This window comes from Ylistrum balloti, unplaced genomic scaffold (assembly GCF_031769215.1).
Source record: "Ylistrum balloti isolate Yb309-2 unplaced genomic scaffold, AGI_CSIRO_Ybal_v1 Utg369892, whole genome shotgun sequence".
Taxonomy (NCBI): Eukaryota; Metazoa; Mollusca; class Bivalvia; order Pectinida; family Pectinidae; genus Ylistrum; species Ylistrum balloti.
This window is the reverse complement of record NW_026782024.1, coordinates 1,124,194-1,185,141: the sequence shown is the minus strand read 5'-3', so window position 1 is coordinate 1,185,141 and position 60,948 is coordinate 1,124,194. Positions and strand designations below refer to the sequence as shown.

General features: G+C 35.7%; 5 protein-coding genes across 6 annotated transcripts in view; 3 read left to right on the top strand and 2 right to left on the bottom strand.

The window, feature by feature from the left end:
- Window positions 1-353: 353 nt before the first annotated feature.
- LOC132546474 (metaxin-2-like) lies at window positions 354-7,024 on the top strand. 2 transcript variants are annotated; one of them, XM_060210192.1, is made up of 9 exons: window positions 354-420; window positions 1,968-2,015; window positions 3,180-3,299; window positions 3,766-3,842; window positions 4,151-4,243; window positions 5,291-5,329; window positions 5,643-5,768; window positions 6,018-6,094; window positions 6,336-7,024. In XM_060210192.1, exons 1-9 carry the CDS (start codon window positions 378-380, stop codon window positions 6,493-6,495), a joined length of 783 nt encoding a protein of 260 aa, XP_060066175.1. In that variant the 5' UTR covers window positions 354-377; the 3' UTR covers window positions 6,496-7,024. The 2 variants fall into 2 exon arrangements, with proteins under 2 accessions (XP_060066175.1, XP_060066176.1); XM_060210193.1 differs by having other exon boundaries at window positions 359-417.
- Window positions 7,025-7,993: 969 nt separating this feature from the next.
- Window positions 7,994-13,471, bottom strand: LOC132546473 (NADH dehydrogenase [ubiquinone] flavoprotein 2, mitochondrial-like). Its single transcript, XM_060210191.1, has 9 exons — window positions 13,404-13,471; window positions 11,947-12,009; window positions 11,708-11,770; window positions 11,164-11,251; window positions 10,704-10,803; window positions 9,990-10,093; window positions 9,655-9,764; window positions 8,415-8,491; window positions 7,994-8,246 (listed from the first exon to the last, which is right to left on the bottom strand). The coding sequence occupies exons 1-9, from the start codon at window positions 13,437-13,439 to the stop codon at window positions 8,144-8,146; spliced, it is 744 nt and encodes a 247-aa protein (XP_060066174.1). The 5' UTR covers window positions 13,440-13,471; the 3' UTR covers window positions 7,994-8,143.
- A 423-nt stretch (window positions 13,472-13,894) lies between these two features.
- On the top strand, window positions 13,895-27,139 carry LOC132546512 (uncharacterized). Its single transcript, XM_060210230.1, has 10 exons — window positions 13,895-14,130; window positions 14,789-14,913; window positions 15,126-15,291; window positions 15,650-15,748; window positions 16,113-16,484; window positions 17,149-17,197; window positions 19,398-19,511; window positions 22,561-22,572; window positions 23,331-23,342; window positions 26,727-27,139. The coding sequence occupies exons 1-10, from the start codon at window positions 13,926-13,928 to the stop codon at window positions 27,010-27,012; spliced, it is 1,440 nt and encodes a 479-aa protein (XP_060066213.1). The 5' UTR covers window positions 13,895-13,925; the 3' UTR covers window positions 27,013-27,139.
- Window positions 27,140-33,652: 6,513 nt separating this feature from the next.
- LOC132546496 (uncharacterized) lies at window positions 33,653-34,642 on the top strand. Its single transcript, XM_060210214.1, has one exon. The coding sequence runs from the start codon at window positions 33,653-33,655 to the stop codon at window positions 34,640-34,642; it is 990 nt and encodes a 329-aa protein (XP_060066197.1).
- Window positions 34,643-54,431: 19,789 nt separating this feature from the next.
- LOC132546521 (protein unc-93 homolog A-like) overlaps window positions 54,432-60,948 on the bottom strand; it is a 15,756-nt gene continuing 9,239 nt past the window's right edge. The window contains exons 3-4 of the mRNA XM_060210238.1: window positions 56,950-57,081; window positions 54,432-54,658 (exon numbers count right to left, since the gene is read on the bottom strand). Of these exons, the coding sequence (XP_060066221.1) occupies window positions 54,432-54,658; window positions 56,950-57,081 (359 nt within the window). The remainder of the gene's footprint in view (window positions 54,659-56,949; window positions 57,082-60,948) is intronic.

Sequence of the window (60,948 nt, the reverse complement as noted above, 5' to 3'; positions counted from 1 at the left end):
ACTATTTCTTTTTTTCCGACAATCATCACGTACATCATCATTACCTCGTTTCTGTCATATTCACATGTACAGTCGCGCATGTTTAATCAAACTATTATCACAATATTGCCTCTTTATTCCAATAACCATCAGAGCTTTTTGTTGGTTCTCATACTCCCTTGTATAATTTAAACCAGCGAACGACCTTTATTGTTGGATGACAATATAGAAAAGACGATTAGCTGTTGTTGTGATATATAGTGTTTTATGATTTTGTCAAAGTGAAAGTAGACAACCATTAAGCAAATGCATGGTAAAATACTAGTATGTTCCGATGAGTCTGTTCCGAAAGAAAAACTTCCGGTGAAGGACAACACAACCTTGTCGGATACAGCAAGATGTCGTCTTTGGTATCGGAAGCTGTACAGACGGAACTTGGTGGTACAAATTAATAATTTAAAACGATTTTTGTTTATCTGTAGCTGATGTGCTACCATTTCGAAAGTAGCGTCAATTAGTTAACAGACCAGGCTACACTAAGACACCTTACTGAACCACTACACTGTACTGCTTCTAGAGATAACCGCCTTTGCGAGAATGCACTGGAAATCTAACGCGTCATCTTATTAAAGAGGATAAAAAAATTCTCTGAACTCAGACACATTGATGCAAAGAAAAGTCTCGAAGTGCTATCTTGAAAACATTAGGTGACATTTTTCATGATTTGAAAAGAAGGGATAACAGCTTAAAAAACCGCAATGTTTTTTTTGGCTATTGAAAATAAAAGAAAATAATCCATTAAGTAAGGATTCATGTATTTCAAGTCTGTGGTGCGTGATAATTCTTTCACAATTTCGTTGAAATCTACTCAAGACTTCCAGAGTTATAGTTGAGAGAAGTACAATTTAGCTTAACTATGAACAAATATTAAAATTGTTGACCACTATATAGCAATTGCAGAATGGACGAATATGCACCCTTACAACTAACCATACATTCTTGTTTAAGGATGTACTCCTCTGATTATTTACTGTAATTAAATGTAAGCCATAATTCAATGTAAAATGAATTCCAACATAAAAACTTGGACTTATAAAGCGATGATTTATGGACTACATTTGTAATGACGTAGTTGATGGTGTGATTTGGTCGATAACAATTTCAACATTTTCTGGTTGCTAAGCTACTTCTTTTGAGTATAAACTCTGGAAGTCTTGGTAAATTTTAACTCAATTTTACATAAATTATCATTACAATCATAGATTTCAATTTTTTTTGGATGACCCAAAAATACATATTTCAGCTGGTTTCTTGATGTTGAAAAAATTGGTTGATAGGGGGAAAATTGCAAAAAAAAAAAAAATAAATAAATAAATAAAGTGCAGAGTCCCCTTCTTTTTTGATCATGAAAAATATCTTATTCATTTTTTTGGAACTTGCTTGCTGTGCAATTTAAAGCACTTGAAATTAATTGAAAACTAAGGATTTTCACATGGTATCATACCCTTACTTTAAAAAATATTGTTGTCAAAATAAAAGAGAATTTCTGTGATTTAGGAAAAAATAATAATAATAATATGGAATGAATTATTTCCTGTTGCACATATTCTGATTCCTGTACCTGAGAAGTAGTGCAGCAACATATTGATTTTTCTAAAATCAAACCTTTTGAAAACTCATCATCATAAAAAATGTATAATACTGGATTTTTTTAACTCTGCAGAGAAGTACATAAATTGAAATATAATGTGATATATGTGTATACATGTCATTAAAAATTTAACATTAAAGAGGATGATTATTCTGATAAACTATAGGTTACACAAATTGAAACCAATACTTATGTTAGTTAAAAAATCCAAAAAATACTCAAAGTAAAACAATGTGATGTCATGTTGGTTCTATTTATAAACAAAAGCAAATTATTGACTTGTTTATCGATGCCTAAAATAGATATAATCGGATTAATATTGATTTTTTTTCTTCAGCCATTGAACGGTGGCCAGATGATGTGCAGTTTTTTCAGCAATACCAAGGTATGTTTGAAGTTCTTATTGGTTGTTGTGATATTGCTCAAAAAACCTCCACTGTCTAATGGCCTGATAATGTCATGATTAGAGTTTAGTGTTATTGCATATTATTATTTCCCAAGGGTTGAAGAAGTGGCAACCCTTTGTCTGATGGACTGGTGACATTATGATCAGGATGTAGTGATATAGGTGGTAATTGTTTCCCTTGGTCTGATGGACTGGTGACATTATGATCAGGATGTAGTGATATAGCTAAATAATTATCTCCCTTGGTCTGATGGACTGGCGACATTATAACCAGGATGTAGTGATATTTACTATTATTGTCTCCCTTGGTCTGATGGACTGGTGACATTATGATGATGTAGTGATATAGCTAGGTAATTATCTCCCTTGGTCTGATGACATTATGATCAGGGTATAGTGATATAGCTAGGTAATTATCTCCCTTGGTTTGATGAACTAGTGACATTGTGATCAGGATGTAATGATATTACCTATAATTGACTCCCTTGGTCTGATTGATCATGGACCTTACATGGCTCTCACACCCCATTTTGGGACTGAGGCACGGGGCCCTTAGAATTAAGAAAAATAATGGTGTTTTCCTTAAAATTGGGAAAACTTGGGGTCTAAATTTGGAAAAAAAGATACTATTTTGCATTGGGAACGGGGCCGAATATCGGCCCCTAATCTGGCAGATTGAGAGCCCTGCCTTATGACAAAGGTATAGTGATATTGCCTGGTAATTATGTCCCTCGGAGTAATGGACCAGTGACCATATGACCAAGATGTAGTGGCATTATCTCCCTTGAGCTACAGGATCATTGACCTTATGACCTTTTGTAATGATATTGCCTGGTAAATATCTCCCCAGGTCAGAAGGATTGATGACCAAATGATGATATCAGCAGTCCAAACACACACAAATTGTATGCTGAATTAATCTAATAAATAACAGAATGAATATGATAACCCCCTCCAACCTGAAAATAAATATATGGATATCAAATTAGGATATTTAGAACAGAAAATATAACTATGAGATTTGAGCACTTTTAACTCAACCATGACTCTGCATTCAAATGGGTTTTCAATTTTCAGATAAGAAGAATATCACTTTTAATGTGGATTAGTCAAAAACGTTTTCTAATTAAAATGTTTTATCAGTTGAACAGATCACACTCCCTGACCATGCTGCCTGCCTTAGTGTGAAAACTTTTCTCCACATGTGTGGATTAAATTATAGAGAAGAGCTGAGAACTAATGCAGAAGAAATGTCTCCGTCAGGTAAATATCCACTGTGTTTAATATAATATATGTTATGAATGATTCAAACAATGTCTGATTCTTATTAAAACAACATCATGATCTTTATCTATAACCCTGATGAGTTTCTCTGTCTACTTTTTGTTGTAACAGGAACTTGCAAAAGTGTATTTATACAAAGCTGAAAGTCCCATTAAAAAAAACAAGAAACAGAAAACAAAACAAAAATTTCTAAATTTTAATTACAGTAAAAGAACTTTGATAGAATTTTTATCAGCTTATATCAATCACTTGTTTGCCTCGATAACCAATTACACTTCAGTATCACTACAGTAAAAGGATTCAGGTTTACATTTGTTTAGGATCAAGGTCTGTTGATAGCCATGGTATGCATGTGATTGTCATTTGCAAAAATAAAAATCAGTGTAATGTTCAACTGTTGAGTGGTATTATAGAACTTTCAAATATATATGAAACTTTATTTTAGGTAAAGTGCCATTTATAAAAGTTGGGCCATTTTTGACATCAGAGTTTGAGCCTATAGTAGCATTTGTTAATCAAAGGGTAAGTAAAATACTGTATTTATCCAACCTGTTTTGGAAAAGGCATGAATTCAGAGAAAGAATATCTTACTTTATAAAGTTTAGTGACATTAAAGACGTAGTGTACATTTTAAATTTAGTGATAATAGTAAGTCTCAGACTGATTTATGCATAAGTTCTGCCATGTAAATATGAAAAAATAGTATATTGACCCAGATACTGTTATAAACCATAAAGACTATTTCTTTATCATAAGAACCTTTTATGTATGACAACAACTGCTTATGTAGTATACAAGCAGTATAATAACACTTATTCTCACTGTTTCAGGGATTCAGTATAAGTGATCATTTAGATGATGCTCAGCGGTCAGATATGAAGGCATACATGGCTATGGTTGATAATATTCTTGTTAATGCAGAGGTAAGGATTTTTATCTTAACAAAACACTGACCTGAGGGTTAGCCTTAAATATTCTTAACATTATACACTGACCTGATGGGAAAACTTAATTATTCTTAACATAAAACACTGACCTGAGGGTCAGTCTTAAGTATTCTTAACACTGTTACTATTTTCAGAACATCATTGTCAGCGCTCTAGAGGTTTCATTCCTTGAGGGTTTCTCATCAAATTTCACACACGTTTAAGGGCTAACATATTTTGGAACAAGCTTAAGTTTCAAGATTGTTGGGTCAAGATCAAGGTCACCATTACTATTTATAATGTCATTATCAGCACTCTAGTTTTCATTCCTTGCTTACAAATGAACATAACACATCATTACACATTGGTAATGAAACTTGTCAGCTTGTTGTACTTATTTATCACATGGTATACTTTTCCTTTTTTAACCAAATTAACAGCAACAGCACTATCTTTATAAATCAATACAGTTTGATAACTAAAAGTGGCAAGTAGGGGCCATGTATTGCTTTAGTAATACCCAGTATGCTTGTTATGATTGTTTTCAGTTAATTTCTTTATATCATCCACCTACAATGTAATATTTGTGATTTCTGTCAGGCAATATTACTCTTGGTTTCTGGTAGGTCATAATTAGAAAAGGAAAGTTAAAAAAGAGAAAAAAAATGCTTGTAAGTTTCAGATGAACATACTCATGCCACCTTTTAAATTAACATATACATAAAACATTTTTATTCAGCAATCTCTCATAAACCATTTCCCATAGTCAATCATTTTCTCTTACATTCCGATTTGGATAAAACCTGGATGGTAACAGTATATAACTTTGAGAAAACAAGATTTCACCACTGAAATTTATAAGTTGGCCTCTGATCGACAAGAATGGGTATCACTACATGGTTACGTTTTAAATCTCACAGGCATTTATACCAGGTCAGAGCTAGGAGACATTTATTAGGGATAATATTAAATATTAAGTATTCTGTGTCAGTGTTGGTGTATATATTTTGTTGTAGATATAATGAATGTATATTCTATTTTCAGTTGTACCTGAGTTGGATAATTCCTGATGTTGTAAAAGAGGTAATTATATCTATACATTTGTTCTGTTATATTTATGACCTGCATTTAGATTTTTATCAATACTCTGATGTTTCATTTGCTGAAAAAAATACATTTAGTAAAGATTTTCCATTTATATTTCCTTATGAAAAAGCATTCATAGCAAGTATATAAATTCTAGATTACAAGTGCCTGCTGCCCGTATGATTTCTTACATCATTGTATGCTTTCTTTCCCAATCTTACAGACCGACACATAACAATACCGAATTATGGCATGTCTTATGACTGCTGATTGTGTTATGAAGTGATATGCTCTCATTACAAACCTTCAGGTAACTATACCACGTTATAGTGTGGTACAGCCTCAGCCGTTATCCTGGATACTTCCCCGATTAAAACAGCGAGATGTTAAGATGAGACTAGGCAGTGTAGGCTGGTCTAAGAAGACATTTGATGAGGTATTGTTGTAAGCAGGGCATTAAAAATCTCTTGACAATGAAAAACTCTGTACACTTTGTGGAAGAATTACATTGAAACAAGAACAGCATCAATTATCCCTATCAATTAACAATTAATCATGCTATATGACACAAACCATAATTTATTTTTATAATTACAAAAATGCATTGCATACAATTGAACGATAACTTGATGCTTAATAGATGGTTTGTTGAAATTTGAAGAGCTGATTTGACATTTTTTTGCAGGTTTGTTGTGAGGTCAGTACTTGCTGTCAGGCATTGTCTGATAGACTTGGGACAAATCCATATTTCTTCGGAGAGAAGTAAGTGACTTATGGTTAAGGGTGAACTTTTGTGATGAAAAGTTTATGTAGAGAGTTGGAAATTTGCCATGTAATGATAAGATATGACATATCATTATGATGTTTTGAACTTACTTAGAAAAAAAAGAAAATTTTGCCATTTCTTTTCAAAATACTTTCATAGCAACATATACAGTAAAGTTTATCAACTGAAAGAAAAAGACAAAAAAAAATTGAAGTGTAATTTTCTTTTTTTTTTCAGACCAACAGAATTGGATAGTTTAGTTTTTGGCCACCTCTTTACAATTATCACGACAGAACTTCCAGAAATGAGGATAGCTAACATTATACGACAATTTGAGACTCTTACAAAATTTTGTACAAATGTGGACAAATTATATAGGGACTTTTCTTCAGAATGATTGACACTTATTCTTGATTAAGACTGAAAAGCTGTTTTAATTCTTAAATGCATTGCAGATGGAAGAGTTTTCTGCTATTTATTCTGGATATAATGTAACTGTACACTATATGGATCCCAACCTAGGATAAAAGCTGGTATATATGTTTCTCTTACTATTTACTAGAAATATATAACATAATGGTAAACCTTAATTCTCAACATTACAGCATTTTATGAATAGATTGTCATGATGTAAGTTATTGTTTCCATTTCATAGTAGATGTGATTAAATTGCCATGGCTATATTCAATATATTATGTCAATGAACCTCACATTTGGTAAAGAATTCAAGATATGTGGTACATCATTTTGTTCATCAGTGTGAAAATATATATTTAGAAATGTATGTGCAATATCTAGCGTCAAGATATTCAGGAAAAAACTAAATTATAGGTGCAAACTGATGTGGACATCATACAAAATTGTATAACATTATGATTGTAAAATTGTCAAAGACTTTTGATACAATACAATTTTTGATGACAGTATGAGTCTCTTTAGTTATCTTGTTATTTCTTGTCTTGAGGACCACAAAGTAATATTGGTGTCTTCAGTGATATGTTATTATTTTATGTCTTGGGGACCACAAAATAATATTGGTTTCTTCTATCATTTAATTATTTCGTCAGTGGAACCTTAAAATAATATCAATCTCTTCAGTCATGTGTCATTATCTCTTGTCACAGGGACCACAAAATAATATTGGTCTCTTCCGTCATGTGTTATTATTTCTTGTCTTGGGATCCACAAAGTATTATTGGTCTCTTCAATCATGTGTTATTTCTTGTCTGAAGGACCACAACATAATATCAGTCTCTTCTGTCATGTACTATTATTTCTCGTCTCCTGGACCATAAAATAATATTGGTCTCTTCATTCACATAAAGATGTCATGACAGTTGTCCTGGGACTAATCATTGACAATATCACAGGTTACATAACAAAGCACAAAGTCAGTCCATTCTTTTTTTACGAGAAATAATTCTACTTTGCCAACACTAGTACCCCAGGGTGAAAAAGCATACACCTGCCTCATGGCAAAGAAAGTCATGATTTACTAGGCCATAATGAATGTTCATATACTCATAAATTGTATTATTAGTAAAAATGCCTCCCCACCACCCACCCACCGACAAAAAAACAAGTGTAAATTATTGAATTGAACTGCTATTCAGGAAACACAATTTCATATCATAATTTTAAGTCCACAAAGAAATCAGTTGAAAATAAGGATCTCCCAAAAGATTAATATAAAAGAAATTTGGAAGCACAAACTATTCCGAATGCAGCTAATTAACTGCTGCTCTGGGAAAGAAAACTTCATGTCATAGTGATTAAGCTCCTAGTAAGTTTGAAAGTGGTCTGTTGAAAACTGTGGAAGGAGATCTCCAAATAAATTCTACAATACATTTTATTAAAATTTTGATGATTAATAATGAAAATATGTAACAAATATGTAAATTCATACTAGTTTTATTCAAGGAAATTTTCCTTAAACTTAAATATATACAAAATGTAACACGTCAATAAAACATTCTACATTTGTGGGAGACTTTGTCTCCCAGTAAAGTCCTGACTTTGTTTCTTATGTTTATATGTGCCACAAATTACAGATCTGATCTCACACCAAATCCTGGCCCTGTTGGAGGCTCTGTGAGGGAAGTGAGGCCACTTTTAGGCTCTGAGGCGAAACGTCCATTCTGGCCACTCCTGTAAACAAAATGCCAGGAAATTTGTACATCATTTGAACCAATGTTTTACAACACAATTGCAGAACCTATTCCAATTTCATGGTTTTTTTTAATAAGAAATATACTTCCAACTAAATACTTTCAGAATAAATCACAGGTTTAAAGATCAAAGCAAGTGAACACTTACTGAGGTCCAGGCTTCGGTGATTTACCAGCTTTAATTTCATTTAATATTCTCTTAATGTCTTCTACTGTTAAATCCTCCTGTGAAAAAAAATCAAGTATTGAATTTGAAACTGCACACAGGTAATCTTCAATTTACCTAAATACATTATCCATATCTTATTAAAGGTATCATAAAAACTTTAGACCAGAACATATCTATCTCTATACCCAACGGTCAGACCAGAGGCCTAATATATCTATCTCTTTACCCAACGGTCAGACCAGAGGCCTAATATATCTATCTCTTTACCCAACGGTCAGACCAGAGGCCTAATATATCTATCTCTTTACCCAGGTTCAGACCAGAGGCCTAATATATCTATCTTTTTACCCAACAGTCAGACCAGAGGCCTAATATATCTATCTCTTTACCCAACGGTCAGACCAGAGGCCTAATATATCTATCTCTTTACCCAACGGTCAGACCAGAGGCCTAATATATCTATCTTTTTACCCAACGGTCAGACCAGAGGCCTAATATATCTATCTCTTTACCCCACGGTCAGACCAGAGGCCTAATATATCTATCTCTTTACCCAACGGTCAGACCAGAGGCCTAATATATCTATCTCTTTACCCAACGGTCAGACCAGAGGCCTAATATATCTATCTCTTTACCAAACGGTCAGACCAGAGGCCTAATATATCTATCTCTTTACCCAACGGTCAGACCAGAGGCCTAATATATCTATCTTTTTACCCCAAGGTCAGACCAGAAGCCTAATATATCTATCTCTTTACCCAACGGTCAGACCAGAGGCCTAATATATCTATCTCTTTACCCTGGGTCAGACCAGAAGCCTGATATATGTACCTCTTTACCCAGGTTCAGACCAGAGGCCTGATATATCTATCACTTTACCCTGGGTCAGACCAGAAGCCTGATATATCTATCTCTTTACCCCACGGTCAGACCAGAAGCCTAATGTATCTATCTCTTTATCCTGGGTCAGACCAGAAGCCTGATATATCTATCTCTTTACCCCACGGTCAGACCAGAAGCCTAATATATCTATCTCTTTATCCTGGGTCAGACCAGAAGCCTGATATATCTATCTCTTTACCCCACCAGAAGCCTAATATATCTATCCCTTTACCCCACAGTCACGCCATAAACTTAGTGTTTCTATTTACCCTAAAGGGTTTTGCAACTTAAAAATAAAGAATCTCTAGTCAAAGCCCTTTCTCCAGATTCCACTTACATAATAGTTGTCATTGATTTGGACCATGGGGGCATTCACACAAGCTCCCAGACATTCTACTTCTATAAGGGTAAACTGTCCATCAGCTGTTGTTTCTCCAACATTAATTCCTGTAATACAATATAAAACAAAACTGGAAAATTAATATAATTAGTGCCAATTGAATTCATATAAAAAATATGAATAGAAACTGTATTTCATTGTGAACTTGTTGATATAAAGTGCTAAAATCAAATGATATATTCAAATTCCATTCACCAAAACAAGTTATATTACAAACATAGGATCTAAACAGTGCTGTATCTGTGAATATTGTGTGTAGAAACATGGCTTACCTAAGTTATCTTTGATGGCTTGAAGAATGACATCAGATCCCACCCCACCAAGCATACATGGTGTTGTCGTACATATCTGTACAAAGTTTTTACCTACAGGCTCTCTGTCAACAAACCATACAAACTTCAATGAGGCACCATATAAGCACTTTCCATTTCCATAACTTCCAGAAATTCAATTTCAACTTAAAAATATTAACCTGATGTTAGCAAGAGTATTCTTATATATTTTCAAGAGAATGTTCGAAAATAAAGTTGATGATGTAATACAAAGTACATAATGACATCAACTATTATACAAAGTACACAATTACATGACATCAACAGTAGCTGACATCATTTGACTGTGTACTTTGATTTACATCGTTTACTTCAGCATTGTTGTTACTGTTCCTAAGCTAGGCACCATGTTTTGTACGTTATACCAAATGGTTATACACATATTTTAAATTTGTTCTGATGACAACACTCCTAAGTGTTGAAACTAGTCAACATCCTTGATTAAAGCAGATCAACCCAGCCAGACACTGTCACCTTTACCTATGGATGACTCTATTTTATGGCTGGACTCTTGTATTCCCTGTGGAGTCTGTCAGCTGGACATCACAAAACATTACTGCATAGTTTATGTTGACATTGGATCTCCCATTCCTTGTACATTGTGCAAAATGTTTTTCATCAGATCTTTACCAAATAGCATAAAACATTGCTTACCTATTAAACATTGTGTAAAACGTTGCTACTTCATAAACTCTCATCTTCGGCATTTGCAGCATATCAGCAACTTTATGCATAGCAGATATTGGTAGCCAACCTTGGATGAAAAAGAATAGCTAAAGTTACCTCCCTTCACCCTAACATGACCATAAAATATACTCTGTTTTCTTGGTAGTAAGGTTTCTTACTCAACAAAACAAACAGGAAAAGGCAGCTCCAGGTGTTTCCATTGACACAATTACTACTTAATCCCTCACCCCACCCCCCTCCTCCAAATAACATTAAGAACTGATAGATTGAATAGCACTTAGCCTTTCTCTTGTCTTTTTCCCTTCAGTAAAAAGAAAAGGAATTTGTTATGCATTATGTCAAGATTCTTTGTCCTAGTGCCATCCACTATAGATTGTTCTCTAAATCATTTATCCATGGCAGCATTTTGAAGTGTTAAAGTGTGTACCATGTTGTCGTTGGGCTATGTCAAGGATCGGAATGACTGCTGCTGCTTGATGTCCTTCAGGATAGTTGTTTATAATCAACTCTGCTCTCTGAAACAATCATGGAGAGTATCTACCGGTAAAACACTATGTTAATCAATATCTATTACTTAAGTATTTACATACAGGATTATTGCTTCTGACACAGGCAGGGTATTAAGTGACTGTCACACCATAAACCTTTTACCAGAATGCATCCTGTAGAACATTTCTAAATAAATATCATGTATTTTCACATAAACTATATATCATCAGACATTCTATAGAGTTTATAATTTGTCTAAATGATACATACACTCCCTAACATAACTTTTCATATATAATAATATATACCTAAGCAAAAATATTAGGTTTTTAGATGTTTATCTAATACATCTTATAAACATTCAAAAATATATATATGAAATTATGTGATTGAAGCTCAGAGAATAAATATCTAACTACAAATTTTTATAGTTACTGATAGTATCTACAATGTTTGAACGTCTTAAAAACAAAGAGTACTACCTTTTTATTTTCTGCTGAGAATTCAAACGGTGTGTCAGGGTTATTTTCTGGAGAGTCGCGGTGCTGAAAATACATCATGAAAGTTTAGCACAGAATCAAAGCAAAGTTTCAACATGACGTATCATACATACAATATAAATAATTCATATCTCAGTCTGTACATGTTACTGTTCATCCTTCAAGTGATGATATCCACAAACAAAATCCCTATTCTTTGTACTAAATATTGAATATCTCACCACAGGAAGTGGACCGGAACCACATGCAGGTACTGATCTGTGCAGGGTCCTCAATTGGCCCACCTGGAATAAAGATAATTTATTAAGTCCATACGTAAAGATTGATATAAAAAAAGTTCTTGACATTACTGTATAAGGTCATTTTAAAATCTGTTATAAAGATCAATGATAGCAAAAGGATGTTTAGTGAATTTTGGAATATTTATACCACATAACAAACTACATTCTACCTTATCCTCTTACAAGAAAGAAGGAATAAGAGACTGCCTACTACTGATTGTGACCATATTTAAGTGCAATAATACTGTCAATACGCAAGGTCTTGCTGTTGGTAATGCGAGTTGGCAGGCTGTTCCAAATTCTGTTTGTTTTGAGGAAGAATGAGTTTTGAGTAATAGGTTATAGTCCTGTGAAGTATCTGAAATTTTTGATGTTGAGTATGTTGTAAGAACTAGAGATCATCATCACAAGCAACTGAACAAGTTATTATTTTGTAAAATAGACAGATAGAAGCAAGTTTCATACATGTTCAAGAGAAGGCCTGTTAAGAGTTATGAGCATGTCTGTGACACTGCTGGTGTGTCTTTAGTGACCAAATGTAAATCTGGCTGCTTTTTTTCTAAGGACCATTTCAATGTTGTAAATTTGCCTGCCATGGATCCCAAATGGGGCTACAACATTTCAGGTGCATATACATATGTTTTGTAGGCAAACTCTTTTGTCTTTACATCAGATGTCTTAATGTTCTGATAAATCTTAGAGATGTATTGGCTTTGTTGCTGATGTTATTGGTATGCAAGGAAAATTTTAAGTTTTCAGTTAAGTTGGGCCTAAATATTTTGCTGAGGGGTCTGTCCATGAAGGTTGTTGCCAAAGATAAGGATTTTTATGTTATGTGGAGGACTTTACATTTATCTTGATTTAAAGACATTAACCACGCATTTCTCCCGAATACCCATTTCTTTTTTATATCATTCTGGGAGACCAGTGCTCGTGATCTGTATCATAGGAGACAGGGAATCTTCCAAAAGCAGAGGAATAAAATAATCATGAATTGTTTCTAAATAAAGAGAAAACAACCCGGTCAATCAATTCCATTTTGGTACATTTTGTTCATTACCATTGCAATATATCGCAACATTGCCAACAATGAAAAAGGTGACCTTTCATTTTCCCACTTCACTGATATATATATATTGCAACAACGTAGAAATATTGCAGTGTATTGAAAAAAGTGACGATAACCATCCAATAAACTGACCAGCAACGTTGTTATGAAACATTTGTGATCCGACGTAGGAAAACTTCAGAAGTCAAATGACCTCCATGTATTTCAAAAACTGATGTTCGATTCCAATTCGTCATTGCATTATAAATAACCACATAGAAGCATTATATTACATGTTTTTCAAAGAATAAAACAAAATGTTGCACATCATAAACAGCTTAATACATACAGCTAATGTGTGGAGTTTTCTGAGTGACCGCAGCATCTTTTTGGTAATACCGGAAGTAGTTCCTGTGTATAGCAGTAACGGTCAGAATGATTTATTTTTATTTATAAAACAAGAGACAGGGTTTGTGGAGTATTTTATGATACGAGTTTGATGTCACTTCGTGTAAGGAATAGAAATAAAAGGAAAATATGATTGATAAATACATATATTTATTTTGCATTATTCTGTGCGGTACTACGAAACTATGGTCACAAATGTAAACAATATGGAGGAAGACGTTAAGAAGTGAACCGGCAAAACCGCAATGATTTTCTTCATGCTACAAATCGAAACGGCGATATCGTTATGTAGAAAGTTAATTTAAATCATCTGTGAATGCCTCGGATATCGTCTGACGTGGTATCTAGTGACCATCAAGGAAATTACATCTGATGAAAAAAGAGAAAGTGAATTGTGAAACTGACAGTTTATGACAGTTGACAAATTTAACATTACGGTGCTTGACAGGTGACTATTCAGATTATGAAAATGGCTTTACGGGCAAAGAGTCGCGCCCAGACAGGCCGGGAGAGACATGCATTCACTATAAATGTGAGACTGTATACTGGAGAAATATTTCCCCTGAAAAATATGAGCGGTGACATGAAAATATCAGACTTGAAGCAATATATGGAATTCGCAACAGGAATACCAATCCACATGCAAAGGATAAGCTATCTAGATGATGGTAAGTTAAATAATCTAAATAATATTGGTGTTTGATAGCCTCTTAGATATTTAATCGAACAGATGTACATGTACAAAGAGCTGTATTCCCACAGTGTTATTGTCATAGAGGATGCATGAACCGTGACATTGATTTTATCTTAACATGTGTTGTGATCATATCAGTCGGAAATCAGTCTTATATTTCAGTACTACCTACTCAGTGGATAATTATATTGTGCCTCTGCTATTTGAATTGATCAACCTGTAGTGGTTATGATTTATGTTAAATGCGTCTTTTACAGTTTGTATTTAACCTTAATTAATGTCTTTCATATGATCACATTTTTTTACCTACTTTACTCTTTGACCCCTGCTCTCTGCTATTTTTGGTATCATTAAGTGACTTTTTATTTAGCTTAAGTACTTTGTTTAATCTAATTGATATGATGTTATTGTTTCACCAAGTTGACACACAGTACAAACAAGAAAATTAATTTTGAGGTCCTGTTTTTGTAACAAAGGTCATTATTTATTTCAATGCCTCCACTAGAATTCGAACCAGGGACCACTGGTTAACTAGCACTCAACCAATCAAACTCAATAGAAGATCTCTCTAGCCAAATGATACATTATGGCTAGTATTGAACAGGGTTACATTTTAAAATGGAATTTTTCAGGTGACCTTCTTGACAGATCTGACATACGATCCAATGACATTGTTCCAAACGCAACCTTGAATCTAAATGTCTGGCCGATGTGGAAGGAATTAATAGATGCAGCATCATCAAATGACGCAGAATGGGTAGGTCTTACACTGAGTAGATTTAATACTTTCGATATTCAAGAGACATTTAAGTTGCACCACCAATACCAAAAATACATTTTTTAAAAGTGCCATAAAATTAACTTGTTCGGTTGACAATCTATTCACAACAAAGAAAATTGTGTCTATATATCTACGTCTATATCAATGTGTGATACCCACTTATGATATATTTCATGCTTTTTGCACAGGTATTCAGTTTAGGTGTCACAAATCCAACAACATATAAAACTCCACAGAGTGACTACATGACAAAACGAGCCAGAAAAATCTGGTTAGAGGAGCGAGCCTTTCTTGCACTGTTCATAGCAGCTCACAGGGGTCATGACAAACTAGTTCAACAATTAATTGATTGTGGTGAGTATTGTGATGAAAAGGATGGCAACATTTACAGTGATAAGGCTCTTATAGTTACCAAATTAATACTACATGTAATTTGATATAGTTAAGGTTTTCAACAAAGATGTTTGAAATAAGAAAAAAATTTCTACTACATAACCATGAAGTGAAGGAGATATTCATTAACATACATCAGAAGCTTCCAGCTATGAATCATTTCTACTATGATAGTCAGATGGAATATAAATGTTTCGATATTGGCCATGCCATGTTTCTTGTCCATTTGATATAACAATGGTCCATTGTTAGGTGTTGTTTACTGGTTGAATGAGAAGTTGTAAGTGATAGTGACATTAACCTGGATTTTACCTTGCAGGTGCTGATGTAAATGCCTGTACACCTTTAGGCAGAACTGCCCTCCATGTGGCTGCTGCTCAGGGCCGTGGACATATAGTTGATGTGCTTCTTGAAAAGGGTATCTGAACTTATTTCTGTAATATGTTATTTCCATTTTACATTGTTGTGCTGTCAGTAATGTGATATATATGATGTTACCTGTTGCAGTTTGTCACAATAGATAAGAATTTGCTAAATTTCAAAGAGGAAAACAAACCAAAATGATCCACATAGGTTTTGTACATGTGAAAATAGACAAAACAACAACCCCTCCCCCCGCCCCCCCTCAACCAACTCTTCTCAACTTCTGAGAAAAAAAATACTTATGTATGAATATAGAAGAAAATTTGAAGGATTTTTTTTCCCGAGATAGTTTAATTCACTTTATATTGACAGTACATGTTATCTATTTTTATTGGTGATGTCTTTTTGTATCGATTCAGGAGCCGATATAGATGCTGAAGATGAAGATGGTGCGACTGCTTTATCTATAGCAGCAAAATTTGGTCATAAAAGTTGTGAACGACATTTGTTCTTATTTCGATGGCAAGAACGTGCAAAACGAATTCAGAAAAGTGATGATCCTGACAGAATGGCTCATCAGTATTTTGACTCAGCTTTCCCTGTGTGGCTAAAGGGAGGACAGTGTCAACTCTACTACACCAATATTTTACCACCGGGTGAATTTGAAGGCAGTGGTTTATGTTCACCTCTAAAACGACCAGTCAGTTCCAATCCATTTAGACCTGGTTGCTATAGAAATGGTACAGATGATGACTTTGAAATAGACATTGATGGAGACTATGTTCAAAAGGGTAGGTATTATCTTTAGCTCCATAGAACCTATACATTTCAAACTCTATCGCACTTTTATCAGTGCCAAATAGCCAATACTCTGTATAAAGATTTAGAGAAATCACAAGGTCTGTATGGCTTCCCTTGCTGAATAGATGATAAAGACTTAATCATAGAATGTTCAGAAGGTAAAGATACATGGTTTTATAAAGTGGATTAAGTTGCAATTCCCTCCATACCCTAGTACTTGGTAATATTCCTTTTCATTATATTCTTTTCAAATCCTAATAAATATCTTAACAAGAAATTGTGTGATTGTCAGAATGTGTTTATAGATTCCATTTGACTCATTAATGCATTCTGGGTGATATATTAGATAGAATCATGTTTGTTTATCTGTAACCAATATGATTTTGCTACTTGGCGATAATGTGCTATTATTTGATTGCTCCAAAATGACTACATTTTTCAGTAATATTTTTAATGAATAGGCATTTACATTCAGACATTATTTCCAATCATTCCTGTGTCTCATTAATCAAGATTTTAATTGTTTTTGAGTCTCTATACAATTCAATGAGCATTTTGATAGTAAAAACTAATATAATGTTAACAATTCATTAAAAGTTTTGATGTAACATGGGATGTATGATTTCAAAATGTCTTTTTCCATTGGTCATACAGGGGGGATGAGGCTGCCTGCTATACGTGAGGAAAGAGCAAAGAAGACAGGGTAAGTGTTTTATGTTCTCACTTTTATTTCAATGAGTTAAACATTATATTAACATTAACAGAGGTTAAGTGGACAAATGATACCCGAGACATTCAGAGGAGATATGTAAATGATACCTGTGACTCTGAGGTGATGGAGAGGAAAGATTGATGGGTGGTGGGGGTGGGGGGGACAGATATGTAAAGGATACCTATGACTCTGAGGTGATGGAGAGGAAGATTGATGAGGGGTGGGGGGGGGGGGTGGGGGAGAGGAATATGTAAAGGATACCTGTGACTCTGAGGTGATCGAAAGAAAAGATTGGAGAGGAGATATGTAAATGATACCTGTGACTCTGTGGTGATGGAGAGGAAAGATTGTGTGTGTGGGGGGGGGGGGGGATATGTAAATCATACCTGTGACTCTGAAGTGATGGAGAGGAAAGATTCATTGGGGGTGGGGGATATGTAAATGATACTTGGGACTCTGTGGTGATGGAGAGGAAAGATTGTGGGTGGGGGGAGGAGATATGTATGAGTCTGAGGTGATTGTATGAGTCTGAGGTGATTGAAGGAAAAGATTGGGGTGGAGGATGGGGGGGGGGAGGGTGGGGGGTGGGAGGGGAGGAGATATGTAAATGATACCTGTGACTCTGTGGTGATGGAGAGGAAAGATTGTGGGTGGGGGGGGGAGGAGATATGTATGAGTCTGAGGTGATTGAAGGAAAAGATTGGGGTGGAGGATGGGGGGTTGGGGGGTGGGAGGGAAGGAGATATGTAGATGATACCTGTGATTCTGAGGTTATCGAAGAATACTGAGTGTGAGAAATATATTGGTCTGCCATCTTGGACATTGTCAGATGAAAACATACAGCAATACTCTGCACTGTCAGATGAAAGGATTCAAGAAAGCTGAAAAATTCCCCAAACAATCTTTTAAAACTGAACAATCAATACAAAGTGAGATATATGTTGGGCAGTCGTAGGACTATTGGTGATGTATTCAGACATAGGTACATCTGGTGCTTACTACCAGTCGTGTTTAATGGCACGCAGTAATGCATATTATGTAACTTCAAATATAGCACTCTGTAGATGTTTTGGCAGCATCAGTATTACTGAGACATCAAGGATTGGGGAAGAGAAATGTAAATTATTCCCAAGATTGAGACAGCTGTCAGTTTTTATCTTGGTGTGATTTAAATATTGTCAGTTTCGTGTGTGATAGTGGTTATACATTTGGTATTTATGATTTGAAATTGTGTGATAAATGGATGCTAAATGGAACTTGTTTGAATCCAAAAATAAATCCACATGATTGAATACCTTGTTTGCTTATTGCAACATATAAAAAATACTCTGAAACACATTGTTTAATAAATTTGATAGTTAATTGATTTTAATTTCAATTTTCCTAGCACGTATAGTTAAAATAACCTGACCATGTGACAATGGCACTCATTATGTTATGAACACACATTGAGTCAGCCTAAGAAAATGTTGTCATTACTACTGAATTTGCCTTTCCTTTTATAACCATAGATTCATATATGATTAAATAACAAAGACTTGTTTGAAACAAGCCTTAGTAATCATGTTGAGGTGAAAGTTAGGTTGCTAAAAGCTTGCTAACATGAAAAATGATAAAAGTTGTACCAAAACACATTTTTGACAATGGTTTATATTTACAAAAAAAAAAAAAAAAAACCCAAAAAAGCGAGAAAATATGTGTATGATGTCCTAAATAAAGAAAAGGATTTTTGAATGAAATGGGAAAGAAAATCCTTCAAGCACTGCTCACAAAAATGGAAAACATCAATATTTTATATATCATATGTCCAACTTTGGTTACAAATACAAGCATATTTTTGAGAACTAAGAATGTGACATAAATAACATTACCTGAATCCCCTCAAATCTATTTAATACGATTATCAATTATTTATTTCTGAATATATTAATATACATCACAACCAACTTAAAGAAAATGTTGCATACATGTCATCATGTGTTGATGTCCTCATGAATAGGTTTGGCTAGTTGTAAGATGTCAATAAATTTACACCTTAGTACCCTCAGTTTGACTCCTTTATCTTTCTGACCTGATTAGTCTACTTCTAATTATCAAGCTGTTGTCATGTGATTAAATTAGCCAGTTAAAGCATATAAAAACAACAAAATGATTTGATTTAAAAGATTATGTTTTACTCTGTTCTTAACAGGAAGAAAAAAATCACATTTCGTGAATGGCTTGGAAAAAAGACAGCAGTAGAACAGAAGGTGATAGATGCCAGGAAAAAAGAAGAGGATAAGAAGAGATTAGAGGAAGAAGACCAGTAAGTTCTATATCCCTTAATGTCATATATCTATCATGATTAGTAACTGGGAAAGGTTTTTACAGGGCTTGTATTGGTTGGTGGTGATCAAGAAATATGGAGTTTTAGTTTGTTGGTTCTGAGGAATGGTATAAGGTTTTTCTTTGTGTGAAAAAAAATAATGAGTTTTTATTGCTGATGGAGAGAAGGGATGTTATAATACTCTACCCATTGCTGTTTGAATAATAATGTCCACATGCCTTTTCTTTTATGGATTTTTTTCTTAGCAAAAATCCCTATCTTATCGATCATTATCTGATAAAATTTTGGCTTGTGTTGTCAGCATCTGTATCAGGTGTTTAGCTCCCATTTCTCCTTTTATGAAGTTATGTCCCTTTAATGATATCAGCGTATTCTTGTGACACATCATGATCAGTACTTAATTTTTCCTATGGGTGTATTGCATATAAGAATACAAAATTCTATTGCTACCTGTAGTCCTGATTGTAGTCACGTATTTAATCTGTTCACATTACTCTACATATCAGTCATCCCTATCTTGTCTGGAGGTCTTTCACTGTTTATATATCATATCAAATGTCAGGGTCATAGACTGTGTTATAATTCTAAACTCTACACATAAATGTTCACTTTTATATTTCATACAAATATCTTGATTATTTTAAAGACTTCAGGCTGAAAATAAATAAACTACTATATATAGATACAGTGCTAATTACAAAATCATTGATTTGTAAAATGATAGACATTATATAGGTGGTAGGTGAACTTGACAACATGACATTGATACATAACAAAACATAAATATCTTGTTAATTGTAAAATCTAACTTAAATAACTTATTAGCAGTAAGATCATGTTCTAACATCAATATCTTATTAACTGTAAGATATAACAAAAATATCTTGTTGATTATGAAATCTAAGATAGATATCTTGTAAACTGTAAAATTTAACTTAGCTATCTTATTACCATTTAGATCAAGATCTAACATCAATTTCTTATAAACTTTAAGATCTAACAAAAAATTCTTGTTAGTAGTAAGATCTAACATAGATATCTTGTTAGTAGTAAGATCTAACATAGATATCTTGTTAGTAGTAAGATCTAACATAGATATCTTGTTAGTAGTAAGATCTAACATAGATATCTTGTTAGTAGTAAGATCTAACATAGATATCTTGTTAGTAGTAAGATCTAACATAGATATCTTGTTAGTAGTAAGATCTAACATAGATATCTTGTTAGTGGTAAGATCTAACATAGATATCTTGTTAGTAGTAAGATCTAACATCAATGTCTTGTTAGTAGTAAGATCTAACATAGATATCTTGTTAGTAGTAAGATCTAACATAGATATCTTGTTAGTAGTAAGATCTAACATACATGTCTTGTTAGTGGTAAGATCTAACATAGATATCTTGTTAGTAGTAAGATCTAACATAGATATCTTGTTAGTAGTAAGATCTAACATACATGTCTTGTTAGTGGTAAGATCTAACATAGATATCTTGTTAGTAGTAAGATCTAACATACATGTCTTGTTAGTAGTAAGATCTAACATAGATATCTTGTTAGTAGTAAGATCTAACATACATGTCTTGTTAGTGGTAAGATCTAACATAGATATCTTGTTAGTAGTAAGATCTAACATAGATATCTTGTTAGTGGTAAGATCTAACATAGATATCTTGTTAGTAGTAAGATCTAACATCAATGTCTTGTTAGTAGTAAGATCTAACATCAATGTCTTGTAAACTGTAAGATCTAACATATATGTCTTGTTAGTAGTAAGATCTAACATAGATATCTTGTTAGTAGCAAGATCTGACATACATATCTTGTTGAATGTAAAATCTAACTTTAAGAACACTTTATAGATGTATGTTCGAAATCTGAATACTTACTTGTTACAACGTAAGCCTGAAATGTAAGGCGGTAAGACTTGAATGATGAATTTAAATAGAAAAAAATATATCACCCTTCAACGTTTCAATGAGGGACACTAGGTGTTGGACATTTTCATTAACAGGGGTACACTGAATACATACCATATGCCAGTATAGAATAGTACTTCCATTAAATAACACTCTATTGAATAAAAGGTAGACGCTACCATTAAAGGTTTGAGGTTTGAAATAAATTCTATCCATTGCTTAGTTCAAGAAATTTGCATCTTCTATCTGAGACTGGCTCTTTTTATCAACCTTAGGGGTCTCTGTTTTCTTCTTTTAAAGTATTTGAAATGTTTTTTCCCTTATCCATCAATTTTGGCCTCAGTATTGTATGTCTGCTTTATGCATTAGGAAGGCTTGTATTCCCGTCCTCAGACTACTGCAAGCCAGGCCCCACTTGTATAAAATATCTCAACTTGAGATTTTCCTCAGCTGATATCTCCTCAAAAACGGCTTGTATAAAATTTTCTCAAGGAACAGGAGGAAGGCATCGGCTAGGATGTCCTGAAATTCCTTGAGGAATTTTCAAACAAGATATTTTCAAGGAGATATCAGCCGAGGAAAATCTCGACTTGAGGAAATCTCAAGTGGAGATGTTTTATACAAGTGGGGCCAGGTCTGTAAAACGTTTGCTTTAATGAGGTGACTGAACATTAGAACTGGTAAGCACGTTGCCGTCGTTGTGATGACGTTACTATCCTTGGGTAAACTGATTTTCAACAGACACTGTCTCCATGTCACCACATCTGTTGTGATGGTATAGATCCCAAATAAGTACACATAAATTAATGTTTTTTTTAAATGTCACAATATTGATGAATGTAACAGTCTGACAATTTTGTGACATGATTGCCTTGGTACTGTAATTACAGCTGTATATACTGTACAATAGTAACAGCTGTGACCGATTCAGCCAATGGACGTATCATACAAATGTAATACAAACGGCGAGATCTTACTAAAAGACTTTGCATAACTTTATTAGAATTCCCAAATGTACATTTTAATTCTTACACTCATGAACTAGTTATCACCATTTCTCGGTTGTGAATAGACAAAACCATTATGTAAACTTTCCCTCTTATTTTTCCTAGAAGCCGTTTTGAGTAAGTATTATATATACACACATATATATAGAAAGCTTTATCTCGAGTGACTTACAAAGCTGTTTCTAGCTGTATATATATTTGTTTTCTCCTATTGGATGACCCATAATGACGAGCTGTGTAACTGAAAGTATCTTTGAGTGATACATGAGCAGCCATGTAAACCCGAGAGTGTATTTTGAAAGCTCTAACAGCCCGAACAGATTGCCTCGGCACAACAGCTTCATACCTAACGACGAAGGGAGCTTTAACACTGCATATATCAAAACAACGTTCTTGTGATTGTCTCCTGCACGGCGCCAGCTACAGGGTTACTTTATAGGGAAACCTTCACCACATCATGAGCTCGTCCATTTATGATGATTACGTGATTCATATCAATTCTTTACCAAGAGGCTACTGTTGTTACAAAGTCATCAGATATGACGATTTTCGCTCGTCTTTTTAAGATCTGTCAGTGACATTGGGTGATGTGTCCTTCATGAAATGTGTAGACTTGACATTCGTTCTGTAATAAAAGAAGGCAAAGGAAACTGTAGTGGATACCCTTACTGTGTGAATAGAACATTAAGTATTGGTATATAAAATGACACGAGTGCACTTGGGTACTCTAGAACCATACCTAACGACATTGCTAGGTACCTTATTTTTTGTTTCTGCTAGCACAGTACTGCTCGGTGTCTTTTATAGTAGTTCTCTCTTGTACAACGTTATAGAAAGTCTTTTAAACTTATCAACCATTTGTGTTTGCCATTCAGAAAAGATTTCGAGTAAGTATATGAGTGATTGAGTGACACACACGATATACCAATCAAGGCAATTTAATTAAAACGTTGATTACAAACTCTCCTGCATTCCATTCTGTTTTGTTACATAACGAACATTACGTATTAAACGTTTTGCCGGTCAAAATTATCAGTATTATGATTCCAACAGAAATGATTCTACACAATACTTTCTGAAAAATCTGAACATATGATCTCTAAACGAATACTGTTAGTGGCAAATTAACATATATTAGGTGAAGGTATTTTAATTTTGATAAATATTTAAATAAATTACTGATGTTGATTCAACATTCAGACGAATGAAATATTGCCATTAGCACTGAACGTTTTATAGAAAAGAGATTCCGAACGATGTTAATCAGACACCCCTATGGTAAGGTGTAATATATCTGTTGTAATACTAAATGAAATCGGACATGTTGATATTTTGTTTGAACTAGCTATTGAAGATATTTCTCAAAGATCAGTGGTAACATGCTGTCTTTGGACGTTGGTCTGGGTGAACTGATCTTAGAGAGTGTCTTCTACAATTGAAACAGAAAAACACGTGATGCAGCAGAGAGAGTAATCTGATCTTAATTAAATTACAATCCAGTGTGTTAGTAGTTAATGTAGTCGCGAGCATTGCATGACGTTTTTGGTTTTATAGGCTATTTCTTTCCTTACTGAACATTTGTTATAACATATACATATGTAATACTATTTCATGTTAAGGATAAACAATTATGTCATATAAGTATACAGCAAAAACGTTTACATGATATTTTTATATAAGATATGAAACCAAGAGTCATGTTGGAAACTATTTTGCTAAAAACTAAAAACAAAAAATTCTCAGAGAATCAGTCATATACGACAAGATTTTTTCTTGAAATAAAGTTTGCAACCGCTGCTTGGACAACATTGATATTGTCACCTGTGGTATTAGTAAAAGCAAACTCCCGACACGATTTATTCTCTCTTCACTTTTTCTGTGTCCATATATTCCTAGAATCCTTTGAAGTTGTACCCAGTCCGTCCCCATCTACACCTCACTCTGTGTCCACCGACTGTTACATATAGTACAATGTTGTGCTGATTGTTAACCTCTAAGTGTATCATCCATTAGTATAAAGTATTTTAAAATACACATTCCTGCGTCTTTGTTGGTGTAAACAGATTTAAACACTCCCATGTGTATATGTGTAAACAGTGTAATACACTTACGTGTGTTTTTTGTGAACAATGTAATACAGTCCCGTGTGCGTTTGTGTAAATAATGTAATACACTTACGTGTGTGTTTGTGTAAACAATGTAATACATTCCCGTATTCGTTAGTGTAAAGACCATGTAATTCACTTCTATGTGTGCTTTTGTAAACAAGGTAATACATTCCCGTACGCGTTTGTGTGGACAATGTAATACACTTCCATGTTTTTTGTAAACAATGTGATACTATCACGTGTGCGTTTGTGTAAACAATGTAATACATTTAGGTGTGCGTTTGCGTAAACAATGTAATACATTTAGGTGTACGTTTGTGTAAACAATGTATTTGTGTCTTTGCCAACAATACCTTCGTGTATTTTTGGTTCGGTAATTAAAAACAATAATATAAATTTCTGTGTGTATTATATAGTTAAATGATAAAATACATCTTGTATGTCGTAAAAACAATGGAATATGTATTAGTATTGTTTCGTTCGTGTAGTATGTGGTTGTGTAGTTTTTGTGTTGTCATGTGTTGTGACGGACTGACGTGTTAGACAACATTATCATGATGCATTGTTAATCCTCGAGATACCGCAATATTGAACGCGTGGATCTTAATCTACAGCAAATAAAAAAGCATCAGACATGATACTGATAAGGTTGATGTTAACGTGATTTCAGACAGGTAAATGTAAATTATCAGATTAATGTAGAATGTTGGTAAACACACACAGGACACATTCAGTTTTTACCGTGAGAGGACTGTGTAGAAGACACAAGGGAATAACACATTTCTATACAGATTTAAAATTAAAATGTATCATACAGCTGTTTTGTCCTTCTAAGACTAGTCAGTGATGTTAAGGACTTAAGTTGTCGATGTTTAGGAGGTGACAAGGGAAAAGCAAGATTAGTCGAAATCAACGTCAGAAATCAGATGGGGAGATACACACTTAATGTCAGATGTCAATAAATTCCATAATATTCCATATTGATTTACATAATTATCAACAAAGTTATTTGTAATGTTAAGTAAGGGATTCCAAGTACAAAGCTTATAATCAATTCCCCTTATCAATTCGATAGAACTCCTACATACTGATATATCCTTTCTGAACGTAATTTCATATTTCCAGGTAGGTTTCTTGAACATACTGTGTGTTCTATAGTAATATGCTACAGACAAATCTGTCAACTGCTTGGTAACGTTTTGATATATGCAAATACTAATATTTTTTTGTATTTCAAGCGTATATATCATGATAGAAAGAGCTTTCAGAGTTGTGTGTCAATGCTACAACAGAAAGAAATAAGTGTGATATCATTCTTAGTCGTGTTTTTTTTCCTTTGCAGACTGGTGTGTATACTTAATGCTTACATTTGTATATAATGTTTTACCTCTAAAACTAACCAACTAGCTAATTATAATGAGCGTGTTAAATTATATACAAAATGGTTTACATCAATGTGTTTGATTTCGTTAGGAGCGACGAAGTACTTAGATTACTGTCTGTGTTTGTTTTAAGTTGCTGTTTACAGGAACTGTTACTCATTAAAATAATAAAGTATATTATGAACTTATCACAATAGATATTGGACAAGATTTATCTGAAAACAACATTGCAATTTTGTTCCGGAATTCTTGGATCACCAGATGTTAGATATTACCCGACAAATTCTTGTAGACTTTCATGTCAAAGTTTGATGTTACTAGCCTCAAACTACAGGCCTATTCTAAAGCAATTATAAAACGTATCCTGTTTGAGGGGGTTGGGGGTGAATCTTGAAATAATTTTTTTGCTAGCTTTGACTTAACAGAACACTGCTATATAAACAACGAACTGAAATTCATTATCAATGAACGAGAGAAAAGGTGAATACGAATACGAAATTTTATGTTAAATCAAGTAATGCAAGGTTCTCAAAATGAGAGTTTGGGTAGTGACGACAGAACCACTTGACATAACATTGAAGTATTGTTTTTTTTTTAATTTATTTGCAATTCAAAAGTTGCCCAGGTGATAAAACTTTGAAATACTTGTCGAAACGACTAAAGTTATGTTAGGTCATCTGATTCTTGGTATCTTTGTGTTGGTTTGATTGTTTCAAAGAAAAAAAAGACATGAATAGTATTGTTATCTTTAAATTCCAATTCGTTTATTTAACTTTTCAAGGAAGCGGATGGAGGCTGAGAAGAGTCAGTCCTATGAAACGTGGTTAGCACAGCGAGAGAAAGAAAAAAACACATCAGATAGCTTACCGCCTCGCCCAAACAAAGACCCTGCACCACCGGTACACGTTGACAAAGGTCCCGGCTACCTTCGGTCGTATCTGCGGTCTCTTGGAAAAACAAAGACTGGTGACACGTACGAAGACTGGCTTAACCTCAAAGAGAATGAACTAGGACTGGGGAAAAGTACTGGCAGACCTAACTCAAAAATGCCGGTCTCGACATATTAGACCGAAAAATAGCAGGGGTGCTCGTTTTTACTAACCGCACAAAAATCTTGTGTAGGATTAATGAATAGAAAGCGTCGACTCAAACTCCTACCACATATTTAATTGCGTCGTAGAATTTACACCAGGGAATGACAGCTGTTCCAATGATTTTTCTAGTCACTCTATACTGTTCTGTTTTCTTAAACCTGTAAGAAGCAAATATGTGAAATGTGGTCAGATTTTAAAAATATCAATTATGTATTAAATGAAAAATATTGACACTTTCTGTCAATCTTTGACAGTGAGCCGAATTCCTGGGCTAAGTCATTTACGACACAGATGTTCTAAAATTGAATGAAATATGAAAACTAAAATGCCGCTAATTTCTCTATGAAAAGTACATTGTAAGTCTTTTCGGAATGTCCCTGCATCTCTCGGTAAAATCCTGTTGGAGTTGAAACACGAAGGTCATGACGACTTGTAACTATCAGTACATATGTCATTGTTTATTGATGTTTTCTCTTGATCTAATTAATCTCCTTTTATCAAAGAACCACTGCTGCTGGAGGACGTTTTATGATAAGTAAAAATCTGTCCTGTTGGAGGAAATATAAGATACGGACGTTTTATAATAAGTAAAAATGTCTGTCCTGCTGGAGGAAATATAAAATGCGGACGTTTTATAACAAGTAAAAATATGTCCTGCTGGAGGAAATATAAAATACGGACGTTTTATAATAAGTAAAAATGTCTGTCCTGCTGGAGGAAATATAAAATACGGACGTTATATAAGAAGTAAAAGTATGTCCTGCTGGAGGAAATATCAAATACGGACGTTTCATAATTATAAATATCTGTTGATTGACCCTGTTAGTCTTGTGTATTATCACTTCAATCAAACTAGTCACATTTTCTTAATTTCTATCTTTCATATTTATTACCATTTTGCATGGACTTTTTGCATGTATTATGTGTCAACCGACATTTTGTATAATTATATCTTTTTTAAGAGAACTGCCAGTGTCCGACGTGGTCAGTCATTATGTATATTATGTTAAGTAAATTATTATGCTATGTGATATGTCAGCTGGTGATTTACTATACCAGTGTAGTATTGGATTTTAATGGTGTTCGTACCTACCGTTATAAGCCAAAGAACGAGTTTGAGATCCACTTTTGTGTTTGGAAGACCAAATATACATAAACTAGACAAGAACTACGAAAATATATGTTTTGAAATGCGCCGTCCATGTACCGTACACCTTTTTTTGGGTTTTTTCCGCGATTCCTAAATAATGCAATTTTGTATGATAATCAATTGACACGTGTATACTGTTTGGATACCAGTTATTCGCGATTCTCTGGTAGGTAACAGCAAAACATGAGGAGGTGGATTCAACGACACTTAGTGTGTATAAACAGTTACACGTATCACCAAAAGTCAGTTTGTATTGTGTTGATGTCACGGTCAGTTGGCTATGATTTAACTCTATTGTCATTTATGCTACATGTTTATGAACATTAGTCTGTGTCTGGCGAAACATTCCGCCATTGTAAAGTTCACTTTCGTTATTGCCGAATATCGGGGAAAATGGGAAATTTGATGCACGCGAAAAAACCTGTTATACAGTATGTGATTAAAGTGCTGTAGTTCCGATAACTTGTCAGATTTAATGGTATTAAATCATTTATCTCAAATGACGAACCTTCATCAATGCTACACTCAGATCAAATGCAATATTATGTATAGAACTTAAGCTTCTGAATCAAGTGTGTGCTGTTTTAATCAAATTATTTGTCTGACATGAAGATGTGTTTTCTGTTTGTAGTTTGTTTGTATTGCTTTATTTCCTGTAGTGTTACAAATATTTACTTCATACATTGTTGAATTCTATATAAGATGTTCATAATACGGTCTTTGCATCAATGTATTCTGTACAAGACGTTGGATCTTAACGTGACCGTATTATCGATATATTTGCCTGGTAAAACAAATTATATCGATAGACTCGTGGTCTCAGTTGAGTGGTAGTTGCGATGTAAATAGCTCATTGCCAGAAGTCGTGGAATCGAAATGATTATTTGAAGTCATTTCCAAACTGCTACAAAATTGGCTAAAGGCATATTCGTAGGTTTGAAATAAGAATTAACATCACGTGGTGTGGTCCTAGATTTTTTAATCTGGGTTATTGGTATTTCAAGATGATTAACGTCAAGTTCTTTTTTACGGTGATAAATGCTGTAGGCGAATCTCGTGCAGTACATTGGAGGACCATTTCTAGGTATAAATAATTATCTCTGATTTAGTTAATTGTAAATTTTGTATATTGCAAGTTATGGTTACTTCCTATGAACATTATTTTCACCTTTTTTAACAGTTATGTGTATTTTAGTCATTTTAAAGTCTATAAAGGGACTGACTGTTTTTTGTAATAATTAGTGAAAGAGATATGACGAAAATTGTCAGAATTTAGCATTAATCTTTTATGAAATAGATAAAGATGGATCGGTAACCGTGTCTGGGTAGAGTCTCAGTGGAGATATCTACTGTACACAGACACCCAGTTTGTGTTAGTGGACAGATCTGCTGTACACAGACACCCAGTTTGTGTTAGTGGACAGATCCGCTGTACACAGACACCCAGTAAGTGTCAATGGACAGATCTGCGGTACAGACACCGTGTTAGTGGACAGATCCGCTGTACAGACACCCAGTCAGTGTCAATGGACAGATCTGCTGTACACAGACACCGTGTTAGTGGACAGATCCGCTGTACACAGACACCCAGTTAGTGTCAATGGACAGATCTGCTGTACACAGACACCGTGTTAGTGGACAGATCCGCTGTACAGACACCCAGTCAGTGTCAATGGACAGATCTGCTGTACACAGACACCGTGTTAGTGGACAGATCCGCTGTACAGACACCCAGTCAGTGTCAATGGACAGATCTGCTGTACACAGACACCGTGTTAGTGGACAGATCCGCTGTACACATACACCCAGTCAGTGTCAATGGACAGATCTGCTGTACACAGACACCGTGTTAGTGGACAGATCCGCTGTACAGACACCCAGTCAGTGTTAGTGGACAGATCCGCTGTACACAGACACCCAGTTAGTGGACAGATCCGCTGTACACAGACACCCAGTCAGTGTTAGTGGACAGATCCGCTGTACACAGACACCCAGTTAGTGGACAGATCCGCTGTACACAGACACCCAGTTAGTGGACAGATCCGCTGCACACAGACACCCAGTTAGTGTTAGAGGACAGATCCGCTGTACAGACACTAGTAGTATTAATAAATGGAAGCATACATATCTATGTTTGTCAATCTGATTACGTTGACACTTTAAGTTACATATTGTTATTAGATTGTTGAATTATCTCAATTTTAGAACTATATATTTATTTATTAAACGCTTCAAAATATTATTTTCATATTTTGTTGTTTATTCTAGCGTGACATACGATGCTTCATTTCTAAACTCTTATAAGCCTCTGTTACAAGAGTTGTAGGGACTCTAATATCAAGGAAGGGGATGAGAATTTGTAAGGTTTTAAAGGCGTTTTGGAAATAACGTTCATCATCTCTTTTACTCTGTGTATTTCACATTCGTCTTACATAATTCTTAAAAACAATACAGTTTAAAAACGTACGTGTCTTCTGGTAAAGTGACGAGATTCATCAGGTCATATAAAATACTTCAAGAAATAATTACGTTTTGATTATGTTACGGAACCTCAGGTGTTAACTAAAGATTCATCTTTGGTATGATTAGACACTTCTATACTAAACTCCGGGGATCTCGCCTATATAGCAGGACAGTTTTAGTGTATACAAGGGTAATCGATGCTCTCTCGCTAATACTTAATTATTTAGACACAAATGAAAATATATGTCTTTAAATAGAATTACATTGGGGATATACAGTGTTAGTTTCACCGGATCTTCGCGTGCATAATTCATCTGCGGCAAAGATGTTTTTGTAGTGTTGGATGTGATTTGACTGCTGCTCGCGGTGTGTGTTGTTGTCTCGACTGGGTGTGTCAAGATTCTTCTTTTTAGTGTCCGAGGGCTACATCGTGACAGGAACCGAATCAGACGACTAAAAACATCACGGACGAACTTTCCTAGTCCAGACAGTGACTGTATAGAAAATGACGAACATCTGCTTCGCTCGGTTTCTTGTTTGAGTAAGTTATCTTTGAAAAAATAGTGCTATCCAGATACTCGCGTTATAAAAACTGGTGCTGAAATTGAGCAGACACTTTATTAATGAATGCCTATAAGGGCAGACAAGATAAGATAATAGTCAGCCTACTTTAATAAGGTAATGGTGTGATATAGGTACAGTAATTACTAGATATAAGGCCGGTTCTTTTAATTAAGTGCAGGTGATGGATTATACTGCAGATCAAGCGATGGGTTGTACTGTAGATCAGGTGCTGGATTATACTGCAGATCAAGCGATGGGTTGTACTGTAGATCAGGTGATGGGTTGTACTGTAGATCAGGTGGTGGGTTGTACTGTAGATCAGGTGCTGGGTTGTACTGTAGATCAGGTGCTGGGTTGCACTGTAGATCAGGTGGTGGGTTGTACTGTAGATCAGGTGCTGGGTTGAACTGTAGATCAGGTGCTGGTCTGTACTGTAGATCAGATGGTGGGTTGTACTGTAGATCTGGTGCTGGGTTGTACTGTAGATCAGGTGCTGGGTTGTACTGTTGATCAGGTGCTGGGCTGTACTAATCAAGTACGGAGTTGTACTGTTGACTAGTAGCTGACTTGTACTGTAGATCAGAAGCTGGGTTATATTGTAGATCAGGTGCTTGGTTGTACTGTTGACTGAGATTATAAAGACTTGAAATAAACAGATAAATAAACAAACAAGGGCCGTCAGAGACAGGTTATGCTCATCGAATAGGACAAAATTTAAGTACTAAAAATAGCAAAGGGCAGTAACACCTTAATTATGTAAAAGAGAGTGATGGATCTTGTGCACTAACCTTCTTTAATTCTTGTCGAGATCTATCTACCTGTGAAGTTTCATGTTGATACCTCTTATAGTTGTAGTGAAATGCCCCGGACAGAATTTAAGTATGAAAAATACCAAAGGGCGATGTCCTTCTTGTTGTTGAGATCTATCTACATTTTTTATGTTTTATATTGTTACCTCTTAATTTTTTTGTTATGCCTCGGATAATATTATGAATATATAGCATAATGAATATATAGATAAATCCTCACTGAAATTGGTTAGTTATTTTGAAGTGGACAATGTAGGGCTTCAGAAAAATATACTTGCGCTGTGTTGGAGATTACTATGTGGGCAGTCTCGAATCTGTGTCAACGCACGAAAAACTAGCTTCATAGGAAGTGAAATTTTCGTAGTGTCCTCGCACGTTTCTGTTGTGAAGCCGTTCCGGGTTGGGGGTCAATTGAAACGTGAGTGATATGTTACTGTGACAGCGTCGTTAATTATTAGACAGGTGTCCGGAAATAAATTCCTCCTATGAAGGTGTAGTTTTGGGTTGAAATTAGTTATATTTTTGCATTTTTTGAGTTGGTAACGATGGTTATCAAAAGTCAGCAATCAGGGGATTTTTGTTTGTGTACATAGTTTATAGACATATATGTAAGGTTAAATTTTTCACAACCAATCTGTTATGCTTGTATATTTCAAACAAAGAAAAGGCAAATTAACTGTTCCCTGCTACCCCTCAGCTGTCAAAGGAGACTTTCGTCTATTAAGCGTTTCATTGTGAAAAGAAATTGAATGGGAAAATAGACGAGAATTACTCGGCACAGCTTCCTACACAGTGCTAATTGTAGATATCGCTAGCCTTCTGACAGCTTTTGGTGCAGTATAACGCAGTTGCTAATGATGAAGAATAGCTCAAATAAGAAGTTTTTTTTTTTTAATTAAGTTAATATGTTGTTATGACCTCCTGGCCCTGGTAAGTGAAATACCAGTTAGTTAAAAAAATCAATATGTATGAAACAAAATCAGGAACATTATCTATCATTTTACGGCTATAGATTTGTTGGGACATGACAGATAGATATATTCTGGATGTTGTTTACTTTTAACGCCCTTGTTTCTTCAGTAGCAACACTTTGAATTTGTCACTATCTACGGGTTATCTCTAACCAGCCTTTGAACAACCGGGACCAGCATGTCTAGCACTCAACACACTTAAAGTTTAATTACAACATATACACCCTATCGCAAACCTGCGCTCATACCCTCACGTAGACCGAAAATATTTCTGTTTCTGACACGAAATTTGATGTCAATACTCACATTTTTATGCTGTAATTGCTGTCTACATTTTGACCTATTATGCTCATGTTAGAGACAGAATGGAAGTGTTTATAAAAGTAGTAGAAACACATCCCCCGTGGATGCGGTGTGTGAATTAAAACGTTATTCCCTCATCGTGTCCACAACAAAACAAGTTTATTTGCATCGATAACCTTGTTAGAACTTATAGTTTCCTATTTTTACGACATTCCAGTTTGTGTGTGTTTTTCTTTCTTTCTTTTTTATTTCTTTATTAACTCAGAGCTTCGACTTAGAAATTCAGCTGCGTCACCATTACCAAAGACACTAATTACAGTCCGGTGTAGCATGGTATTTTGAATCATGGTGAAATGAACCGGGGCAAATACCATAATGTTGAAGTGAACCGGGTCAAATACCATAATGTTGAAGTGAACAGGGTCAAATACCATAATGTTGAAGTGAACCGGGGCAAATACCATAATGTTGAAGTGAACCAGGGCAAATACCATAATGTTGCAGTGAACCGGGTCAAATACCATAATGTTGAGGTGAACCGGGGCAAATACCATAATGTTGAAGTGAACTGGGTCAAATACCATAATGTTGAAGTGAACCGGGTCAAATACCATAATGTTGAAGTGAACAGGGTCAAATACCATAATGTTGAAGTGAACCGGGTCAAATACCATAATGTTGCAGTGAACCGGGTCAAATACCATAATGTTGAGATGAACCGGGTCAAATACCATAATGTTGAGATGAACCGGGGCAAATACCATAATGTTGAAGTGAACCGGGTCAAATACCATAATGTTGCAGTGAACCGGGTCAAATACCATAATGTTGAAGTGAACCGGGTCAAATACCATAATGTTGAAGTGAACCGGGTCAAATACCATAATGTTGAAGTGAACCGGGTCAAATACCATAATGTTGAAGTGAACTGGGTCAAATACCATAATGTTGAAGTGAACCAGGGCAAATACCATGATGTTGAAGTGAACCGAGTCAAATACCATAATGTTGAAGTGAACCGGGTCAAATACCATAATGTTGAAGTGAACCGGGTCAAATACCATAATGTTGAGGTGAACCGGGGCAAATACCATAATGTTGAAGTGAACCGGGGCAAATACCATAATGTTGAAGTGAACCGGGTCAAATACCATAATGTTGAAGTGAACCGGGGCAAATACCATAATGTTGAAGTGAACCAGGACAAATACCATAATGTTGAAGTGAACCGGGTCAAATACCATAATGTTGAAGTGAACCGGGTCAAATACCATAATGTTGAAGTGAAGCCGTTTTATATATATATTTTTTTTTCAACTGATATTATTTCGCCTAATCTTTGATTGATGATAGGGCATGAGACTTCACTTTGGTACAGTGAAGCAATTCATTTTTTTCTTACTAATCAACTTTTTTCAACATTTTTTTTTTCAAATTACTCCGGTTCATTTTTTAAACACGTAAACAACAAAACAAATATGTCTAGAGTTGGGCAGGGGAATTTACTTGACCAATCGTTTGGTCAAATAAAGCTTTCCGTTTTTTTTTTTTTTTTTACTTATTAGCTTTTTCACTTTTTTTTTCAAATTACCACGATTCGTTATTCTAAACACATAAACAAAACAAAAAATGTCTGGTGAGGGGAAGTTGTAGGCAAGGGTAGGGGAGAGAGTTTTGTTAAGTGAGACCCTGCTAAGCCCAACATGTGATATACTGACCAACATGTGATATATTGACCAACACTGACCAACATGTGATATATTGACCAACACTGACCAACATGTGATATACTGACCAACATGTGATATACTGACCAACATGTGATATACTGACCAACATGTGATATACTGACCAACATGTGATATACTGACCAACATGTGATATACTGACCAACATGTGATATACTGATCAGTAAAACAGCTATGTTTTACATGTTATGGAATTATCTGTATCTGTGTCTGAGATAAGAGAAGATAGCTAAATCAATTTTCTCTTTGTTTTGGAAAAATTACAATTGACTAACATATACCACAGGGATTGTCACGAATTCCCAACCCAAGGTCCATCATGTGTATTATGTCACTATGATGCATATATTTGGATCGTGGGTTGGGAATTCGTTGCCTTTGATAGATGTATGTGTACATATCTTGCTAACGCCCTTAGACTCGACAAAAGACCTGCATTTTTCTTACTTTTATAGAGGTACATTTGTAGAAAAGTCCGACAGTAACACAATTACAATGTGGCATATACCAATGCTTTAAAGCATATCAGATCGTGGTTAGCAGAGCGAAGTAGTTCTCTGCCATTTCGAACAACATTAGAACACAAAAACCATCCCTCACACGTCCATTAGGTGACATGCTGAAACCAATTGAACAAAAAGGGAGGCATTTGCACTGCTTGAAATGTTTGTCCTAGAAAACCGTCATGTTTAAAATCAATGAACGAAGCGTGGATACTGTTTTAAACACTTCAGCCTGCCTACATGTTATTTTCAAATCTTTATAGACAGTATGTCAAGAGAAAAACAAGCCACTAGTCTTGTGATCTTTGCCAATACCTTGTCCACTGATGACAACCCGAAGTGATAACTCTGTTAAAATTGTTCGTTTACTTGGTTTATCGTCCTATCAACAGCCAGAATCATTTTGAGACGGGGTCTCCTTGTAGTAAATGGTAGAACCACACTGAACAACATACGAAAGGCCGTCACATGCCATCAAGAGCAATTCGGATAAAGCGACATACCCAAGGACACAATCATGCCATCACAAACAGGTCCATTTCTCAGATCCCTCACCTTCAGTAAAGGTTACGCAGACCAAGGGAGTTATTGTGGTACATCGCTGCTATGTAAAGAAACGTGAAATCCAATTACAACGACACCTCGCTGTAATGTCACATTAAATTCACTACAGTAACACCTCGCGGTAATGTCGCATTAAATTCACTACAGTGACACCTCAATGTAATGTCGCATTAAATTCACTACAGTGACACCTCACTGTAATGTCGCATTAAATTCACTACAGTAACACCTCGCGGTAATAGCGCATTATATTTACTACAGTAACACCTCGTGGTAATGTCGCATTAGATTCACTACAGTAACACCTCGCGGTAATGTCGCATTATATTCACTACAGTAACACCTCACTGTAATGATAGATTATATTCACTACAGTAACACCTCGCGGTAATGTCGCATTAAATTCACTACAGTGACACCTCGCGGTAATGTCGCATTAGATTCACTACAGGAACACCTCGCAGTAATGTCGCATTAGATTCACTAGAGTAACACCTAACTGTAATGACGCATTAAATTCACTACAGTGACACCTCGCAGTAATGTCGCATTAGATTCACTACAGTAACACCTAACTGTAATGACGCATTAAATTCACTACAGTGACACCTCACTGTATTGTCGCATTAAATTCACTACAGTGACACCTCGCGGTAATGACGCATTAGATTCACTACAGTGACACCTCGCGGTAATGTCGCATTAGATTCACTATAGTGACACCTCGCGGTAATGTCGCATTATATTCACTACAGTGACACCTCGCGGTAATGTCGCATTAAATTCACTACAGTAACACCTCGCGGTAATGTCGCATTTAATTCACTACAGTGACACCTCACTGTAATGACGCGTTATATTCACTACATTGACACCTCGCGGTAATGTCGCATTAAATTCACTACAGTGACACCTCACTGTAATGACGCATTAAATTCACTACAGTGACACCTCACTGTAATGACGCATTAAATTCGCTACAGTGACACCTCACTGTAATGACGCATTAAATTCACTACATTGACACCTTGCTGTAATGACGCATTAGATTCACTAGAGTGACACATCACTGTAATGACTCATTTAATCTCTAGAGTGACACCTTGCTGTAATGACGCATTAAATTCACTACAGTGACACCTCACTTTACGTCCAATGGAATTCACTACAGTGACGCATTGCTGTAACGCCCCACTGAAATCGTAATGTCATGATGTAATGTCATACGAATTCCAAGCCAAGTTGCAATGTCATTGAAATATTTTCTTCTCAATCGAGATATTTTGTCACATGTATGATGTAGTAGGCTTCCTCAACTGTTCCCTGATCAGTGCTTAAAATCCCCGTCTTTACACAAATTTATATAGGGGCCGTATAAATGGCGTTTTATGATGATGCAGGTTCTGTGTAAGAGAATAAAAAGGGAAACACTGAATCAAAATGTCTCCACAGGAGGTTAATCGATTTATTGACTTCTACAAAACAAAGGATTGCACCTGATAACATAGGATTCATTAGCTGGTGAGTTAGATTACTTATTTTTAGTCCGAATAAGTAGAGACACACGGCAGAGGAGGAGAGTAATTCAAACCGTTAATATGAATGGTAGAAACATTTTACAAAATTACCAAAGACCGTAAGATTCCCGAAATATATACCCTCATGAAATAGTCTAAAAGATATTCGCGGAAATAATCCCGTGTAAGTTTGTTATTAACTCAAATAATATGATATAGACAACATTCTGTGTACAGTACAGTTACAGTATACTAAGTTTACTGTGATGTAGACAGCATTCTGTGTACAGTACAGTTACAGTATACTAAGTTTACTGTGATGTAGACAACATTCTGTGTACAATACAGTTACAGTATACTAAGTTTACTGTGATGTAGACATTCTGTGTACAGTACAGTTACAGTATACTAAGTTTACTGTGATATAGACAGCATTCTGTGTACAGTACAGTTACAGTATACTAAGTTAACTGTGATAGAGACAGCATTCTGTGTACAGTACAGTTACAGTATACTAAGTTTACTGTGATATAGACAGCATTCTGTGTACAGTACAGTTACAGTATACTAAGTTTACTGTGATATAGACAACATTCTGTGTACAGTACAGTTGCAGTATACTAAGTTTACTGTGATGTAGACAACATTCTGTGTACAATACAGTTACAGTATACTAAGTTTACTGTGATATAGACAACATTCTGTGTACAGTACAGTTGCAGTATACTAAGTTTACTGTGATGTAGACATTCTGTGTACAGTACAGTTACAGTATACTAAGTTTACTGTGATATAGACAGCATTCTGTGTACAGTACATTACAGTATACTAAGTTTACTGTGATATAGACAACATTCTGTGTACAGTACAGTTGCAGTATACTAAGTTTACTGTGATGTAGACAACATTCTGTGTACAATACAGTTACAGTATACTAAGTTTACTGTGATATAGACAACATTCTGTGTACAGTACAGTTGCAGTATACTAAGTTTACTGTGATGTAGACATTCTGTGTACAGTACAGTTACAGTATACTAAGTTTACTGTGATATAGACAGCATTCTGTGTACAGTACAGTTACAGTATACTAAGTTTACTGTGATATAGACAACATTCTGTGTACAATACAGTTACAGTATACTAAGTTTACTGTGATATAGACAACATTCTGTGTACAGTACAGTTGCAGTATACTAAGTTTACTGTGATGTAGACATTCTGTGTACAGTACAGTTACAGTATACTAAGTTTACTGTGATATAGACAGCATTCTGTGTACAGTACAGTTACAGTATACTAAGTTTACTGTGATATAGACAACATTCTGTGTACAGTACAGTTGCAGTATACTAAGTTTACTGTGATGTAGACATTCTGTGTACAGTACAGTTACAGTATACTAAGTTTACTGTGATATAGACAGCATTCTGTGTACAGTACAGTTACAGTATACTAAGTTTACTGTGATATAGACAACATTCTGTGTACAGTACAGTTGCAGTATACTAAGTTTACTGTGATGTAGACAACATTCTGTGTACAATACAGTTACAGTATACTAAGTTTACTGTGATATAGACAACATTCTGTGTACAGTACAGTTGCAGTATACTAAGTTTACTGTGATGTAGACATTCTGTGTACAGTACAGTTACAGTATACTAAGTTTACTGTGATGTAGACATTCTGTGTACAGTACAGTTACAGTATACTAAGTTTACTGTGATATAGACAACATTCTGTGTACAGTACAGTTGCAGTATACTAAGTTTACTGTGATGTAGACATTCTGTGTACAGTACAGTTACAGTATACTAAGTTTACTGTGATGTAGACATTCTGTGTACAGTACAGTTACAGTATACTAAGTTTACTGTGATGTAGACATTCTGTGTACAGTACAGTTACAGTATACTAAGTTTACTGTGATGTAGACATTCTGTGTACAGTACAGTTACAGTATACTAAGTTTACTGTGATATAGACAACATTCTGTGTACAGTACAGTTGCAGTATACTAAGTTTACTGTGATGTAGACATTCTGTGTACAGTACAGTTACAGTATACTAAGTTAACTGTGATAGAGACAGCATTCTGTGTACAGTACAGTTACAGTATACTAAGTTTACTGTGATATAGACAGCATTCTGTGTACAGTACAGTTACAGTATACTAAGTTTACTGTGATATAGACAGCATTCTGTGTACAGTACAGTTACAGTATACTAAGTTTACTGTGATATAGACAACATTCTGTGTACAGTACAGTTGCAGTATACTAAGTTTACTGTGATGTAGACAACATTCTGTGTACAATACAGTTACAGTATACTAAGTTTACTGTGATATAGACAACATTCTGTGTACAGTACAGTTGCAGTATACTAAGTTTACTGTGATATAGACAACATTCTGTGTACAGTACAGTTATAGTAGATTTTAAGTGTACTTTGAACACGAACAAAATAATCACCTAAATTAAAACGATAGTATTCTAATCCATTCTCTCAAAAATAAGAAGATAATATATTAATTGATATATATGTTAATATATATAATAGATAATTATGTATGTATTCATTAATAAGTATTCATTGATCAACAGGTTGAACAACCACCTTTGTTACCAGCCTTTTAGGGATTTAACTGGAAAAGAAAGATTTAATATCGAATGAAATCTTCCTTAGTACGGATAACAACTGTATCGAACACTCATTGTCAACAAGATGTATTTCCCTGAAAATGGATGTTATTGAGTTTTCCTATTTCCAGCTATGGTGCTAGAATATTCCCGGCTGGTTCCTGTACAATAAAATACGGGAATAGAAGACTGACACAGCATGATAGTTATACGAATGGAGCGTCCACCGACACCGCTTCGTATTTATATACATCATTTGATGTTACGTCTATCGCGGTCTGGTATCTGTGGTCCTGACCGCCATCAACAGTCTGTCTGCTTTTATTAAGACGTGCTCCGGAAGGAAGAAATCAAATTACACCAAGTTATGGGTCCTGTTGCAAGAGGCCTGACATAAATCAGGAGAGACTACCCTCTTTAGTTAACCATATCAGTACTGTGTAAAACACTTCCACATGAACGTGGTCTTACACCCTACTATAACAACAGAGGGGAATCCATGTTTGATAACTGTTGAGAGAGAGCACGACAAAGGAATTCTCTCTGGATTTGGATGTGGTGACAAAGCTTTTATCTTTAAGGACCTGATAACCTCGGAATTTGATAAATCTATTACAAATCTATAAGTGATGTTGGTACTTTATCTTAATCTATGTAATATAGTTTACTATCGTTTATGTTGAATTACATATATGTAATATCTATGACATTTATCTATTACTTTTGTGTTTGTATTTATCGATTATGTCCATGCCACTAAACGTTCTAACATTAATTTGTGGTAGTTGATAAATCAACAGCGCACCAATATCCCACAGTTGCAATATATTTGCGAACGATTCAATAACTATCCACACAAACATTTGCTGTTTAAGTTATTATATTCTATATATATATATAGTTTTTGTGTTTCCTGCTTAAGATAACTTACAGCAATTGTTACCACCACAAGTAAATCACAATCTACAACCCCGGGTGCCTGGTCACGGCACCATTAACAGTGTCACATTGCGCATTTTCAAATTTAATAATCTTTTTCTAGAAGGTCACTGGTATGATTATGATCATATATGGTAGAAATTATCCTGGGTCCTTTACCAGATTGACACCTCTTCAGTTATGTTCATTACAAAAAACAAAGAAAAACAAAGACAATACTGACTTGTCAACAAAATCTTAAATCAAACTCAAAGTCGAGAGCAGAATATTCACAAAATGAAGATATATAGAGGGACTCCTGATAAAGTACAAGTAGAATCATACCAGGTGTACCGGAAATGCAAGCGTCTTCTGCTTCATCGACAACATCTGCGATGTCAGTCTTGGTCAGTGTAAGTAAGTAATGTATTATTCCAAATTGTTAACGACGAAGAAATCAGTAAACACATGCTAAAGAGCAAGCTTAAAGTTTTAAATCACACGATTTGTGGCACGCATCAAAATATAGACATCATCATGTTCTTGGCATTTTTTTCAATACTGAAATTATAAATTGTATTGAAATTTGGGGATTAGTTCACATTTATGATTTCTGGATTGGCATTCCAGGTTTCAGCAATATCGACCCTAGCACCAAAACAGCTGTATAATTCTGTTAATTATCTTACTCTACTGCATCTTATCCTAATTCACATTGCGGTTTAATTGTGCGTCTTTTGTGTAATATTGCAAATCGTACGACATCTGTATCGACAAATGAGAAATTCACAACAGGGAAATTGAAATCATTACACTTTATTATCATATAGGTTAGAGGAAAGCTGGCCCTATTGATGTCGTTGTAATTAGCCTTAACTTGTCAAAGTGAGAACATTCTAATAAGTATGGAAATATTAAGTACTGAAAGGAATATCCAGGACGCCCATCCTGAAAACGTACAGGATAATGACATAATTTTATGACAACGGAAGCGGCCTTTCCATTCAATACCTGTCAGGGAAAAATGTAATTGTGGTCGATATCAACCTTTAACCATTATTGATGACATCTTCCAGTACATCCCTAGATCGTTGACATATGTCAAGTGTTATCTTCCAGTGCATCCCTAGATCGTTGACATATGTCAAGTGTTATCTTCCAGTACATCCCTAGATCGTTGACATATGCCAAGTGTAATCTTCCAGGGAATCCACAGCCCGTTAACGTCTCGTGAATGAAATTGTCCATGACATCCCTAGATCGTTGATAAATGTCGAGTGTAAACTTCCATGGCATCCCCAGATCATTGGCATATATAGAGTGTTATCTTCCATGGCATCCCAAAATCGTTAACATATGTCGAGTGTAATCTTCCAGGGCGTCTCCAGTTCGTTGGCATATATCGTTTGTAATGTTCCATGGCATTCCAAGATCGTTGACAAATGTCGAGTGTAATCTTCCAGGGCGTCTCCAGTTCGTTGGCATATATCGTTTGTAATGTTCCATGGAATTCCAAGATCGTTGACAAATGTCGAGTGTAAACTTCCATGGCATCCCCAGATCATTGGTATATATCTGGTGTTATCTTCCAGTGCATCCCCAGATCGTTGACATATGTCGAGTGTAATCTTCCAAGGAGTCTCCAGCTCGTTGACTTCTCGTGAGTGAAATCTTCCAGGGCATTTCCAGCTCGTTGACTTTTGTGAGTGAAATCTTCCAAGGGCATCTCCAGCTCGTTGACTTCTCGTGAGTGAAATCTTCCAGGGCATTTCCAGCTCGTTGACTTTTTGTGAGTGAAATCTTCCAAGGGCATCTCCAGCTCGTTGACTTCTCGTGAGTGAAATCTTCCAAGGAGTCTCCAGCTCGTTGACGTCTCGTGGGTGAAATCTTCCAGGGCATCTCCAGCTCGTTGACTTCTCGTGAGTGAAATCTTTAGGGAATTCCAAGGTCGTGGACATAATTACAATGATAAATATTTTTTCTTTAGCTCTCGTCTTTATACATTATGTGTTACGGACGTCCGTGCCAATCTGGATCAGAGTTATACAAACAAGAAGAACTCTCATTTTGATGTTCATAATATTTTCTTCATATAAGAAGGTGTCCAACTATCACAAACTCATGCTTAATACCCTATGATTCCAATGGACATGCTTTAACCTGCTCAAAAACTGACATTACAATTCCATAGATATGTGATGTCACGACAATTCTCTTGAATTGTCTTACAAACAGTACAACACTGAGCCATTCATTCAAACTCCGATACACCATTGTTTATTCCAGAGATACCGTTTATAGACATATACTGACCTGCTCCCTATATTACATACATATCACTACAAATAATTCTGCTAGGAGTCGCTTTCGTAAATGGCTGTTGTAATATCTTAGCTACCGATTACGCGAGAAGGAGACCCTCTAATGTCATCAACCAAAGGCTTTAAGTCAATTGTATATTCGTCAATAGCACTGGAGGTCTATGATAGACTAGCTAACAATCATGTTTAGAGGACCAAGGATTGAGATACATTGGATACGACATGCTGACAGCTGTGAAATATGGAACACGTAAGGAAATATACTGACTGTATTCACCAGGATGAGCTTCCGCCTGATTGGATATTAATCATACTCCTTTTTTTCGTTAACGTTTCCGGGCGAAGAACATTCGTCAAAGTGAGATCAATATCACAGACAAAATAAGATGACAGGTCTATTACTCATGTCTGGCCCCTTTAGTAGTGTACAAGTACAGAAATGTGATATTGTATCCGTGTCCTTGAAACAAATTGGAATAAAGCGGTATTATCACAAGTTACAAAACGGTTTTATCACAAGGAAAAAACTGATACATGGAACTGATCGGAATAGGGCGGTATTATCACAAGAAGATGTTTTTTTTAAATAAACTATAATCCTAGCGCTGCCACCAGTGTAATGGTCATTGAATAATCTGTGATCCCAGCGGTGCCACCAGTGTCATGGTAATTAAATAGCCTGTAATCCTAGCGCTGCCACCAGTGTAATGGCCATTGAATAACTGTAAACCTAGCAGTGCCACCAGTGTATTGGTCATTGAATAAATTGTAATCCCAGCGCTGCCACCAGTGTATTGGTCATTGAATAATCTGTGATCCCAGCAATGCCACCAGTGTAATGGTCATTGAATAAACTGTAATCCCAGCGCTGCCACCAGTGTATTGGTCATTGAATAACTGTAAACCTAGCGGTGCCACCAGTGTAATGGCCATTGAATAACTGTAAACCGAGCAGTGCAACCAGTGTAATGGTCATTAAAAAAACTGTAATCCCAGCGCTGCCACCAGTGTATTGGTCATTGAATAAATTGTAATCCCAGCGCTGCCACCAGTGTATTGGTCATTGAATAACTGTAAACCTAGCGGTGCCACCAGTGTAATGGTCATTGAATAACTGTAAACCTAGCGGTGCCACCAGTGTAATGGTCATTGAATAACTGTAAACCTAGCGGTGCCACCAGTGTAATGGTCATTGAATAACTGTAAACCTAGCGGTGCCACCAGTGTAATGGTCATTGAATAAACTGTAATCCTAATGGTGCCACCAGTGTAATGGTCATTGAATAAATTGTAATCCCAGTGGTGCCACCAGTGTAATGGTCATTGAATAAATTGTAAACCTAGCGGTGCCACCAGTGTTATGGTCATTAAAAAAACTGTAATCCTAGCGGTGCCACCAGTGTAATGGTCATTGAATAAATTGTAATCCCAGTGGTGCCACCAGTGTTATGGTCATTGAATAAATTGTAATCCCAGTGGTGCCACCAGTGTTATGGTCATTGAATAAACTGTAATCCCAGCGCTGCCACCAGTGTTATGGTCATTAAAAAAACTGTAATCCTAGCGGTGCCACCAGTGTTATGGTCATTGAATAAACTGTAATCCTAGCGGTGCCACCAGTGTTATGGTCATTGAATAAATTGTAATCCCAGTGGTGCCACCAGTGTAATGGTCATTGAATAAATTGTAAACCTAGTGGTGCCACCAGTGTTATGGTCATTAAAAAAACTGTAATCCTAGCGGTGCCACCAGTGTAATGGTCATTGAATAAATTGTAATCCCAGTGATGCCACCAGTGTTATGGTCATTGAATAAATTGTAATCCCAGTGGTGCCACCAGTGTTATGGTCATTGAATAAACTGTAATCCCAGCGCTGCCACCAGTGTAATGGCCATTGAATAAACTGTTCTCTGTAAATGAAGCTCCAGAAAGTTTGCAAAATGAAATACATAAACCTATATTCAAGGTCTCAGCGGTCAAACACATGTTCTGGTAAATCAAATTCCGAGAAGCAAAATATCTGCTTTAATCCTGGTCTTAACTGCCAGGGTTTAACTGAGTGTGAGAAGCTTATGTTTGTTGTGGACATTGGTTAAAATTGATTAGATGTGCCCACTTTGAATGCTAATTTTGGACGTGTTAATGTATTTGTGATGAACATTGAATACCTAGTGAACGACAAGGACCATACAGGACCATTGGGCCTCTTGTTAACGAATGGGGTTGTTGTTCCGTGATGACCCAAGGAGGTAGGGATTTGTAACGATCGTAATTAAAGCGTTAAGGAGCTTAGTTCAATGTGTGTAATGATAAATTTACTGTATCTGGGATCATTTGTTACGGTTGCACTTCTATAACATTACAGCATGTCCTGCACCATATATGGAATAGGACACCTTGCCGTGTTGGAACATATGAAGAAGTTTTGATGAATGTAGATTTTTTATTATTTTGTTCTGGGATACTGACAAGAAATCTATCACTTGTCTGTTACATAGAGTAAATGAAAGCTATACAGGATCACTCGCCTTTCCGCACTAATTTAACACGATAGGTTCATGTCTGTGACGGAAAACCCTACAATATCGTGGCGTCAGTTAATCTCAACACAGAAAGCTTAGACAGATTCTCAATACGTTTTCCTTCTAGACGGTAATTAATTGTCTGACCCCCAACCATTCAGCTTCAAGCGCTTTTGCACTCTCCTTATTGTAAGCGGTGTTGTCTGATAGATCTGATCATATCAAACTAATTGTTGATGGGTGGAAATTAAGTGACATTGACGATGCCATTGGAGTTTTAGTGACGTTGACAAGACAATGGGAAAATTAGTTAGGTTGACGAAACTGTTTGAGATTTAGTGACGTTGACAAGTCAATGGTAAAATTAGTTAGGTTGACGAAACTGTTTGAGATTTAGTGACGTTGACAAGTCAATGGTAAAATTAGTTAGGTTGACGAAACTGTTTGAGATTTAGTGACGTTGACAAGTCAATGGTAAAATTAGTTAGGTTGACGAAACTGTTTGAGATTTAAATTAAAATTAGTTAGGTTGACGAAACTGTTTGAGATTTAGTGACGTTGACAAGTCAATGGTAAAATTAGTTAGGTTGACGAAACTGTTTGAGATTTAGTGACGTTGACAAGACAATGGTAAAATTAGTTAGGTTGACGAAACTGTTTGAGTTTTTGTGACGTTGATAATACTATCGGAGTTTCAGTGACGTGGACAACACTTTTTAGTGAAGTTTACGATGATATGGCAAATTTAGTGACATTGACGATAAGAGATCGCGTGGTGTATCTGAATATATGAAGTTATTAGTAACGATTCCAAATATATGTCAATATTAGTGAAAGTTCTGAATAATGGTAGATTTATTGGCGTTTTTGTGTATATGGGCATTTTAGAAACTCATCTGAATAAATGGGAGTTTTAGTGACATCTTCATATGTATTACCAGACTTCTTTAATCATATACCCCATCATTGTCTTACTCACAAAAAATCACCATATCTCATAGCCACACCTGCTCCAACAATCACGATGCTTGCGCAAGAAGCCGTCAACTGAAGGACAATCTCACAGCACAGGATTTCAAAAGATGCTGGTTGATGAAAATAATAGGGAAGTTTTACAGTTGTCATAGTGATCCCAATTAGAAATATTCTATTTCTTTCGGCGATATGAAGCTGAGCCAGTTTAATGCTAATTAGTTTGCCTGTTGCTTCCGGTGTATATCTTGGTCTCATTTAAGAAGTGACACTACATTATTGGAATGTCCAAGATGTACATGTCGGCAGAAGACGCTTACTCTTCCGGAATACCTGGTCTTTTCCTCCATGTACAGTTTGAGGAGTCACCTTGCAAATCTTTCATTTGTTCATTGTTTGCCTGGTTTTACTGAATTTGAGTTTTGATCATGATTATGCTGTTATACTGATATTTTCTTGTCGTTTTTATACAATATAGAACAATAATATGTAATTAGATCCAGTCAATATCAATGTCACAAATGTTGTAGAACTATAGTAAATTACAAATATATACAAATAAATTGTTTACAATGAATTAGACCTACAGTTCAGGATAATGTTATCAAGCGAAGAAGGAAAATGGCACAGATCCTGTTTGATGGAAATCTCACTGATGTGTTTCAGTTTGTTATGACACCATGCATGCTGAATCTGTCACAGCTGATATCGAAACGTGTCAGCTAAGAGGCTATGTGACAATATTACGAAATCGTGTTTGGCAGCACTTTTTATCACACGTCCTGAAGCTGACAGGATGTTACACATTGAACGGCTTCAGTCATTATCCTCTATCCCACCAGCTCTCCACGACATTTTGCCATGGTGTATGCCCGACCTTTATCAAGCGAAAGATGTCGTTAAGTTTGAGCTAATGTTTGGAAGTCTCGAGCGTGTAGTTAACTTCAATATGTAATGGAAGCAACATATTTTGGTAGGGGAATTTTGTTAGAAAAGGTTTGGATTTCAGAAGTGTTGGTTCGGTAGATGTTGTAAGTAATTTTTTGCGAAATGATTTGGTGATGTCGGAAAAAAAATCTTGTTCGGGTAGTTAAAGCTTGAGATGTTAAGAAAACTCGGTGCTAAAACGAATTGTATGTTACTGATAGTCAAGCGTCTATGAGGCTTATAATGAATCCGGAAACAAGAAAGTGGATCCCGAAAATAATGACAAAAAATTGGCTAATATTTAAGTGACTCCTTAGTAAAATAACTCCCAAAAACATAACAACAGATAAAAAAAATATTATGACATCTCAACATCTCTTTTGTTCGGAGGAGGGAAGGTCAACATTTGGGTCATCTCAGTCACCTTCTCGGAGGAGAGGGAGGACAGGCTAATCTTCAGGTAAACTCTGTCACCTGCTCGGAGGAGAGGAAATGCGGGTCAATATTCGGGTCATCTCAGTCACCTGCTCGGAGGAGAGGTAGGGCAGGCCAATCTTCGGGTAATCTCAGTCGCCTGCTCGGAGGAGAGAGAGGGCGGGTCAGTCTTCTTGTTATTTGTGTCACCTGATCGGAAGAGAGGGAGGGCAGGCCAATCTTCGGGTAATCTCAGTCGCCTGCTCGGAGGAGAGGGAGGGCGGGTCAGTCTTCTTGATATTTGTGTCACCTGATCGGAGGAGAGGGAGGGCAGGCCAACCTTCGGGTAATCTCAGTCGCCTGCTCGGAGGAGAGGGAGGGCGGGTCAATCTTCGGGCAATCTTAGTCGCCTGCTCGGAGGAAAAAGAGGACGGGTCAATCTTCGGGTAATCTCAGTCGCCTGCTCGGGGGAGAGGGAAGGCAGGCCAATCTTCGGGTAATCTTAGTCACCTGCTCGGAAGAGAGGGAGGACAGGTCAATCTTCGGGTAATCTTAGTCACCTGCTCGGAGAAGAGGGAAGGCTCCACGAAGAAATTTATGCTAAGAGTATACTCCATTTTTGTTGTTATGGATCAATAATGTTAGAACAATTATAGATAATCTATATAATGACTCTGTCCTTGGATGATTTCTTACGTCTCCGCTTTGACCAATCAAACTTGACGTTGCAAAATGACGTCGATTTTTTTTATGTTATTAGGTGATAAAACGAAAATAGACGATGAGAATGCTTGTCTCATGGACGATAGAATTATAAAATAATAATTCAATTGTATTTTAATGTTTTAATGTACAACACACATATTTGTAGACCAGGACAACTAACTAGACATAGATTGTATAAAATCATTGTAACGGTTGTAAGTACGTAATTATAGAATGCCTTATGCAGATAAAGGTCAAATGATGCATATAAAATTACCAATTTATGTAAAGAAAAAATCGAACACGTGCTGAAAAGCTGAATAAAAGGGAATATCACGCAAGGGAAAACTGGTTAAAACATTGGAGGGGAGATCCCCAACGCCATGTCTCTATGTCAGTAACTTTTTAAAACGTGTGCAAAATTTAAAGAATATGATATTACGGTGAAATTATATCTATATCGAGCTAAGGAGATATACACAGTATCACAATTTGTTTGGTTTTTCTCACCATCTGTTTGATGATTTCAAAAGAATGTTCTATCTATTAGTACTACCCTGTAATACATGCACGTGCTACTGAGATAACCAAACGTTTTTTTTATAAACATGCAGCGCAACGTGTATAACAATATATATTATTTATCTGACAGGTACCTGGTATCATGATATAAGGACAATTACATAGCTGACCTTCGGCAGGTAACATCAAGCTGGTCAAGTTTTACCTTAGATAAATACCATATTTGGCAAAGTTCATTAATCTTTTCAATTTTGCTAGTAAAAAACTATTTGGTATAACCAGGCCTTGTTTCAATTATCTATAGATTTCATACTTTTCATCAATAATGATAGGAATATGAAAAACGGTGCTGTAAAGTGAAGTAAGTATTCAAGTAGGAATTGATGACGTACTGAAATCAGTGTACCATGTACTTACTTGTGTGCAAGTGTACATTAAGTCTGTTTCTTTTACTGCTACTTTACTTTTGTTATTCTATGATCAATTTTCGTTTAAAATTGTCCCAAGATTATGTCACACTAATTCATTAGCTATTAATCTGTTATGTTGATTTCACTTAGGCCATCTGACGGAGATACTTCATATAGACTTTGTTATTTTATCAATTGACTATGCAATCTTGTCAATAGAATTTGATGAAATGGAAAACGATTTTAAAAACGTGCAAACATTTACATGAACTGATGTAAATTGATGTACTAAATATCGATTTAGTGATAATGCTGTAAGGAGTGTACTATAATACTAAGACAACATAAACAGAATTCCGACGAAGTCTATATGACCATTTTTTCTATGACTAATTTAAAAAGCCAAAATTCTCCAAAAAAGGAAAAAAATTATTAAATAGAAATAAACAGTTTTAATGTTTCCTTTCAGTTTACCTTCATATTTATGTCACGAAATGGATACATCACACACATTTTAACTGGTGTAATGCTTCCTAGGATTGTTACAAGTAAACACTGTGGGAGTTATGTTGTCCTATAACACATAACGTTATGAAACGTTAGAGCTATTATGCCGTGATATACATATAATTTTGAATTGACTCCTAAAATCTGTCTTTAAAATAATAGTAAACAGTAGACGTGATATATTTATTGTAGAGTAGGCGAACAACTTCATAGAAGGTTCGAGATATTGTGGAATGGTAACAACGTAACACTCCATCAAAGGTATGATGGAGGTTCTAATCGATGATTTGAAAGTATAAACAAGGTAACCATATTTACACAGTATAATTATGTGTTACCATCAAACTGACGCGTTACGACACAGTGCGCTGTGAAGAAATACACACAATTATACAATGACTTCATTCCAATTTATAAATGATATGCAAATCACTACACAGCGTTTAGTGCCCTGCACCATCTTCTATTGATCACAAATGGAGAAAGGAAATCTCCATATTCATATTGCCTACAAAAACGCACACTTTGAAGTTTATCTTACAAAAATCTAAAATCGATTTCAGGCAAATCTATTATTTTGACAGGAGTCTTGGTTCTGTATTTCACATAACACATTCCCCTACTGTACACTTCCAGAATCCAATCTCCTTAGCTAACCATCATGTTTTGTAAGAATTCACGAGGACTTTATTGTTGTTTTAATATCTCTTCGTTTCCTGTAGTTTTTATCGAGGTTCCTCGTGGGATTCCATTTCACAATGCTGTAAAACCATTAATTTTCGTGAGCAGTGAGGTTGGGGTGCGGGTGTTATTTTCGATGAATTCGTGGTTACTTTTAATGAACAAAATCATGTTTCCATGAACTGTTAACATCAGTAAAAATCGACTTTTCGAACCGCGAAATCAAGTCTCCAATGAATCGGTTTTTGAAAAACCACGAAAATTGATTTTCGCGAAAATCATTATTTCACAGTATGCCTTTTTTTTTTTTTTTTTTAAATTTTCCAAAATTCATTTCTTGAAACCTATCAAAGTCTTCAGTCATCGTGTCTAACAAATTATTTTTCATTTTCCAATCCTACTACATGCATGTTCCATGCGCTATTTATTCTGGAAACTACCACCATACATTCGTTACGACATGCCATACTTGAGGAAGTTTCGTGACGTCATGCGATTAATTTTAATGTCTCTTCCCAGACTCGGTTTATGTGCCAAATTCACATACAGAAAATCAATATCAATATTCATTTTTCCCTTTTGTGTTATCTTTGATATCTTGGGTGAGAATAATATGAGTGTTAGAACCTTCACTGCTGTGAGCAATGTTCGCCGTGAGGCATTATGTACGTTTGATGTATAAAAGAAGGATTTCATTGCTGTGTGTTGAAAGTATGTTGAAATCGCATTGTCTGACACGAGCCAGTCCAATATAGCCAAGAAAGAAGGATATTTCGTTTACAAAACGTATCCCGTTTTCACGATTTCACAAAAGATACGGGCCTCGCGCAGACTTGCACCTTTCAGCCACCATAAAAATCGTTGCATCAGGACGTTCTCCACTCTGTAGACCTCTATTGACTTAGTCATTGTAACTATAACAACATTTAAAATTAAAGCAACATAATTATTGTACCTCATATTTTTCTAATATTTTACTTATTTATTAGGTTTTAGTTCTGTGTATTTGATTGGTATATCTGTGAAAATGGGCGTATCATATTGAATCGAAAACGCTAATATTAACAAAATACAGTCCTTTTACCTTATATTAATGTATGGGAGGGTCCTTATTTGCTTTACCATGAATACAAAACAATGTCAATATTTGTATTGTATGTGCATTCTTCCATGATTATTTGCGTTTTACGAGAGACAATTATTTGATCACGTTTCAAAATCAATAAAACGTGCGTCATAGAGAAGATATGATATATACGTATGACTTGATAAAGGATGTTTATGTCACACAATGAGAACAATCCAGTATGAAATGTCTTCATATTCACTTACACAAAACGATACATTGTTGGTGCACATCAATGTCAATCGATGGAAGGAGATGAGTGGGAAGAAAATCTTGGTTACCCAGGTGGCGTCTTACTGTAATTTTACACCTTGTGGCCCCAGCAGTGGCATTGCTCAATGTCGGGGGAAATTAACCACTGTTCAACATATTGGAGGCAAGTAAAGGTCATACATCGTAAAGAAACAGCAAGTCTTCTACCATGATACACTGGATGACAACCTATCAATAAAGCCGTTTGTGAGAACTATTATGTCAGACGTAAAACTAACCAATGTTTGGCAGGATTGTTACGTAAGACATAAATGTATCCAGATTTTCGCTAGTGATTGAGGAAGGCCGTAAAACATTACAGTATTCTGTGTTTGTAAGGGTTGTGTTTTAGATCTATAGATTAATAGGTCTATAGTGCAGACGTTTTATGTTTAAAACCCATCCTGTTCGTTTGATTAAAACTAGTACTCAAAGTCGAGTCCAAATGTAACAGACGATAAAAATGTGTATTTACATTTAAAATACGGTAGAAAAATTAGATAAATCCAATACAGAATGTCAATAGGAAAATGTTCAAAAGTGAAAGTGAAACTACCTACACTAAGATCCGTATGTCTAGTTTTTAGTGATGGGGAGATAGAATGGGATGTCTAGATGTCATCTTAACAAACGATATACTATGCATTTTGTTGTAAACATGGTTGATGAAGGAATGTGCAATTTATGTCAAAAAGAAAAAGAAAAGATGAGGAATCTACATCTAAGTCTAATGTAAACAAGAAATCTTAAAAAGATTTGTTAGAAAATTATATGAAAACAATTTGAATTTAATAGTATCGAAACTTTATACACGTCGCTTTATCTGTTTTGAGGTTCAGTTTAGCTTGTAAAGACCAATTTCGGATGAGAATTTAAAGACTTTGTGACAGAGATAGATAGAAGAAAAATGTTTTTCCCATATCCATGATAATTTCCATTTTTAATAATGAAATATATATTGGTTTTGGTCAATTTTGTAATTGAAATAAACAGAAGAATTACCAACGTGGACAGAATTCTAATGGTCTTGTCAGATTCCGTCTCGACAGCATGACGTAACATTAGGATTTTCTACAGATAAACGACATAGGAAAGGATTAATGGAATTCAGGATTCCGAATGAAGGATAGGTATTTCTATATATATACAGGGCTTTCTTTATCCATCCTACGCAAAGAACAGACAAAAATACACAAATACCATCAACACGAATCTGGTCATTTCACATCGTGTCGAACAACACTCCCTTACAAAGTGTATCGCAAGGATACTCGGTGAACGATGTCTCACCTATCACATATTTGTCTACAGCTAAATCGTCCCTTTAGATTCGTCTGAGAGCACTGGAGTACCAAAACGTACTCGTTACATTTGTCTTTATATGTTCCATATTGTTGATACTCAACTCCTTGTTACTGGTAAATCGACCAGTTTACGATTTTCCCTGGTTCAGGAGGATTCCACGCTCACACTATGAGACTTTACATGACGGCTCATGTAAATTCATTCAAAGGTCCCTGTTAGTTCGGTCGATATATCTTTTTCTGAATGTTTCATGAATTTCATTCATGGTTGTCCTGGGATTGTAAAAACGGGCCCTTTTTAAATATGTATCACGGCATTGTATGCCGTCGATCAATAGATGTTATAGTGATTCTATAGACCCTAGAGAAATGCAAACTATTCATGTCCATCAATCACTCACCAGACCCTGAACGATCTAGTTTCAGGAGTAAAGTCGAGGTTCGTGGTTACAGACTGCATTTACTTTAGAGTCCGAAGGCAGTAGTTGCCTCTCAGTTGCAGCCGCTAACTGTTAAACCTTCATGGTTTCGATTCACGGAAACCTCCATTAGAAGGTTCAGTTGTGCCACTTTTCAGACGCTGAAAGGTCTTGGTTCCAGTGGAGTCATAGGATTGTTGTTGATTTCCAAGATCATGTATCCAAGCACGCCCATGATAAGGATTCCACAAACCAAACATAGTTTGTAGAGAAGGGAGAGCCAGATGGACGCTAGGAACACGACGGTCAGTCCAAAGCCTTGACAGATCCGGAAACCAATGATGGCGGGTTCTTTTCGAGTTACGTTGGATACGAGAATGTCTGAAAATAAACCAAAGGAAATTAGATTTGTGTCACTTTAATCACGCTTTTGCATCCCAGTAAATTAACTGGAGGAATATGTTGTTATTTTTCCACATTAAAATATCACTGTCTGCGTCTCATAGGTTTACTATAGAATGATGCAGACTATGGAGAAATATTGCTATGAAAGACGTTTGCTGCTCATTGATATGTATAATGGTTTTGGTGTTGTTAACATAGTCCTCATTTGGGAACGTGACATTATTTACTTGGTTTTGTCAAAGATATTGTTTTTATGGAAGCAGAAGGTTCTTACCCTTGCGGAACACTTATTCTCATCGCGTTTATATTGTTTCGCTTTATGCTATTGAAACCAGTGTGCTTTTTTGTTATTGTATTAACAAGCATTTACACGTAAAATACTGGAAGATGTTATACATCGGGGTATTACGAGACATCTGCAGACTGTAGAGGTTAATTGTATGAATAGCTTTATAACAGCTTTACATAGAACTTTATTGACAAATATAGTTGGATTATTATACAATATATATACGATTCTTGTCCCCTTCAATTGCACTATTCAATGGCCCATGCTTTCTTCTCTTATTGCTTTCTGTCTGAACCCATCTAAATGTACGCGTGTTTGTTATATTGTCAGATATACTATACATTCGATAGTAGCTTATTGCTATAGACATAACGCTGTCCGCGTAAGACATACATCCTGCAGAACCGATCGATCAACATCCTTTTAAACTTCCATTTCAATTAATGACGTTATCTGGCCCCCTGGGTCTTTCCATCACAACTGATTAATTGCGATGACGGTTCAGTCATAAAATATGTTTTTACAATCTCAGTGGAATTCGATGAACCGAGATCTAGCGATAGTTATTACTCTGTTATCCAGATAAGGCAGGATGTTCAGAATTGGCAATACGACTGTGTATACTTAACCCGGACTCCGATACACTGCGACAGAATCGATAAGCTGTGTAGTGTTCGGGAACAAGATATCCAGACTCGGGTATAAACACCCGTATATACTTAATCCAGACTCCGAGACACTGCGACAGAATCGATAAGCTGTGTAGTGTTCGGGAACAAGATATTCAGACTCGGGTATAAACACCCGTATATACTTAATCCAGACTCCGAGACACTGCGACAGAATCGATAAGTTGTGTAGTGTTCGGGAACAAGATATTCAGACTCGGGTATAAACACCCGTATATACTTAATCCGGACTCCGAGACACTGCGACAGAATCGATACGCTGTGTAGTGTTCGGGAACAAGATATTCAGACTCGGGTATATACACCCTATATACTTAATCCGGACTCCGAGACACTGCGATAGAATCGATACGCTGTGTAGTGTTCGGGAACAAGATATTCATACTCGGGTATAAACACCCGTATATACTTAATCCAGACTCCGATACACTGCGACAGAATCGATACGCTGTGTAGTGTTCGGGAACAAGATATTCAGACTCGGGTATAAACACCCGTATATACTTAATCCAGACTCCGAGACACTGCGACAGAATCGATAAGTTGTGTAGTGTTCGGGAACAAGATATTCAGACTCGGGTATAAACACCCGTATATACTTAATCTAGACTCCGAGACACTGCGACAGAATCGATAAGCTGTGTAGTGTCCGTGAACAAGATATTCAGACTCGGGTATAAACATCCGTATATACTTAATCCGGACTCCGATACACTGAGACAGAATCGATAAGCTGTGTAGTGTCCGTGAACAAGATATTCAGACTCGGGTATATACACCCGTGTATACTAAATTCAAACATACTGATAGATCATGCAATAATTTTCAGTAAATTTGATAATGTTAATGAAACAGTAAAAAACATCTATAATGAAGGACATTGTTTGTATCTCTGACGAATTGAAAATAACAGTTAAAGAAGGATTTTCTTGTGAGGAATAATAAATAAAACTTGCGGTTGATAAGGCTATGACGAAGACGTTTGCTGGTAGTTTAAATAATACACAAAACATAACCTCCCCAGAAATTCTAATACTTTACATTTATAACAAACATACTGAGAAATGGTGTCTGTTTCTTGGTACACTGTGTAGAAATGCTGAACTGCTAGAATAGGTGAGGATGTATAGAACCTTCGCCACAAGTGTGACCTACTGGTAGATCATTATGGCGCATTTTCTTTATGGTCATCTGTCAGTGTATTATGTGAAAGCTGCATTTGACTGTGTCTAGTTTTGACAGATTAGCAGTTAAATTTACGTAAACTTTGAACAGTGGTCAATACTTACTTTGAACTTGGGACTGCCAGACAGCATCGACCGCTCCCCAGAGAGCCATGTAGCCAAGGACGGTGTAGACGCAGTCGTCAACAGGCTCCCACACATACAGTAAGATAAGCAGGCCCAGCGAAATCAGGAAACCTGGAAGGAAAAGGAAAGATGACGGTTATCAATGTCAGAAAATCTGTCGGAAAAAGGAAAAGTGTGGTTATCAATGTCAGGAAATCTGTCGGAAAAAGAAAAAGTGTGGTTATCAATGTCAGAAAATCTGTCGGAAAAAGGAAAAGTGTGGTTATCAATGTCAGAAAATCTGTAAAGGAAACGAAAAGTGTGGTTATCAATGTCAGAAAATCTGTCGGAAAAAGGAAAAGTGTGGTTATCAATGTCAGAAAATCTGTCGGAAAAAGAAAAAGTGTGGTTATCAATGTCAGAAAATCTGTCGGAAAAAGGAAAAGTGTGGTTATCAATGTCAGAAAATCTGTCGGAAAAAGGAAAAGTGTGGTTATCAATGTCAGAAAATCTGTCGGAAAAAGGAAAAGTGTGGTTATCAATGTCAGAAAATCTGTAAAGGAAAAAGGAAAAGTGTGGTTATCTTAAAGGAAAGGAAAAGTGTGCCGATGTTAGAAAATCTGTTAAGGAATGGAAAAGTGGGGTTATCAATGTCAGAATATCTGTCGGAAAAAGCAAAAGTGTGGTTATCATTGCCAGAAAATCTGTAAAGGAAAGGAAAAGTGTGGTTATCAATGTCAGAAAATCTGTCGGAAAAAGGAAAAGTGTGGTTATCAATATCAGAAAATCTGTAAAGGAAAGGAAAAGTGTGGTTATCAATGTCAGAAAATCTGTCGGAAAAAGGAAAAGCGTGGTTATCAATGTCAGAAAATCTGTCGGAAAAAGGAAAAGTGTGGTTATCAATGTCAGAAAATCTGTCAGAAAAAGGAAAAGTTGGGTTATCAATGTCAGAAAATCTGTAAAGGAAAGGAAAAGTGTGCTTACCGATGTTAGAAAATCTGTTAAGGAATGGAAAAGTGGGGTTATCAATGTCAGAAAATCTGTAAAGGAAAGGAAAAGTGTGCTTACCGATGTTAGAAAATCTGTTAAGGAATGGAAAAGTGGGGTTATCAATGTCAAAAAATCTGTCGGAAAAAGCAAAAGTGTGGTTATCATTGCCAGAAAATCTGTAAAGGAAAGGAAAAGTGTGGTTATCAATGTCAGAAAATCTGTCGGAAAAAGGAAAAGTGTGGTTATCAATGTCAGAAAATCTGTCGGAAAAAGGAAAAGTGTGGTTATCAATGTCAGAAAATCTGTAAAGGAAACGAAAAGTGTGGTTATCAATGTCAGAAAATCTGTCGGAAAAAGGAAAAGTGTGGTTATCAATGTCAGAAAATCTGTCGGAAAAAGAAAAAGTGTGGTTATCAATGTCAGAAAATCTGTCGGAAAAAGGAAAAGTGTGGTTATCAATGTCAGAAAATGTGGTTATCTGTCGGAAAAAGGAAAAGTGTGGTTATCAATGTGAAAATCTGTTGTGGTTATCAATGTCAATGTCAAAAAGAAAAAGTGTGGTTATCAATGTCAGAAAATGTCGGAAAAAGGAAAAGTGTGGTTATCAATGTCAGAAAATCTGTCGGAAAAAGGAAAAGTGTGGTTATCAATGTCAGAAAATCTGTGTGGTTATCAATGTCAGAAAAAAGGAAAAGTGTGGTTATCAATGTCAGAAAATCTGTAAAGGAAACGAAAAGTGTGGTTATCAATGTCAGAAAATCTGTAAAGGAAAGGAAAAGTGTGCTTACCGATGTTAGAAAATCTGTTAAGGAATGGAAAAGTGGGGTTATCAATGTCAGAAAATCTGTCGGAAAAAGCAAAAGTGTGGTTATCATTGCCAGAAAATCTGTAAAGGAAAGGAAAAGTTGGGTTATCAATGTCAAAAAACCTGTCGGAAAAAGGAAAAGTGGAGTCATCAATGTCAGAAAAAACTGCTAGAAAAAGGAAATGTGGAGTTAGAAAATCTGTCAGAAAAAGGAAATGTGGTCATCTATGGCAGTAAACGTCAGGGAAAAGGATAATTGGAGTAAATGTCAGAAAACTTGTGATGGAAAGGAAAAGTGGTATTTTCAATGTCAGTAAACCTGTCATGAAAAGTTACCAAAAAATTCTTTGGACATTTTTTCAAACATTGAGATGCTTGCCAATGGAACTTTTATGTCGAAAAAGTCCTATGTTCGGGTACTTAGTACAACTGTGGCCAATAAATAGTTAAATGTTGTACCAAAGCCAGATCTGTACGCGTTTTTATTGTATAAAGGTTTTAATGCAGTTAATCAATGTACACCAACTCTACTGGGAAATTGTTCATATATTGCCAATTTCCTCCACTTGGGTTCAATAATAATCTTCAGTGTCATTTAAGCAGACAGCCAGACGAACTCAGACGCTGTGAGATATTTGGAGGTAATTTTACATGACAGTGGACCTCTACAATTAGGAAATGTTACAGGTCGAGACAGAACAGAAAACTCACGACATGCCGGGTAGCCGTTTGCTGGTGGTTACGTGGTTAGCAACACAGGAGTGGCTTTCGTTTACACCAAAACCAGTACAAACCGGTGTTTAAAATGTCAAAATGCTTCAAAATTTTAAATAAATGAAATAATGCCCATTTATTCATTATTGTACCTTGAACTTTCATACCTAAAACTATAATACAATATATTGCCAATTCTAGTGAATGATATTATCTTACTTCATTTAAGAAGTTTCGTGATGATAATCATCTCTCTTTCAAATTCCATTCCAAATTATACCACAAAAGTTCGTATTTCACAATCGGCTATGTCTATAGAGTATGATGCTAATTCAATATTGAATCTGGTTTGATTATTAGGAAATTGACATGTCACAGTTGATTCACTAAACCAGAGTCTGTTCTATGTATCAGTAGTTTACATGTCACAGTAGATTCACTAAACCAGAGTCTGTTCTATGTATCAGTAGTTTACATGTCACAGTAGATTCACTACACCAGAGTCTGTTCTATGTATCAGTAGTTTACATGTCACAGTTGATTCACTACACCAGTGTATGTTCTATGTATCAGTAGTTTGCATGTCACAGTAGATTCACTAAACCAGAGTCTGTTCTATGTATCAGTAGTTTACATGTCACAGTTGATTCACTACACCAGAGTCTGTTCTATGTATCAGTAGTTTACAAGACACAGTAGATTCACTACACCAGAGTCTGTTCTATGTATCAGTAGTTTACATGTCACAGTTGATTCACTACACCAGAGTCTGTTCTATGTATCAGTAGTTTACATGTCACAGTAGATTCACTACACCAGAGTCTGTTCTATGTATCAGTAGTTTACATGTCACAATGATTCACTACACCAGAGTCTGTTCTATGTATCAGTAGTTTACATGTCACAGTTGATTCACTACACCAGAGTCTGTTCTATGTATCAGTAGTTTACATGTCACAGTTGATTCACTACACCAGAGTCTGTTCTATGTATCAGTAGTTTACATGTCACAGTAGATTCACTACACCAGAGTCTGTTCTATGTATCAGTAGTTTACATGTCACAGTAGATTCACTACACCAGAGTCTGTTCTATGTATCAGTAGTTTACATGTCACAGTTGATTCACTACACCAGAGTCTGTTCTATGTATCAGTAGTTTACATGTCACAGTTGATTCACTACACCAGAGTCTGTTCTTTGTATCAGTAGTTTACATGTCACAGTTGATTCACTACACCAGAGTCTGTTCTATGTATCAGTAGTTTACATGTCACAGTTGATTCACTACACCAGAGTCTGTTCTATGTATCAGTAGTTTACATGTCACAGTAGATTCACTACATCAGAGTCTGTTCTATGTATCAGTAGTTTACATGTCACAATGATTCACTACACAAGAGTCTGTTCTATGTATCAGTAGTTTACATGTCACAGTTGATTCCCTACACCAGAGTCTGTTCTATGTATCAGTAGTTTACATGTCACACT

Coding starts and splice junctions, on each gene's coding strand:
- LOC132546474 (XM_060210192.1), top strand. CDS start 378: ATGTCGTCTTTGGTATCGGAAGCTGTACAGACGGAACTTGGTG. Junction 421..1,967: donor TGTACAGACGGAACTTGGTG/GTACAAATTAAT, acceptor TTTTTTCTTCAG/CCATTGAACGGTGGCCAGAT. Junction 5,330..5,642: donor TTCCTGATGTTGTAAAAGAG/GTAATTATATCT, acceptor ACAAACCTTCAG/GTAACTATACCACGTTATAG.
- LOC132546473 (XM_060210191.1), bottom strand. CDS start 13,439: ATGCTGCGGTCACTCAGAAAACTCCACACATTAGCT. Junction 11,252..11,707: donor TCTCAGCAGAAAATAAAAAG/GTAGTACTCTTT, acceptor TGATTGTTTCAG/AGAGCAGAGTTGATTATAAA. Junction 9,765..9,989: donor AGCCATCAAAGATAACTTAG/GTAAGCCATGTT, acceptor ATTGTATTACAG/GAATTAATGTTGGAGAAACA.
- LOC132546512 (XM_060210230.1), top strand. CDS start 13,926: ATGAAAATGGCTTTACGGGCAAAGAGTCGCGCCCAGACAGGCCGGGAG. Junction 15,749..16,112: donor TGATGTGCTTCTTGAAAAGG/GTATCTGAACTT, acceptor GTATCGATTCAG/GAGCCGATATAGATGCTGAA. Junction 16,485..17,148: donor TGGAGACTATGTTCAAAAGG/GTAGGTATTATC, acceptor TTGGTCATACAG/GGGGGATGAGGCTGCCTGCT.
- LOC132546496 (XM_060210214.1), top strand. CDS start 33,653: ATGAACCGGGGCAAATACCATAATGTTGAAGTGAACCGGGTCAAATAC.